The sequence below is a fragment of the Nelumbo nucifera genome, chromosome 6 (genome assembly GCF_055504915.1).
Source record: "Nelumbo nucifera cultivar China Antique chromosome 6, China Antique-T2T, whole genome shotgun sequence".
In the NCBI taxonomy this organism is placed as follows: Eukaryota; Viridiplantae; Streptophyta; class Magnoliopsida; order Proteales; family Nelumbonaceae; genus Nelumbo; species Nelumbo nucifera.
Window position 1 is genome coordinate 49,079,268 of NC_142654.1, and position 72,089 is coordinate 49,151,356.

Genomic DNA, 72,089 nt, shown 5'->3' on the forward strand with positions numbered 1-72,089 from the left:
TTATAAAAATATATAAAATATTATATTTTAAATAATATATTATAAATACATATTTATATATAATGCATATTTTATAATCTATAATATAGAAAAATATAATATAATATACATAAATATATAGAAATATATGCATATCGGTCGGTTCAGTTAACCACCGGTTTTCTATATTGGTTAACTGAAACCGAACAGGCCGATTTGGTTAACCAATTTTCTGGTTCACTTTTTTTTGCTCACCCCTACTCCACATGTCTCAAGAGCTTAAATGAAGACACTTCCATAAGAAAAAAAACTAAATAAATAAATGACAAGAACCCAATACAAGAGAGGGAATTCAAAACTCTTAAATTTTGTAATCCTCCCTCCAAAATACATGAATCACTGACCCCTATAAATAGTCCTACCTTTTTAATAATACCCATTTTTTACAACTTTTTCTACAACTACGACCCTGTCACACCTTTTTTACAACCAATAATAGTCTTAATCTGTTATAACAAATTTAGACCATAAGATAGTTTGGAAGCAGTACAAGTACAAATATGCCGAGTACAATACCTTGTATTTTATATTATTTTATATGTATTTGTATTTGTACTCTTTTCAAACTGAGTTTAAGGAGAGATTTGTTGACACACTTGCGGTAAGATTTAAATTGAATGTCAAAGACTTAAATCACCTTTGCACAATCCAAATTCAGTGACCATGCGTATTAACCTTAATACATATAGATCGACCTTTCCACTTTTCGATTTTCAATGCTATCATGTCACCTACTTAACCAATTTGAGTTGTAAATTGGTGAATCGAGGTGGCCAATTGAGCTATTTTGCGAGGTCTAAGAGGTTGGCAATCCAGAGTTAAGGGTGTGTGGGTGGATGAGCTACCCAGTGTCTTATGGGTGCATCACATGACGATTCAGATAGCGACTAGCGAGTTACTGTTCAACTTGACATATGGTACTAGGGCCATCATTCATACTGAGATTATGGTGCCCACCTTGCGTTCTAAAGTGTATGAAGAGGAAGCTAATGATGACGAGCTAAGAATGAACCTTGATTTGATGTAGGAAGTTCAATACTTGGCATATATCCAAAACGTAACATAATAGCAAAGAATAGCTCGGTACTATAAAGCCCGAGTTAAGAGATGCCAATTCTGAGCTACCAACCTAATACTCAATAAAGTTATGGTACTCGAGCCCGGTTTGAGAAAATTGGGTCTTAACTGGTGTGGCTACTCAACTTGGAGGGAGGACGGAATGGAGTATGGATTGGAGTTGCCACCTAATTTTTTTTTGAAATGAGAATTTAGGAAAACTCATGATTTTTCAAGAAAAAGCATTTTTTTTGTTTTCTTGTTGACTCATTGCCCAATGGGGATGAGATTCTTTGGGTCCGGGGATCAAGGTACGGTGTGGGAAGGTATTAGGCACCCCACCCACACCTGGTTGAATTAGCCTTTACTTCACCAATTTCCAAGGAACATTTAATAATTTTGGAACTTTGAATCTATTAAAACAACATGTATTAAGCATGAAAAATGAAACAAGAAAAGGGCTAATGAGCTGTCTTAAATTAAGAGGAACAAAAGTAAATGATCGAACATAACAAATAATTCAAATGAAGAACACTAATTAAAATAGGAAAAACTAATGAGTAAAGGAGCTAAAACAAATTATAAAAACGAAAAGAAGAGAAGAAAAGAACTATATTGAATGAAAAGTTGCATTAAAATGTACTTAATTAATAAAGTGGGTTATAATGATGGTAAGAGTGATAGCCAAAACCAACACTTTAATTAATGAAATGTCTAAGAAATGACTAAAAAAACCTATTAACCAGACATGATGCCTAGAGATGGCCTAGGATTATTTTGGAATTAAATGAACTAAGGCTATGTTTGATTTGAAGGAAAAGATAGGGAAATGAAGGGAAAGATCGGGAAACTATACAAGGTTTATAAGGGTTATCCTACATTTCCTTTCCTTTCCCTACCTTTTTCTTCAAACCAAACATAGCTTAAATGCATGGATTAATAACTAAAACCAAGTTAACTTTATACATGTACATGTAAACATTATCGATGCACCCTAATTTCTAATGCAAGTTAAGGTGGCGTTTGATGAATCTGAAAAGTTAAAAAGATATTAAATGTGTCTGAAATCTGAAAAGAGGCATAGATGCTTTTCTACTTTTTAGAGGATCTAAATTCATAAATTTGTTTGTTTTGGATCAACCCTTTACCATCTGAAATTTACTAATTTTACTATTTTACCCCTAAAACATACTATTTGGAAATATTGAATTCAATTTATTTTATCTCATAAAAAATAATTTTCAACCTCAAAATAATATTGAAAAATACAAATAAAAAGAAAAAAATAATTATTACAGATTAATAAATGAAATGATTAAAATAAAAAAATAATTAATGACTATAAAAATATTAAAATAATTAATAATTTGCACAAATAAACATTAAAATAAATTTTAAAAATTAATAAAATAATTAAAAATTACTAATTAATAAAAATAATTAATAATTAATAAATAACACAAGTAAATTTAATAAAAAATAATTAATGTTTAATAAAAACCCATGGAAATATGAACTTGCGAGGTGGCTGATCAGTTCGGTTGAAGAGAAAGGCAAGAACACCAAGTGTACCACCCACCAAAACACCTGCGACATATGCAATGTTTCTGCTTTGAGAATCCACATTATCTTGAGTATTCCACAGAAAATGCCAGAAGCATGGGGACCATCGTTGCTCCTCAACTATTGGAATTGTCAACCTTTTCGGGAGTGTTAAAGGCATCTCCAACAGAGAAAATATTTTAGACAGGAAATGAGTGAACGGTCATCAATATCAGTTACCTCATCAGTCCATCCCCACAAATGCCTTGGTCTATCTAACTCATTAATCCTCAATGTCTGATTTGAATAAATTGCCACATTTGAAGCCCACATCCACTGTGGTAAGGTAGTATGAAGGTGTGGTGGATCACTCTCAGATTCTATGTCCAGTAGTGAGTTGTAAATAGATTCATCTTCCTCACCCCTCTGACTGGAAGCAATGGCGTCACAGCATCCAGCTTTAACCTGCGGGCATGTTTCCTCAAGATCTCATTTGCAGCAACAGAAAAAGCATAAACAATATAGACCGAGACGAAGGCAACTGCTCCACCAACACTCACTTTACCAATTATCAAATTAGTAAAAGTGGCACAAGTGTGAGGAGGAAAAAACAAATATCTCTAATAAAGCATCTCCTATCAATTTGAACCTTCTTCTCTGCAACACAAAGCGAGACAGTCCCAACAACAACACAAGTAACAAAAACAGCTCCACCCAGAACACTATTGAGACCCACCTCACCTGCATCCGTGTCCACAAAAATGGCAATGCTAGCAAACACATCAGGAGCTCCATTTCCAAGAGGGAGTAGTGAAACACCAGCAACCGTTGGGGGAAGATTCGAGAGACTTGAAAGCTTCTGCAAGGAACAACAAAAGTAGTCAGCTGCAGGATTACCCAACATATAGAATAAAGCAAGAAGCCATGTGCCCAAGACGGCATACCCCAAGATCCTAAAGTTTTGACAGTCGCAGTAGAACACAATGTAATTAAAGAATCCATCTGATGCGCACTGCGGTTGAGACTGCATACACTTTGGACCATCGTTGGACTTCACAGGGGGAGAGAGCGAGAGAGAGAGAGAGAGAGCGAGAGAAGGCCGGGGAGAGAGAGCTGCTGCTGCAAGTTGCAGCGGCGGTGCTGGTGGGAAGACAGGGGAGGGAGAGAGAGAGAGAGAGTGAGAGAAGGCAGGGGAGAGAGAGCTTGCAGCAGCGGTGGTGGGAATACAGGGCAAAGAGAGAGAGAGAGAGAGAGAATACAGGGAGAGAGAGAGCCGCCACTGCATCTTGCAGCGGCGGTAGTGGGAAGACAGGGCGGAGAGAGAGAGCGAGAGAGAAAGAGAGGTCGAATGTTTTGGTTTTCTAGGTTTGAGGTTATCAGGGGTAGCCTACGTCATTTTCAAAATATTATAAGGATATTTTGGACTATGCCCTGGCTCTGAAACACATCTGAACGCGTTAAGAACCAGCCCAAGGTCTATTATTTTTAGATCTAAAAATAAGATTCAGACCAATTTTAAGAGGTAAAATCAAACAAGGGGTGAGGTATGAAAAGTAGCATTTTCAGATTTAGACCTCTGAAAAGTGCAATCAAACGACACCTAAATTGACATAAACGTTAATACAAAATAAAAGAGATGGGGCCGATTATTAAATGAATTCCTAATGGAGATTAAAACAATAAAAATACCAGTATCTTATTATCACAACTTCAACAGTTAAACAAGTACAAACATGAAAAAATGGCATGACCAATTTAATTCTAATGTGATGCAAATGCAAAGAAAAAAAAAAGAATTCATTTATTTCCAATGTGATGCAAATGCAAAAAGTGAAGGGATGAGAGATCCATCGTATGGACGTCCAAAGATTGCGGAATAAGGGGACGAATTTCAAAATTTTTTCTCTCCCTTCAACTAGGAATCACATTCCCTATTTTAGAAAATCATATTTTCAAGGATCATTCTTGAACCATAAACTGAACCAGATCTGAATCAAAAGGAGTAGGAGAGGATTATACCTGATACGGAGAAATAGTATCTCCCAATGAAGGTGTTTACGCCCAAGGAATGATCCAAAGACTGCTCCCACTGAAAATGGCGCAGTGCAGGATGGATTCTCGGAGAAATAGTATCTCCCAGCGGCGACAGTCTTGGTTTCCATCAGTGAGAGTGCATCCCCGATCATTACCTTTGTCCGACAAAGGGGCTGATCCTGTCACTATGATCACCCACTCAGATGAATTCTCGGACTGTCCCAACATACCCAGATTTTGACCCCCGCTAAGGATCTCATTGAATGGTACATCAAAGACAACCCAATCCAACACCTAGTGCAGTATCATAATCGAGTCTAGGAGTCAGGTGTAACTTTCCAGTTTTGCCCATCAATCTCTAAGGTCCAGGGCAATACTGGAAATCTGGTCCAGTTCATAGATTCAATTAATCCTACACTGTATGTGCCTAGGGTCTCACCCTGGCAGCTGAGACAAGCCACACCAACCGACTTGGTGGCACCACAGTGTTAGCCTTGTCAGGATAGGTCTCCCCAGACCGACCCACTGGCTGTGAACATTCTAAACTAACACAAGTCTCAATAAGTGTCCAGTTTAAGGGTATTACACAGAAACATACCAAGGGAACATGAATCAAATATGAACTTTTATTCATTTACAATAAACTCATAAAGTACATCATTCTGATTGAAGCTAAGGGCATACAAAATTGTCTAACAAAAAGATTAAACAAGTGCAAGAAACTAAGCAACATGCAAAGGTGACATTTTTTTTTTCTTGAAGGCAGTGACATTCTTTTTAGAAGTCCTACGCTAAGGCTACATTAATTAAGTGTACCTAACAAAAACCGCATAAATTAAAAATAAGCCATAAAACAAGAAAATGGAATAGAGTAAATCTACATCTCTTCTTTAGGTAGCTGGTAGCCCTAGACTACTTAGAGAAAGAAATGAAAAAAAATAAAAAAGAAATAGATTAGAAATCATAAAAGAAAAAGAAAAGGAATAACCAGTATGCCATTATTGAAAGAACTTGAAACAACGTGCATAATTGTGAAATGATAATTCTAAGGTCTGCAGAGAGTAACCAATCAAATAAAAAATAGAGAAGACACACCTTGGAAATGACTTGTAGCATGCGATTCAATAGTTTTCAAACATGCAACCAATTGTCACTCTTGCTGCACTTATTTGAACACTTTTTTCTACTTGAGATGTCCCCAAGCTTTAGAATGAATTTTGGTTCATTTTGGAGGGTCAAGGGCGTTGGTTATGTGGCCCAACGGGGGAGAAAACACTACTGGATGACTGTGATTTTTGTTGCATTGTTGTTGGCTTTAAGTATGCTTCAGACTGTTCTTCTTGAATGTATGCACGACTTCAAAGGGATTTCATGGCTTCAATCATGTATGGGGGACACTAGAGATGTTGAAGAGTGAGTGGGGAGGTTTTGGGATGTGACTAATGGCTGCGAGAGTGTGTTTGTATAGGTTTTCCCATAGGCTAGAAAGTGCCTAGGCTAGAATGTGTCACTAGGTTATGATGTATGTAGGCTTGAGCTAGGGGGGGGGGGGGGGGGGGGGTGGGGGGGCGTTCTTTGGACGTGATGGAGGTTTTCTCATGAGTTTGGACGTGGGTTTGGGAAGCTTGGGGTTGCTTGGGACTAAGGGTGTCAATGGACCGGTTTTGGATTGGACCCCATTCAGTCTAAAATCAATTTGGATGGATTGGACGGACCAACAAGACATATTGGATTGGACCAATCCGGTCTAAAATATTTATTAGATTGGATTGGACCTGGTCTGTCTGTAACAAATTTATATTGGATTGGGTTGGATTAAACCAATATCTGGTCCATTGATATAAGATGAGAATATATGTGTCAATGGACTGGGTTTGGGTTGAAACCAATCTAAACCAAAATGAATTTGAACAGATTGGACGGTCAAAACATTGAATTGGACCGGTCCAAATTGGTCCAAGACATTCATTGGATTGGATTGGACTTGGTAAATTTATAACGGACTCACATTGGACTGGATCGGATTGGACCAAATCTAGTCCAATTGACACCCCTTCTTGGACGTGAAAGGGGGGTATTCTCTAGGCTAATGGGGGTAGAGTTCTCTCCCTAAGCTAGGTTGTGTGTTTAGAATGTGAGAAAGGGGTGGTATTTATAGATTTTTGGGGAGGATTCTAGAAGAGAATAAATGGCTGAGATTTGAAAACAAGATAGATCAAAGGCTAAGGTTTAAAAGGGATTATGGAGGGAGATTGATTGAGAGAATGGATTGTCAAGACAACTTTGGGATAGATCCTCTCAATAAATCAAGAAAATGAGTGGAGGATTTTATCAATTTACCTAAATTGGACATTCCAAGTTTAGGTGATTGGATTGATTGATTGATTGTAGGCTTCTAGCTGGTCAAATCTTGGATTTTAAAATGGTTCTAGAGGTTGGGAGAAAGGTTTGGTCTGGGATGCCCTAGGATCGAAGTTATAGTGAAGGGGATTCCAAATGGAAGGCCTGGATTGAGTTTAGAGTTAGGTCTCAAGATGGATGGGTTAATGGTGTCGGAATTGGACAATCTTGATACCATTGGACTCAGAATTTTGGGTTCCATCCATCTAAAAGGTTGGATTTCAGATTTCATAAGGCATAGGGTTCAGGATCAAAGATGACCCCGATCGAACGATCAGAATCAGTTTTGGCTTCGGGTCTTGAGATGAAGGGGTAAATGGTGCTGGATTTGGGTGATCTTGGATTTTTCGGATTCAAATTTTTGGGATCTATGTACCTATGGTCTTGGATCCTTTAAGCCCCAAATTTTGTAAAATTCCAAAAATACCTCTAGGCTGGCTGAGAGGTTAGCTGAAGTATGCTTGAAGCTCAAAGTGCTATAGAAAGACTAAAGAGTGCAAAAATGGGCTGTCTACAACTAGAAGATCCCTATAGGGTAAGTAAGGTGATCGGATCGGGGATGTACAAGCTTGAAAACCTTGAGGGGAGGGAGGTCCCCCATACGTGGAATGCCGATAACTTGCGGAGATACTATGTCTAAGGCTCCGAATGCAATTTCGAATTGCATACACCCAAGTCTAGGAAAAACTGAGAAATTCTAAGTATGAGACAAGACCTCGGCTAACCAAGCTCCCACCTCATGAACACTCGCTTCGGTGACCTGGTTGAGTTGGCCCACGCTATTTGTATTGTTAGACAGTATATGCCCTTGCTCCAATCAGATTGATGTACGTGAACATTTATTTGTAAATGAATAAAGTACATTATTGTTTAATGTTCATATTGATATTTTTCTCTGGATTACCCCTTAAACTGGACGCTTATGAGACTTGTGTTAGTTTAGAATGTCCTCAGTAGTTGGATAGACTTTGGGAGTTTATCCTGCCAAGGCTGACACTAGTGTGCTGCCAAACAGTTGGAGTAGCTTGTCTCAGCTGCTAGGGTTAGACCCCAAGCACATGCAATGTGTGCTTGAAAGAAACATTGAACCCAGACCGATTTCTAGTTATGCCTTGGGCCTTGGAGATAGATGTGCAAAATTAGAAAGTTACACATAACCTTAAACTTGATTATGGTATAGCAGTAGGTGTTGGATTGGGTTGTCTTTGATGTGCCAATTAGTGAGGTCTATCAAGGGTCAACACCTAGGCATGTTGGGACAGTTTGGGAATTCACCTAATTGGGTGATTATAGTGATAGGGTTGCCCCTTTGTTGGACAAAGTGAATATCAGGGTTTACACTCTCTTTGATGTAACATAAAACTGCCGGCAATGGATTTCAACTATATTTGAAATCTGTTTTTGCAAAATGTATTTATATGTTATATATTACTATTTTATGAAAAATGCTTGGAAAATGTTTTAATCCCGAGATCCATTTGAGTAGAGAGTGTGGAACTGCACCTTGCGGCCAGGGGAGAGGTCCTTCCCTATTGGGCAATGTTTTGATCACTATGGGTCGAGAGGTTAAGTGTAAGAGACCATTACAGGGCTGATTACCCACTTAAGTTCATTATCCTTGGGTCTTCATAGGGTGGTTGAATCCAATGATCATTTAGGTGTAAATGTTGGGCCTAGATTGAGCCCATTGGCTTAGGGGTTTATTGCTCTGAATAGTGAATTTGACCTAGCCTCTTATAAAGGTGGGGCTGGACCCTTATGGACTTGAGAGAGACCTTTGTGGGGTCCCACGCCATAAGATATCAAGACTAAAGTGGCCATACAACACTTGGAGTCATGAGCCTTTGAAGAAAATGGGCCAAAGGCCCAATATTAATAAGATTAAATAAGCATGAAAATGGTGTAAGTGCAATGAGATAGGGAATATCATAAGATGATATCTCTAAAGGCTTTCCGTCATTAGCATGAAAACAGACTGAATTGGTGGATGGAGATGCACTGTAAAATTGGGCTATCCATTTCATTGAGATGGTCAATGGGATTTCTTCATAAAATGATAGGGGCATCATAGACTACTGGGAGGGGCCTATCCTGAAATGGAAGACTCTTCTACAGTACCTTGGGGTTCTCGATATGACGGGTCACACTTACCAAATAGAAATGTTTAACCTAAAATGAAAATGAACATTGTTTGATGGAGGCCAAAGGAAAAGCTCATTGGATGGGTGGATATGTGATCCTTCATAGAAAGTGTTGGGGTTATGCAACTGAAATAGTTGGCCCCATGCACCATGTGATTACCTACATTCCCAAGGACATGAACTGTGTCCTTATCATTGAGATAAGAGGGAAATCTAAAAAATGAACAATTGTATAACATAGATAAATGTCCATTCTATGAAAGATAACATGAAACAATATTATGGTCATAGACTAATTAATCATGCCTTTTATCAGAAATGGCACACTAACAGTTTGCTAAATTGTTAGACAACAACAAATTGAAAGGACCCAACTGTGCAGACTAGTTTCGTAACCTAAACCCAGCGCTCACATCAGAAAAATTGGACAAGGTTTCCAAAAACCCAACACCGAAATGTCCAAGTTATAGGACTTTTGAGGCAAGAAGGAGGGAATATCAGGAATGAGAAGAGAAAAATTCTCTTGCCCGATGTTATGTTATAGTCTCCTTGGATAAATCTGTCCAAAGACAATTTGACAAAATTGATATCAATAAATGTATCCTAGATAGTCCAGAAACCATGCCTTAGGAGCAGAATCGTTTTGCAAGACAAAAGATCCTCAAATTGTTGATGACCATGAGGATGATCGAAAGTAACCAGTTCATGACTATGTCATGCGTATGGTAGGTTATATAAATGAATTAGAGGCTCTTGGCTCCCAACTTGACGATGACACCAAGATTGATGTTGTCTTGAATTCTTTACCCTCATCTTTCAATTAGTTTGTCATGAACTACAACATGAACAAGGTAAAAGTTAGCTTCCAGGAGTTCAACAATATGTTGCAAAGAGCCAAAGAATTGATTAAGAAGGACATGCCAGTAGCCATGCTTGTTGAATGTGGAAAATCTGGCAGGAAGAAAAAGAAGGGTAAGAGGAAGCCTCAAAAAAATGGAGGCAAACTGAAGAAGAAGAAGAAGAGAGACAAATCATCTGATGAATGTCACTTTTGCAAGTAGACTGAGCATTGGAAGAGGAATTGTCCTCAATATCTGAAATCCCATAAGAACAAAGAAGGTAATTTTGAATTTCTTGTCATAGAGACTAATATGTTGGTCACTTCTACATCCTGGTGTATTGATTATAGGGCTTTCACTCATGCATGTAACACATTGTAAGGATTTAAGGAAAGCAAAAGGCTGAGTTATGACGAGGTTGTGCTTTACTTAGGGATGACTGAAACAGTTGCATCTGCTACTATAGGAACAATAAATTTAATTTTTAGAGAATGAATTGTTACATTAAAAGATTATCTTTATGTACCTTAACTTAAAAGAAATCTGATTTCAGTTTCTAAGTTGTGTAAGGATAGTTATTCTATTTTATTTACTAATAAGATTACAGTTAAATTGAATTACAAATTCCTTACTCACGGAGAACTTGAAAATGGTCTTTATGTTTTCCATCATTCTTTAGAAACAAATGTAACCGAAATTATATCGGAACACATCCCTAAGAAAAGAACATGTGATATAGTTAATTCCACGTGCCTGTGGCATTACCGACTTGGCCATATTAATATAGAATGTATCATAAGATTGGTGAATGATGGTCCTCTAGATTTTCTCAATGTGGAAGATCCACCAACTTGTAAACCTTGCCTCTAAGGAAAGATGGCAAAAAGGCCATTTATAGGTAAGCGTCAAAGAAGTACGAGCACACTTGGCCTTATACATACTTATGTATGTGGTCCAATGAATGTTAGGACACAGAATCAATACTGTTATTTCATAACTTTCACCGATGATTATTCTTGGTATGGTTATGTGTACGTAATGAGACATAAGTCTGAATCCTTTGAAAAGTTTAAGGAGTTTAGATAAGAAGTCAAGAAATAGTTGGGGAGACAGATGAAAACCCTTTGATCAGATCGATGTGGTGAATATCTCTCCAACGAATTCAATGACTACTTAAAGGACAATGAGATTATACCATAGTTATCTCTTGCTACACCACAACTAAACGGTGTGTTAGAGAGAACAAATCAGACTCTATTAGATATGGCCTGATCACTCTTCGTCCATTCAAAGTTACCCATATCCTTTTGGGGGCATGCATTGGAGACTGCAATTTACGTGTTGAACCGGGTTCCAATCAAGTCAGTTCCTAAGACTCCTTATGAGCTATGGACCAGCAAGAAACCAAGTGCAAGTCCCTTGAAAATATGGGGTTGTCTAACACATGTAAAAAAGACAAGTGCGAACAAATTAGAATCCAAAACCAATTGTTGCCTATTTGTAGGCTACCCCAAGGACTCCGTAGGGTATCTAATCTATGACCCACGAGAACAAAAGTGTTTGTTAGCCGAAATGCCTATTTCTTGGAGGAGGACTACATCCTGAACAATCATCACTAGAAATTGTTTTTGATGAAGAGAGAGCTCAGGAGAGTGGGAGATAACTTAAAGATTCCAGATAATAATAATATACAACTTAGAAGATCTACCCAGGTTTCTAGACCTCTAGTATGTTACAACTATGATCAAGAAAGTTACTTGATGGAAGCTACGAATAGTGAGGAAGATCCTATGACTTATACGGAAGCTATGTTGGACATAAACTCTCTGATGTGGGTAGATGCCATGAAAGTCGAGATGGAATTGATGAAAAACAATAGAGTCAGGGCTTTCATAGACTCTCCCCCTAGGGTGAAAGCAATCAGTTGCAAATGGATCTACAAGAGGAAGAAAGGCCCTGATGTTAGACAGTGTATACCCTTAGCTCCAATTAGATTGATATACATTATGACATTTATTGTAAATGAATAAAGTACATATTTAATTCATGTTATTGTGGTGTGTTTCTGTGTAATACCCTTAAGTTGGACACATAATGTGACTCGTGTTAGTTTAGAATGTTTACAGTCGTTGGATAAATCGGGGGAGATTTATCCTGCTAAGGCTAACACTGGTGTGCCGCCAAGTGTTGGGGTGGCCTGTCTTAGCTACAAGGGTGAGACCCGAGGTACATGCAGTGTAGGTTTACTTGAAACCCTGAACCAGACAAGATTTCCAGTATTGCCCCGGACCTTGGTGATTAGTGGGCAAAACTGGAATGTTACACCTGACCCCTAGACTCGATTATGATACTGCACTAGGTGTCGGATTGGGTTGTCTTTGATATGCCAATTAGTGAGATCCTTAGCGGGGGTCAAAACCTGGGTATGTTGGGACAATCCGAGAATTCATCTAAGTGGGTGATCATAGTGACAGGATCAGCCCTTTTGTCGGACAAAGGTAATGATCAAGGATGCACTCTCTCTGATGGAAACCAAGACTGCCGGCAACCGATTTCAATTGTTGAAATTTGTTTTGCAAAATATATTTTATATACGGATATAAATATATATATATATATATTATGGTTTCAAAATGTTTGCAAAATGTTTTAATTCTCGGGATCCATGTGAGCAGAGAGTGCAACACTGTTCCTTGCAGTCGAGGGAGAGGTCCTCTCTTGTCGGGCAGTGTATGATCATTATGGGCTGAGAGGTTAAGTGTAAGACCATTGAGGGTAATACCTGATGGGCTAATTTTGCATCTGCCCACAGTTCCTAGGTTTTTATAAGGTGGCTTGGCCCAGGAACCACTTAGTGTAAGTGTTAGGCCCATTAGGAGTCCATGTGATGGGCTTCAGGGGGTTCACTGTCTTTTCAGTGAATTCGGCTAGGATTTGTAACAGAGGCTGGGCTGAACCCATGTGGCTGATGTGTAGATCAATGTTTGGGTCCCACGCCATACAAAGAAGCCCAACTGGGCAGCAGTTTGGAAGCAGTTCGAACACTTAGACTTCATGGGCCTAAAAGCCCATTTCGAACTGGGCTGATATGATCAGTTAAATAAGGGGGCAGATTTGGGATTAAATCAGCGGATAGGATAGGGTCTTACCCTATCCACTCAAAGAGTCCAGATCTGAATACAAATTCAGATATGGAAACCTCCTAATGAGATTAGGAGAGAGCTGATCTAATCTGCAGATAAGATAAGGGCTTATCCTTATCTCTTAAAGAAAACTCCTAATCCAAATACAGATTTGGATTAGGAAACTCCTAATGAGATTATGAACTCTCTTTAAGGCTATAAAAGAAGGAGGGGGCAAACCATTCATCCCATCCCATAAATCTCAGAGATACAAGATCTCAGAGCACAGAGAGAAGTCGGATACAGTGTGACTGCGCCTTCTCCCTGCGTTCTCTTCATGCCACCGTCATACTGCCAGTTCGTTCTCTAGTTTTAGGAGTGATCAAGATCAGATCTTGATATCAGTCTTTGGAGAAAGACTGATTTGAAGTTGTGCTCACTGCCTCCATTGAATTCTTGTGAAGGGTTCGGTTCTTGGGAAGAACACTACTGATTCTGCTCCACCCTACACTGTGTCATCTTCTGTGAGAGCAGTCTTTGGAGATTTTCTTTGGGCGTGAACACTTTCATTGGGAGATACTATTTCTTTGTATCAGGTATATCCCTCTCATTCCTTTTGGTTCAAATCTGGTTTGGTTCTTGGTTCAAGATTGATCTTTGAAAAATGCCGTTTTTCTAAAATAGGGAATGCGATTCCCACATGGGAGAGAGATAAATTTTTGAAATTTTGCCCTACATGCAGGGTTCAGCCATCCATATGATGGATCTCTCATCCTTTCAGCTGATGGAAAGGTTGAGATCTATAAAGCTCGACTTGTAGCGAAATGATACACTCAGAAAGGAATCAATTATGAGGAACCTTCTTGCCTGTGGCCATGCTTCCAGAAGTTGGAACATTTGATTTGACTCAATAGTCAAACAGTTTGATTTTGAGCAAAATCTGAATGAACCTTGTGTTTATAGAAAGACAGTGAGAGATAAGATTACATTTATGATTCTGTATGTAGACGACATTCTGCTCATTGGGAATTATGTAGGAATGTTCACTACGGAGAAAGTATGGCTTTCACAACAATTCTCCATGAAATATCTTAGAGAAGCATCTTATATCTTGGGATTTTGACTTTATAGGGATAGATCGAAGAGGATAATTGAATTTTCCCAATCAACTTACATTGACAAGATTGTCAACAGATACAACATGTAAAACTCCAAGAAGGGATTCGTTCCTTTCAGGCATGGAGTCACTATTTCCAAAGGAATGTCACCTAAAACTCTTGAGGAGATTGAGGACATGAGAGAGGCTCCCTATGCCTCAGCCGTAGGGAGTATCATGTATGCTATGTTGTGCACTCGGCTAGACATTTCTCAAGTCATCAATGTGGTAAGTAAATACCAATCTAACCCTGGACAAGAGCATTAGAATGCTGTGAAAAACATACAAAAGTACTTATGGAGGACTAAAGACTATCGCCTTATCTTCGATGGTAGTTCACTACAGATGGTCGATTATACTGATGCCAACTTCTAACCTGACCTAGATGATAGAAAGTCTATATTTGGATACTTTGGGACCCTATGTAGCAAGAAATATAGTCCATGACCGAGGCCAAGCACATTGCCATAAGTGAGTCTGCCTAATAAGTAGTGTGGATGAAGAAATTCATCTTGGAATTTGAAATCCTACCATATTACCCATTCCACTATTGTGTGACAATACTAGATCTATGGGAGATTGTTAGTAGATGGGACATCCAGATTTAGAATGTAGCATTAGCGAAGAATGTGGTAGATCCATTAACTACTCTACTGACATAGAAAGTGTTTGAGAAACACGTGAACAATATTGGAGTAAGGCTTATACCCGATTGGACTTAAGTGCAAGTGGAAGTTGTTAGACAATGTATGCCCTTAGCTCCAATCAGATTGATGTACAGATGCATTTATTGTAAATGAATAAAAGTACATTATTGTTTCATGTTGATATTGGTATATTTATATGAAATTACCTTTTAAACTGGATAATTATGAGACTTGTGTTAGTTTAGAATGTTTTTAGCCATTAGATAGACTTGGGGAGTTTATCCTGCAAATGCTGACACTAATGTCCTATTAAAGAATTTGGGGCAGCTTGTCTCAACTGTTAGGGTTAGACGCAAAGCACATGCAGTGTGTATTTGGATGAAACACGAAATTCAGACCATTTTCCAGTTATGGCCTAGACCTTGGAGATTGATGGGCAAAACTAGAAAGTTACACGTAACCATTAACTTGATTTTGGTACTGCACTAGGTGTTGGATTGGGTTGTCTTTGAAATGCTAATCAGTAAGATCCATCAAGGGTCAAAACTTGGGTATGTTGGGGCAATTTGAGAATTCACTTGAGTGGGTGATCATAGTGGTAGGATCAGTCCATTTGTCGGACAAAGTGAATGATAGCGCATAAACTCTCTCTGATGGAAAGCTAAACTACCAGCAGTCGATTTCAACAGTGTTTGAGATTTGGTTTTGCAAAATATATTTATATATACATAAATATGTTTTATGAAAAATGTTTGTAAAATGTTTTAATTCCCGGGATCCATCCGAGCAAAGAGTGTGACACTATACCTTGTAGCCAGGGGAGAGGTCATTCCCTATCGGGCAGTGTTGTGATCATTATGGGCCGAGGGGTTAAGTGTAAGAGACAATTAAGGGCTGATTACATGATGGGCTTTATCTTACTTAAGTCCATTATCCTTGGGTCTTCATAGGATGACTGAATTCAATGATCATTTAAGTGTAAATGTTGGGCCCGTATTGAGCTCATAGTGATGTGCTTAGGGATTCACTTTGTTTAGTAGTGAGTTCGACTAAGCCTTTTCATAGAGGCCGGGCCAAACCCATGTAGACTTTTGTGAGGTCATTGTGGGGTTTTACGCTATACAAATCAGGCCTAAGTTGTCCATGAGTAGTCGTACAAGACTACAGATTTGAACAGTAAATAAAAGAAAATTAGAAGAGAAGAGAAGAGAAGAGAGATGGAGAAGAGGAACTCGTGGAAGGGTTTTAGGAGAAGAGAGTGGTTGGTTATGTTAAAATAGCCGCCCCACCCTTTGAATTTATATACATAGTTTCCTAATTGTAAAAGAACTTTAATGCTTACATGGCAAGATAAGATAATTAAAAACTAATCCTAGATAAGATAGAATAGGATTAAAACTAATCCTACTAGGAAAGCTGATCCTAATCAATGACTTAATTAAATCTAAGTACAACTCAGGCTGTCACACGAGTACACTAATGTGGGGCCCACACTTTCCTACACCATGCAACATCTTGGGTCGTGAGCCTTTGAAGGAAATGAGCCGAAGGCCCATAATTAATAAGATTAAGTAAGTTGCCACATGACAATTGTCAAATTTGGATTTGGAAATGGGTATGGAGCACCCATCCTCTTAAGAGGATAAGGCTTATCTCTTCATAGAGTCCAAATTCAAATTAGATTTGAATAATTTCCTAATTTGATTGGGAGAGTGCTCCATAAGAAGATAAAAGAAAAGAGGATGGACCGGACAAAAACACCACTATCTGTTGTTTTCTCTTGTTCTCTTTTGTCTTCCAAGAAACCCTATCACAACCTAGGCTTTCAAGGACTGATAGAGATTAGTTTTCCTCTGATTTTTGCAAGAAAGATTCAAAGGAATTTTAGGGTCACCTTCCCCAGTTCGATCCAAGCAATTGGGTTACAATTTTGTTAAAAACTGTGTTGCTGAATTTGCTTCACTTAATAAATTGCACTATCTTCAGTATAGGCTAGTTTTGAGATTGATTTGGGCATGAACTTCCACCTTGGGATTGAAGGGATGAGAGATCCATCGTATGGATGCCCCAAATCTTGCGGAATAAAGGGGCGAATTTCAAAATTTTTTCTCTCCCTTCAACTTGGAATCGCATTCCCTATTTAGAAAATCATATTTTCAATGATCAATCTTGAACCATAAACTGAACTAGATCTGAACCAAAAATAGTAGGAGAGGATTATACCTGATACGGAGAAATAATATCTCCCAACGAAGGTGTTCATGCCTAAGGAAGGATCCAAAGATTACTCCCACTGAAGATGGCGCAGTGCAGGATGGAGCAAAATCAGCAGTATTCTTCTCAAAGAATTCTGTCCTTTGCAAGAAACAGCGAGATAGCACGTGAGCACAACTTCCTATCAATTCTTTCTCAAAGAACAGATGTCAAGATTGAATCTTGACTTCTCCCACAACTGGAGATCAAACTGGATGTCTGGCGGCTGCAGGAAGGAGGCGGCAAGAAAGATCTTTGCAGGGATTGCAGAAATCTTTTGCTGTGATTTCGCTCTGAAGAGGATCTGATTATGTGTCTTCTCTAAAGGCTGCTGCCCCCTCCTTCTTTGTAACCCCAAAGGATCAACTCCTAATCCTATTAGGAGTTGCTGAGCCAAATATTATTTGGATCAAAACATCTCTTTAGGTGATAAGGATAAACCCTTATCTTGTCTGCAGATTGGATCAACCTTCTCCTAATCTAATTAGGAGCTTTCCAGATCCAAATCACATTTAGATCTGGACTCTCTGAGTGGATAGGGTTAAGGCCCGATCCTATCTACTGATCCATCTCAGGATTCGCCCATATTTAACTCATTAAATTAGTCCAGTTCGAAATGGGCTTTAGGCCCATTAAGCTTATGTGCTCACTTAGCCTTCCTAACTGCTGCCCAGTTGGACTTCCTAGTATGGCGTGGGACCTAAGCATTGATCTACACATCAGCCACATGGGTTCGGCCCAGCCTTTGTTACGAGGCCTGGCCGAATACATTGTTATGGACAGTGCACCCCCTGAAACCCATCAAATGGGCTCTATGGGCTCAACACTTACCCTAAGTGGTCCCTGGGCCAAGCCACCTTGTAACACCCAGGGACTGTGGGCAGATGCAAGATTAGCCCATCAGGTATTATCCTCAATGGTCTTACACTTAACCTCTCAGCCCATAATGATCAAACACTGCCCGACAAGAGAGGACTTCTCCCTCGGTTACAAGGAACAGTGTTGCACTCTCTACTTTTATGGATCCCGGGAATTAAAGCCTTTTGCAAACATTTCAGAAACCATAATATATATACTTTTATATCTCATATAAAATATATTTTGCAAAACAAATCTCAACGATTGAAATCGGCTGCCTGCAGTCTTGGTTTCCATCAGTGAGAGTGCATCCCCGATCATTACCTTTGTCCGACAAAGGGGCTGATCCTGTCACTATGATCACCCACTCAGATGAATTCTCAGACTGTCCCAACATACCCAGGTTTTGACCCCCGCTAAGGATCTCACTGATTGGTACATCAAAGACAGCCCAATCCGACACCTAGTACAGTATCATAATCGAGTCTACGGGTCGGGTGTAATTTTCCAGTTTTGCCCATTAATCTCCAAGGTCCAGGGCAATACTAGAAATATGGTCCAGTTCAAAGATTCAACTAATCCTACACTGTATGTGCTTCGGGTCTCACCCTGGCAGTTGAGACAGGCCACCCCAACCGACTTGGTGGCACAACAGTGTCAGCCTTATTAGGATAGGTCTCCCCAGACCGACCCACCGACTGTGAACATTCTAAACTAACACGAGTCTCATTAAGTGTCTAGTTTAAGGGTATTACATAGAAACATACCAAGGGAACATGAATCAAATATGAACTTTTATTCATTTACAATAAATTCATAAAGTACATCATTCTGATTGAAGCTAAGGGCATACAAAACTGTCCAACAGCTCCCACTTGCACTTAGGTCCAATCAGGTATAAGCCGGAGCTTGATGCTTTCCATGTGTTTCTCAAACACTTTCTGTGATAGTGGCTTAGTCAATGGGTCTACCACATTCTCTACTGATGCTACCTCTTAACATCATCCTCCCGTAGGTCCAGTGTTGTCACACAACAGTGGAATGGGTGATGTGCTGAATTCCAAATTCAGGAATGAACACACTCATTCATAAGGCAACCTCACTTACGGCAATGCGTTCGTCTTGGGTTGTGGATTGTTAATTTGCTACTCAGGACCCCTGTTTGCTAACATTCAGGAAACAACACACGATCCTATCGTGAAAACAATTCCAGATGTAGATTTTCTATCATCTGGATCCGACTGGAAATCGACATCTGTATACCCTTGGATCTGTAGTGAGCTACCATCGAATACCAGACAGAACTCTTTTGTCCTTCGAAGGTACTTAAGTATGTTTTTTACAGCAGTACAGTGCTCCTGCCTTGGGTTGGCCTGGAATCTTCTTACTACACTCACTGCCTGAGCAATGTCAGGACGAGTGCACAGCATGGTATACATGATGCTCCGTACGACAGAGGCATAGGGAACGTCTTTCATGCCCTCAATCTCCTCAGAGGTCTTAGGAGACATCTTTTTGGAGAGAGTGACTCCGTGCCTGAAAGGAACATTTCCTTTCTTGGAGTTCTCCATGCTGTATCTTTTGACTATTTTGTCAATGTAAGCAGATTGGGATAATTCTATTATCCGCTTCGATCTATCTCTATAGAGTCGAAGACCCAGTATATAGGAGGCTTCTCCAAAGTCTTTCATGGAGAATTGCTATGAAAGCCATACTTCACCGTAGTTAACATTCCTAGGTCATTCCCAATGAGTAAAATGTCATTTACATACAGAACCAAGAAGGTAACCTTATCTCCCCTGTACTTCCTGTAAACACAGGGTTCATCCGGATTCTGCTCGAAGTCAAACGATTTGACAACAGAGTCAAAACGTATGTTCCAACTTCTAGAAGGTTGCTTAAGTCCATAAATGAATCTATTAAGTTTACATACCATGTTTTCCTGACCTGCAGCAATGAAGCCTTGCGGCTGCTGCATATAGATAAATTCAGTAAGATCTCCATTCAAGAATGCAATTTTGACATCCATATGCCAAATCTCATAATCATGGTATAGTGCTATAGCTAGCAGAATCCTAATGAATTTAAGCATGACCATAGGCGAAAAGGTTTCCTCATAGTCGATGCCCTTTTTCTAAGTGTACCCTTTCGCCACCAGACGAGCTTTGAAGGTCTCAACCCTACCATTGGGGCCCTTCTTTCTCTTGTAAATCCATTTGCAACCGATTGCTTTTACCCCGGAGGGTGGATCTACCAGAGTCCAGACTCCATTGGTCTCCATTGAGTCCATCTCTACTCTCATGGCCTCCACCCACTTCTGGAAATCTATGTCCCACATAGCTTTCGCGTAAGTCACGGAATCCTCCTCACTAGTCAAGGCTTCCACCAGGTAACTATCCTGGTCATAACCATAATGGACTAGTGGCCTGGATACCCGAGTGGATCTTCTAGGTTGGTCACTACCTGGAACTTGTGGGATATCTCCCACTGCTCCTGAACTCTCCTCATCAAGGACTATTTCTTGACGATGGGTGTCCAGGATATAATCGGTTTCCAAGAACTGTGCATTTCGACTGCAGAACACCTTCTGCTCACTTGGGTCATAGAATAGGTAACCCATAGAGCCTTTTGGGTAGCCTACAAATAGGCAACGATTGGTCTTAGATTCCAACTTGTCTGCACTTGTTCTTTTAACATGTGCTGGACAACCCCAAATCTTCAAGTGTCTGACACTTGGTTTCTTTCCGGTCCAAAGTTCATATGGAGTGTTCGGAACCCGATTCAGCATGTAAATTGCAGTCTCTAATGCGTAACCCCAAAAGGATGTGGGTAACTCTGAGTGTATGAGAAGTGACCGGACCATATCCAATAAGGTCCTATTCCTCCTCTCTGAAACACCGTTAAGTTGTGGTGTAGCAGGAGGAGCTAGTTGTAATGTAGTAGGAGGGCTTTAATTTCGTCGCCCTCTTTTGTCGAGTTTACTAACCTCTCACTTTACTACTCCTAAAAACTCCAAGAAACAGTGCGAATGGAACCTTTTAGGGGCCCCTATATATAGATAGGGGACTCAGGTGACTGACAGTTGTAATGCGTTGGATCTGATGGTTCATAGGGACATGCCGCTTCAAGTTCTAAGGACGAATTCAAATTTAAACTCTGTTCGCGTAATTTAAAATTTGAATTTTCCATGCAACTCCTACGCACCACCTAGCGCGACCTATCAGACTGGTTCAGGCGAGTGAACCGAGCTGGTGCCAACGAACCAACTAAACCAAGTCACTTCGGGCCAGAGACCTATAGTGAGCTACTTATTTCGTCGAACTGACTTCGACTCAGGAGTTGGGGGCAATTGATGAGGGGTAATTTGGCCCTCTAGTGACGTCATGCCACGTAACACTTCTGAACTATTGCATAACACTTTGACTACCAGATCATGCATCATCAATTATTATTATTATTATTATTATAGTTATTTCAGAAATTAATATTTTTAGTAATTTAGTGATTAAAATATTTTTTAGTTATTTTTAATATTTTCTATTTATTTATTTTATTGCTTTCAGTAATTAATTATTAATATTATTTTTGTATTTTAATATTTTAAAATACAAATATTGAAAATTTATTAATATTTCAATAAGTTAATCATTACTTTTGAATTTTATATTTTAAATTAGGGAAAATTCCTTATTAGTACCCTTTACTTTGGCTCAAGTGACATTTTGGTTCCCAAACTTTAAAATGCAACAATCTAGTACCTAACCTTTCAAAATGTGACAACTCAGTACCCGAACTTTCAACATGTGACAATCCAGTTCCTACCGTTAAACAATCCGTTAATTAGTCATTAAGTAACATTTGAAAAGTCAAAAATGCCCTTCAAATGCCATCTAATTCACTTTATCAACCATCCAAACATTGACAAAAAACTGAACAATCCCAAATCCTAGCCTCTTCTATTCAAAAAAGTTGGTGACTATTTAGAAGAATCTAGAATTTGGGACTGTTCATTTTATTGTTAATGTTTGGATGGTTGATATGATGACATTCTTAGGGAATTTTTGACTTTTCAAATGTCACTGAACTATTGATTAACGGACTGTTTAACAACAGGTACCGGATTGTCACATTTTGAGAGTTTGGGTACTGGATTGTCACATTTTGAAAGTTTGGGTACTAAATTGTCGCATTTTAAAGTTTGGTGTCCAAATTGTCACTCAAGCCAAAGTAAAGGGTACTGATCAGGAGTTTTTCCTTTAAATTATAACTTTCAGTAATTTTAATTTTTTCAATAATTAATATTTTTCAGTTATTTCATGTTAATATTTTTAAATATTACTGAAAATATTAAAACAAATTGATTATTTGAAGTTTGAAAATATTAGTATAAATTTGTTTAATTTTGGAAAATTACTGAACTCTAAACTTTTTCTATAATTAATGATCAATTACTAATAAATTACTGAAATTGATATTTATGAAAATTAAAAACATTTTCCAGAAATAATTTATTGATATTTGAATAAATTAATCATTATTTTGATATTAGTTTTGTATTTTCAATTATAATTTTCAATAATTTTAATATTTCAGTGATTAATATTTTCAATTATTTTATATTAATATTTTTATTGTTACTGAAAATATTAAAAAATTTGATAATTGGAATTTGGAAAAATTTAGTGTAATTTCTAAAAATTACTGAATTTTGAAAAATATTTGTGTAATTAATGAATAATTACTGATATATTACTGAATTATTGTATTTTTCAATACAAATACAGTACTGAATTATTGGATTTTCCCCTACATTGCATGTGTCCCCCCCGCTAATGAATAACTTAAATATTCCAACACGCAGCAGCAGCAGCAAAGGAATCGTACTGGCCACAGTTGGATGAATGTGGTCTACATGAGATGTTCTACAACATGAATGGCTTTGTTTTCATTTTTTTATTGAAATTGCCACATCAGAAAATAAAACAAAAACTTCTTGTTGAAAAAAAAAAAAAACCTTTGGCTGTTGGGGGCCAATAACCTAGGCTGTTGGAAATATTGAGCATGACATGATACAATGGACATGGGGTAAAAGAGTAATTCACTCAATATTCCTTTAGCCGAAAAGACATTGAGAATTTAATGGGTTGACATGTCATCATGCTCAAGAATGTTCCCAACAACTAAAGTTTTTTCTTCTTATTTTTTCTTATTGAACTGCATTTTTGTTTTGAAAAGCAAAATCAAGTTCGTTTTGTTTTTAGAAACAATACATGCATTCATAACCATCAAAATAATGGTTTCTAAAAGAAAAACAAATTTTGCATTATAAAAATTATGACTTATGAAACATGATAATACATAATCAAATGAAATCATGTTCTTTAAATTAGAAGTTTAACAAGACATTTTTTGTTTCAGTTTCCAAAACAATAACACACAACTAAAGATCATGTTTTAAAAACCTACTTTTGGCTTTGTTTTGTAATTAGAATTGGGAACAAGAAAAACAATTCACATTGGATAAGCATATCCTACAATCCAAAGTTTTGGGCCTTTTGACAGTGGCTAAAGTGACTGTACCGAAAAGCTTACTGCTTGTCTTTTAGTAAGTTTTTAAGTTGTAGGCTCCTTAATCGCGGAAGCTGAAAGTTGTATAGATGCTTATAGCCTTGAATACTTTAGTATTTAACCATCATATCCACTAAGAAGTCACTCGGTCCCTAAGAAAAACACATTTCTTCTATATTTCAAATGGCAATACAATTTCTAGAATACAGGCAAAAGATACATTATGGAGAAATGGACTCACACCCACACTCACAAGCTCATACTACTCTCCTCAGGAAAAATAAAATAAAAATAAAACAAAGCCTCTTATATCTAGTGCGGCCTCATTGATAAAAAATCTAGCTACTTGGAGAGAGATCGGTAGTAATTGCTTGCCGCCATAGTCTTTGCTGGTCCAAGGATATGATAAAACCAATTTATGATGCATATTCCGCACTATGCCAATTGAGCGAACACATTTATCATATCATATAGGCCTCAGTTACAAGGACAGAGATCGGGGACCAACATCTCCTCAGAGAGCTACTTTACCAAGAGAGAAGAAATAACTCGATCAGCTAAACCATAACTGTACAACCTCTATCCATGGGCTTTTCTTCCCCCCAAGCCACATTTTAGTGAATCTCGCCATTTTCCTTAACCAGAAACACAAGTTTTCAACTGTAGAAAGTAAGTCTACAAAAACCTCCTCCTGAAAGTTCTGGTTGTGGCTTGGTATGAACGCATAAGCAGTCCCACACCAATGCCGATGCCAAGACACATCCCCAGACCAATTCCCACACCTACTCTTACACCAGCATTGAACCACGAAAGCTGGCCATCATCATCAGAATACGTATCTTCTGAATAAAAGTTGTGCCGCATTTTCCCTTCAGAATCATATCCATCGAGTTCCATGTCTTTGATCTGCAGGAACCCCAACAAGTTTTAAAAAGTAGAAGAGTCAGACATTGCGTTTATCTGCACGCAAGACTTAACATCAATTAAGCTGAAAATTCTAAGAGATTAAGGAGCTTATGCTATGAAGTGGCTAGTCCTGACTTCACAGAGGCTTTACGAAATATCACTGATGGTCGAAATGGCTACAGCCATGAAAAGGAATATTTCATGGTAGAAATATCACTAGCATGAATAATCAGTGCAGATACTCCAAGGGGGTATACTAATATTCACTATTTTGTCTCAACAATTACAAGACCACTTTTCTTAACCTTCGTATTGAACTTTTTGATCTTTGACCTAAAATAGCTTCTGGAGTAGTATAAATTCATCCTAGACAGTTTCCATTTATATGGGGCGTTTGGAAACATTTATATGATGTAAATGACACCACCGATATGCAGTATATTCAGCTTATCAAAAAAAAAAAAAGACATCATATTTAAGTGATATTTCAGTCTAAACAGACAGACATCACTTCTTCATGCAAATTCGCAGTGCTTTGGTTGCGATAGTAGGAAAATGCACATCATTTGAGAGGTTGAATGATTCTCAGATACCTGTACAAGGATGCTGTATGGTGTCAGATACTTCAATTTTAGTATAAATTCCGTATCTGATACCGTGTCCATACTTGTCCTTGACATATCTCTGCGGCATGATTTGAATCTCTTCCAACATTTATTACATCTTTATTGAATCCCTTACTTCAATGCTATTGCCTTTCAAGGTTTTGGATAGCTTTTTATATACTCTAATATTTTTGTAAACTGAAACCGGAGCAGAAAACTGGTCCCAGTTCAGCCTGGCAGTTTTATTATAGCTACCAAAACTGCTGTAAAACAACAAATTGGAAGCTATCCAACTCCTGCTTTCGCAGGTTCGACTGTTTGGTCCAGTACAGTTATCGAAAATTTCCTAATGATTATTTTTTTTCATAATATTTCTAATAAGTTTGGTTGTAAGAGATCCAAAAAATTGTTGTTTCTATACATTACAAGAATATCAAGTTGCAAACCTAACAGCCATCCACAATGCATCGGTATGTAAAGAGAGCATCATCTATTAACAAAATGACCATGCTGGGGACTGGCCATGTTTGAAAAATAACTACTACACATTCAAAGACTGCAGTAGCAAAGGAAAAGATAATTGTGATAGATGGGAGGATTGCCAAAAGAATAGATGAGATGCCAAAAGAGATGGAGTGCTTAGAAGGCTTTGTGGAGATGACAAGGTGGAGGAAATCTCTGAAGATGGAGGCTAAAGACTTCTTGTTCAAGGAATTGAGGATTAAGGGATGACCAAGTCTGAAGATAAGGGAAATGAAGATGGCAACAGTACTGGTGGAAGGCTTAGAGATTCTGGAATGGGTGAGAGATTTTGTATCTGAGGTAGCAACTAAAGGGAAGCAAGTTGTAAGATGGGGTGGTAGTTCAGGTGACTGGGCTCCCTTTCCACCTGTGGAACCATGAGGTCGCAGATTCTATTGCAGTTTATGTGGTGCTTGTCTTGATGGGGAGTTTTGGGGGAGATCTCAGATCAGCAGCTTTCCTTTTGGGTGGAGTTAACCTGAGGAAATTCCCAAAAGATGACTATCAGTGTCAGAGGCTTGTTTGTGCAGGTGTGGTTGGCCTCCTCCATTGAAGTTGTTCTATGGAGGGAGTCTCGGCAGAAAGGAGATGAAAGGGTGGAATAACAGTTCTTGCATGGCACCATGGGGTTGGAGGATTTAGAGTAGTTAAAATTTTCACAAAAATAGGCAAGCAAACTCTGAACTCCTCAAAGGTTTTGGACAAGCCAGTTGGTCTAGTGAGAGAGGGGGGTGTTGAACAACCGAATAGGGGTGGACTTTTAATAGATTACGTGACTAGCGACCAGTTTGGGCCTAAACTGTCGAATGGGCCTTTGGGCTTGGGGGATAAAAGTCCAATTCCTAATGAGACCTCGAATGGGCTGATTTCAGCTGGCCCATTGAAACAGCCTAATAAGGCAGATGATAAGAAACATTTGGTATCGTCTTTGTCAAGCTCTTCAATTCGTTTGAAGAACTTTTCTCAGAGATGTAGCTTCCTTCCTTTTCACGGCAGTTTCCTTCCTTTCCATTATCAGAAATTCCATTTGCTTCCTCCTCTAAGAATAATAGTTCCATGTTAAGCTTTTCCTTCAGGTTTGTAAGGTATGATGTTTGCTATAGGAATTCTGTTCTTTTTTTGGGAAAACATTTGGGTGGGTAATCTACCTCTTAAAGACCTCTTTCCTTCTCTTTATTCTATTTCTCTTAATAAAGAAGAGTGTGTTTCTAATTTTCTCTCTTCTATGATTCTTCCGTTGTCTCCAAATTGGGACCAATGTTTTAAAATGCGGAGGCGTAATGCGAGGCATTCCACTACCTAGATGCGTGAGGTGTAGTTCAGAACGTAAGAGGTGTAAGCCTCCCGAACGCAAGGAGGCATAAGCCTCCTTAAGAGGAGGGGGATGAGGAGGAAGAATGAGGAAGAAGAGGCAGAAGAATCTCATTTTTCTTTATTTTTAATAAAAATCTTTTATATTAAGAAGAATGAAGATGCATAGCACTAGTTAAAAAGGGCACGAGGCATACGCCTTTCCTTTCCTTTTTTCCTTTTTTTTTTGTCATTTTACATGAGGTGTGCATGAGGCACATGAGGCATATACCACTAGCACGCCTCATGAAAAAAGTGTATGAGGCATATGCCTCTTTCACTTGAGGCATATGCCTCAGAGGTGTCAACGCCTCTAGGCGTTTTGGGGGCACCTCCAGAAATATGCCTCCCACACCTTTTAAAACACTAATTAGGACTTTGGCTTCCATAGAGGGATGAGGGATGATGAATAATCCACTTGTGTTTCTAAACAACTGCTTTTATTTGAGTCTGTTTGCTAGGATCCCCTTAAAATTGATAGAAGGATTTGGGTTCTTGTCCTGAAAGGTTACTTGTGCTTCTTTCTTCAAATCACTATGTTCTAATTTTGGCCCTTGAGTGTTCCCAATCAAAGAAGTTTGGACTAGGCTTATTCCCCCCAAAATTGCGGCTTTCTACTCAGGAAGAAAACGGGGAGGTGGAGAGGTTAATATTCTCATGAAAAGAAAATTTGGAGCATTTTTGCCTTTGTTATTGGAGAAGTAGCATGAATTGTAATGGAGGTAAAAATTTTATCTTGAAATGTAAGGGGGTTGGGTTCGGGTAGAAGAAGACTTGTAGTGTGTGAGTCCTTGAAGAAGTCGAGGTCGAAGATCATTCTGTTGCAAGAAACCAAGCTAGACAGTGTGGAGGCTGCAGTAGTTAGAAGCATCTGGGGGGAGGGAGAGGTCAGATGGAAGTCTAAATTGGCAGTAGGGAGTGTATGGGGGCTGTTGAGTATGTGGGATCCTTCTGTTTGTAGCTTGATCTCCTCACATTGGAAACTTTTCGGTTTCCCTAGTTCTTAAATTTGCAGATGGAAATATTTGTCAAGTCACAAATGTTTATGGTCCTAATGGTCGAAATCTTCGGGAGGAGTTCTGGGAGGAATTGGCTGAAGTGAGGAAAAACCTGTCTTATCCTTGGGTTATTGGTGGTGATTTTAATGTCATTTTGTCAGCTGAAGAGAAAAATTCCAGAGGGAGAAGATCTAGGGCAATGGCTCAGTTTGCTGATTGCATCAACAGGTTTGAATTGATTGATCTACCTCTCCATGGTAGTCAGTTTACTTGGACCAATAATCAAGATACCCCCACCCTTGTGAGACTGGATAGGTTCTTTGTTACCCCTAATTGGGAAGAGCTCTTCTCTAACTTTAAGCTGATTGCCCTTCCTAGGCCAGTTTCAGATCATATTCCAATTCAGTTAGTATGTGGCTCCAGAAATAAAGTCAGAGCCTCATTTAAATTTGACAATGCCTGGTTTGAAGATGTTAACTTTATCCCTTTGCTGAAGACAGTGTGGAAAGATTTGCAGGTAATGGGAACCAGCTCATTCATTCTGGCAAAAAAACTTGGTGCCATTAAAGCAAGATTAAAAATCTGGAAATTGGAGAAAAGCGTGAATTTAGAAACGGAAAAGAAAGCTCTTTTGAGTACCATAAAGGAGATTGATTCAGCAGAAGAATTGGGTCCTTTATTAGAGGAGTGCAGATTGAAAAGATCTCAGGCGAAGTTGAAGTATGATAAATTGGCCATGACTGATGAAATCAAATGGAGACAAAGAGCTAAAGTGGCTTGGCTAAAAGAGGGGGACAAAGACACACATTTCTTCCATAAAATGGCAATGCAAGAGCCAGAGCTTCTGTAATCAGTAGGTTGGAAGGAGATGAAAGGGTGGGGGAAATCTGAGATAGAAATGAAGACAGTGGCAACTAGATTTTATAAAAAGCTTTATAAAGAATTCTGGATTTTCAGACCATTTCCTAGGTCCCTTCCCTTCAAACAGCTGAGTGAAGTTCAGTCCACCTTCATTGAAAGACCCTTCACGGAGGAAGAAATAAAAGCAACAATTAAGATGTTGGCTGACGACAAATCTCTGGGGTCAGATGGTCTTACCAATCTTTTCTACATTAAATGCTGGGACTTTGTGAAACAAGATATTCTGAATGTCTTCCAAGGCTTTTATGAGAGAGATTCATTGTAAAGGAGTTGAACACTACTTTTATTACCCTTATTTCAAAGACTGAAGGTGTAGTGAACATTAAAGATTTCAGGCCGATCAATCTTCTGCAATAGTTTCTATAAAATCTTAGCCAAAGTCCTTGCCGAGAGAATGAAAGGGGTTTTAGGTAGTGTTATCTCAAACAATCAAAGTGCCTTTGTTCCGGGAAGACAGATGCTTGATTCAATTCTTATTGCTAATGAGCTGATTCACTCAAGAAGAAGAGAGGGTACCCCTGGGTTGATTTGTAAGCTTGATATTGAAAAGGCTTATGATCATGTCAACTAGAGATGTGTTGATCTTGTGTTGCAGCATATGAATTTTGGGCAGAAATGGAGGAACTGGATTAAAGAATGTATCACCTCTCCCAAATTTTCTGTTTTGATTAATGGGCAGTCTGCAGGCATCTTTGATAGTTCCAAGGGTCTTAGACAGGGTGATCCCCTGTCTCCATTACTCTTTATTTGTGTAATGGAGATTCTCACTCTATTTTGTAAGAAGGTTGTTGAATCTGGTGAGTGGGAAGGTTTTGCAATTGCTCTGGAGGGGGAGAAGGTGAACATTCTCCAATTTGCAGATGATACATTATGTTTTGTGGATGCTTCTCCCTCTCAGGTGGACCTAGTTCTTGGGATCTTAACATGGTTTGAGGTGGTCTCTAGTCTTAAAGTCAATTGGAATAAAAGTCAAATCATTCCAGTGGGTCAGGTTTCCAACTTAGTTGATTGTGCGGAGATTTTGGCTTGTTAGATTGATTCCCTTCCAGTTAAATATTTGGGTCCTCCTCTGGGGGCGAGTTGTGGGCTGTCTTCAATTTGGGATCCGGTTATTGAAAGAATGGAGAGAAAATTGGCATCTTGGAAGGCAAAATATCTTTCTTTTGGGGGTAGGGTGACTTTGATTAAGAGTACACTATTTCCTCCCCCTTTTCCCTATCCCAAATAAAGTTGCAAGAAGGCTTGAAAAACTTCAAAGGAATTTTCTCTAGAGGGGTTGGGAAGAGGAGAAAAAAATTCATCTTGTTAGTTGGGATCAAGTCTGTCTCCCTAAGGATGAAGGTGGTTTAGGCATAAGGAAGTTGAAAAATTTTAATTCTGCCCTTCTTTGTAAGTGGATTTGGAGGAGGCTGAAAACGATGCTTGGTGGAGATCCCTCATTGCTGGTAAGTATGGGGTGGAGTGGGGGAATTGGAGAACTAGGGATCCTCCTCCCAGTTGGGGAAACTCTCTGTGGAAAGGGATAATGAAGAACTTCTCTATTCTTGTTTATGGGATCTCAATTAAGGTCGGCAATGGTAGTAGAACCAAGTTTTGGAAGGATCCTTGGTGCTTGGATGGTTCTCTTGCTGAGTCTTTTTCTCTCCTTTTTCAGTGTGCATCTAACCAAGAAGCTTTTGTTGCTGAGTGTTGCAGCTTGTTTGGAGATTTAGTTATTTGGTCCCCTACCTTTAGAAGGAATCTTTTTGACTGGGAGCTTAAAGAGATAATGACTATGTTGACTATTTTTCAGAATCAAAAGGTTGATTTCTGCTCAGAAGATAAGTGGTATTGGAAGTGGAATCCAGATGATGTTTTCTCTGTCAATTCATTGGCTTCCAAACTTTGTAGAAAGGGTGTTACTGATTTCCCTTGTTCTCAGGTGTGGAATCCTATTAGCCCATCTAAATCCAACTTTCTGATCTGGACTATGGTTCTGAATAAATGTCTGTCTAGAGCTAATCTTGTGAGAAGGGGCATCCAAATTTTGGACCTTTCGTGCAGCCTATGTGGGGACAATTCTGAATCGACTGACCATCTGTGCATTCACTGCCCGTTCGCTTCTCAGTTGTGGAACCACTTTTTCAGCTCCATGAACTTAAGATGGACTATGCCTAGATCGGTAAAAGAGCTTCTGTGTTGCTGGAACATCAAAGGTCTTAACAAGAAAAGGAAGATAGCGTGGAAGACTATTCCTAGTGCTGTCTTATGGTCCATTTGGTTGGAGAGGAACAGTAGACTTTTCTGTAATAAGGCCTTAAGTCCAGAAGATTTAATTCAGAAAGCTGTGGGCAAGTTAACCTCTTGGGTGTCAGTTTCTAAGATCCATTTGGTTGGAGAGGAACAGTAGACTTTTCTGTAATAAGGCCTTAAGTCCAGAAGATTTAATTCAGAAAGCTGTGGGCAAGTTAACCTCTTGGGTGTCAGTTTCTAAGGAGTTTAGAAATTGTAATTTGTCTTTCGTTCTAGTTCTTGGTGGAGTATGTAATTGCTGTGTTGATCAATCTGCCTTTCTGGGACTGATCATAGCTTGTATGTGCTGTTTTTGAATAAATGTTACATTACTTTTTTCCAAAAAAAATATTGCTGCTTTCTACTGGGAAGTTTACTATGGTAAGATTAATAATACATTGGACAACTTGCAAAAGAAGAGACCTTTCATGTGCTTATCCCCAAATAGGTGTAATCTTTGCAAAGCTTAAAATGAGGATTGTTACCACTTACTAATATCTTGCTTTTGCTAGAGCTATTTAGAATTGGATTTTTGGTTTATTTGGGTGTAGATGGAACTTGTGATTTGAAGTGAATTTGTTATTTAAGCCATCTACTTTTGGGTGGCCTAGTGTTTTAAAAGCGCAGGATGCAAAAAAACACAAGGAGCATTTTGCACCCGAGGTGCAAGGCAAAGCACAAAAATGCAAAAAATGCTAAAAAACAAAAAAAAACCAAAAAAACTAAAAAAGTTAAACATAATATTAATTAAAAATATAAACTTAAATTTTAAAATATGCTTTAAAAAAACTATTATCTCAAATTAAAATATGTAAACATAACATGTAAAACATATTTAAAATGAAAATTTAAAAATAAAATCAAGCTGCTATATAAAACATATTCAAGCACGTAAAACTCTTAATCTCTTTATTTTTTTCCCAATTGCATTACTTTAAATAGCTAATGTGGTGTTAAAACATTATGCATTCCTAATTCTACAACTGCCTTTGTACCAAGCCCATTGACGCAAGCCCAAACAAGTCCACATCAGAGTCTTAAATTCTTAATCTCTATAAAAAGATGTTATAACCTTAGTTGTCTTTTAAAAATATCTTTTATTTAGGATGAATGAATTCATTCATCCTATTTGTTAATGTTGCTCATTTATTCATCCTAAATAAAAGAAAGATATTTTTAAAAGATAATTAAAATTATAAAATCATTTTTTGAAGGGATTAGAATTTAAGACTTTGACATTGACTTTTTTGGGCTTGCCTTGAGGGGCTTGGTTAGGAGTCCAGGGGCGAAGCTTAGCTTAGTTGCTTGACATAAAAAATAGAAAAAAAAATGTGCACATTTTCAAAAGGCACGCACCTGAGCTGAAGTGCAAGGCACACCAGGCGTGTGCCTTTTGAAAGTGTTGCCTAGGTGCACCTTTTAGATCATTGGTGGTCCACGAAAAGAGGGAGATTTATGTGGAGATGTATCAAGGCAGTTGTTATATGGTCTACTTGGGAGGAAAGGAATGCCATGATTTTTCAAGAAAAGGAAAGAAGCTTCTCTGAAATCAAGGAATATATTCTAACAAGGGCAATTCATTTGTTGAAAACTTCAAAGCTCTTTGATAACTTTTCATTTGATGATCTTTGGAGAAATTGGTTAGTAGTGGTTAATACTTCTAAGAATTAAACCAGGGTGGAAACATCCTTTGGAGGGCTTTGTTAAGCTGGATTTTGATGGGAGTAGTCAGGGTAACACAGGACTTTCCATGATAGGAGGGGTTTTGAGAGAAGGTGGAAGCTTAGGTGTGCCTGGAGCGGAGAAGAGGAAAGATTATGGAAACTGAATGGGGGTCTATTTCTCTTCATGTTTCATAGTAAGGAATGGGCGGAGAAGGCATTAGAAGCAAAGTCGTTAAAGGAGCGAGAGTTTGACCTTAGACTTGGGAGGTGATTTCCGGCAATATGTGCATCGAATGTAGGTAGAAGAAGGGGGTAGTATGGATTGTTATGTTTGGGATCCCATTACATGCTTGAAGTATCGTTACGTTTGAGAAGATAGGGACATGTTGTAGGAGGTTTTTTAAGTTTGATGATAGGATCAAGACTTGGGATAGGCTAGATAAGGCCAAACTGTTGGAGGTGGAGGACGCCTCTAAGGTTCTGAGCAAAATAAATTTGTAGTTTGTAGGGGAATGGTATGATTTGAGGCTAGTAGTAAAAGGGGAGGATGGTACCTTTCAATCTAGGGGAATAGCTGGGAGAAGGATTAGGAGTTAGGGAGGAAGGAGCTATGAGAAAAATCCTGAGAAATAGTGCAGGTGGTGAGAAGTTGAAGAGTTGGTCGGAGAAAGAAGGAGATTGAGGTGGGGAGTGAGAAGGACAAAAAGGGAATTTTAGAGGTTTTAGGGGATGAGGGAGGTGATAGTAGAGGACACATGGAGGGGGAGAGGATGGGTATAGAGGAAAATTATGGGATGCATGAAGATTTAGAGGTTTTAGAGGTTTTATGGGATGCGTGAAGATTTAATGAGAGGCGAGAAGTCACAAATGGAAGGAGATGGAGGCAAGTATACTTTGAGCATGTCCCACAAAAGAAGATGAAAGTAAAAAAAAAAAAAAAGCTAGATTTAACCTTTGGTTGAATGGGCTGAATGTAACAAAATACATGGGAACAATCAGGAAAAGGCCAATTAGGGGGTCGCTCAAAAAAGGAGGACAGATAAAAACCAAAAGGGAAATTGGGTCTAGGTGATTGCAAGGTTCGAGAACAGCAAAACGACTTTGGAAGTTCTGCGGAAAAGGAGAAGCAAAGAAGAAAATAAAGGTGTGAGATCTCTTTGAAGAGGAACAAAGCTCCAAGAAAAGGAGGAAGGGGTGCAAAAATCAGATGTTCAGTTGCACAAGGAAAGGGGGGGGGGGGGCAGGAGGATGTTCACTAAGGCAAATGTTGGAGGGCCCATGGTTCATAGGAGGGGAAGGAGGACAAGTGTGGGGATGAGGAGGTTGGGAAGTATATCAGCAAGTGTGAACTTATTGTTCCACCATTAAATGGTGGGAGGTTTACTTGGTCAAACGGACAAGTTCTGGCAATCTTACAAGGTTGGATAGGTTGAGATTGGGCAGAGTATGTGGGAGAAGTGGTGTAAGATGTCTTGAGTCACTTGACTTTAAGGATGTCAGATCATAAACCCATTTCATCAAAGAACTTCATGGCAGTGAATGGAGCTAGGCCTTTCAGATTTGAAAATGTTTGGATGCATGAACCAAACTATTTGCAGTGGGGGCAGAGGAGAAGTGGGGAAACATGCATGTGGAAGGTTCAACAAGGTTCAGGCTGGTTAGAAAGTTATAGTTATTGGGAGAGGAGATTAAAAGTAGGAGGTTGGAGGTTTTTGGAAGAATAGTGAATAGGAAAAAAAAAAGGTGATGGATAAGATGGCATGGTTTAACAGATTGGAAGAAGAAAGGGTGTTAACGAGAAAGGCCTAATTAGAGATGGAAGGTTTCAGACCAGTAACTCTGATTAGCAGCCCTTACAAATTGTTGGCTAAGGTGCTGTCCAGGAGATTGAGAGGAGTAATTCATTACTTGGTGCTTGAAACCCAAATGGTGTTTGTGGAAGGAAGGCAAATATTGGATGGGGTGTTGGTGGCTAGTAAGTGTTTAGATTCGAGACTTAGAAGTGGAAGGCTTGGTTTGGATGAAAGATTGATCTTGAGAAAGCTTATGATCGTGTGGAGTGTGGTTTACTCGGAGTTGAAAAGACTGATGAGTTTTGAAGAAAAGTGGAGAAGTGAGATGTATGCCCGTCTCTTTTGTTTCCTTCTTTATATTGCTTAACAAAGTATCCTTGAATTTCTTCCAAGCATCCAGAGGGTTGCAACAAGGGGATCCAATTTCCCCTTTACTATTTGTTTTAGTCATGGAGGTATTGAATTTGTTAATAGTTAAGGATGCTCAGCTGGGGTGGACTGAAGGTTTCAAAGTGGGGTCATAAAGGCCTTGCACTCTCATCTTCAGTATGCTGATGATACATTGATTTTCTTGGATGCCCCAGTGGACCAGGTGTTGAGTTCGAGGACCATACTAGCCAACTTTGAATTGCTAACTGGTTTGAAAGTTAACTTAGCAAAAAGAGTATGTTAATTGGAGTGGGGTAAGTAAGGAGAGAGGTTTTAAAGCAATATGCCGCTGTCATAGAATGCCAAAATGGAGAGCTCCCTTTTCTTTATTTGGGCCTCCTGGTGGAATCTAAGGCATCTACAGTAGGGGTCTGAAGGCCAGTGGTAGAAAGAGTAGAGAGGAGGATAGAGAGGTGGAAAGCTAAGTATCTCTCTTTCGGGGGTGGGGGGCAGGATTACACTTATCAGGAGTGTCCTCTCAAGTTTACTGACCTATTACCTCTCATTGCTGAAGGTTCCAGCTGTGGTAGCCAACAAGATAGAGAAGTTACAGAGGGATTTTTTGTGGGAAGGGGTGGGGGTCCTAAGAAATTCCATTTAGTAAGTGGGGTAAGGTGTGTGTAGACCTAAGGAAGGAGGTGGACTGGGGTTTAGAAGGGTAAGAATCTTTAACAAGGCCCTCTTGGGAAAATGGTTATGGAGGTTTGGGTTGGAGAAGGAGAGGGAGTCCCTTAGGAGGAGGGTTGTAGTTGGGAAATATGGGGTTGTGAGGTTTGGGTTGGAAACGAAGGAGGTCTCAAATTCATATGGGGTTAATGTTTGGAAGGGGATAATGCATTTCAACCAAGAATTTAGAGCACTGGTTAGCTTCAAGGTGGGAAGATGGTGTTGTAGTGCCCTAAATTTAGAAGGCCCTTGTTGGATCAGGAACTAGAAGAATGTTTAGAGTTGCTGGAAAGACTTCAGTAAACAAAGGTTTCAGCTTCCTCAAGGGATGGGCTATGGTGGAAAGAAAGCAGAGAAAGAAAGTTTACTGTTAAATCTTTTTATTTGGCTTTGGCAAGGGATCAGCTGGTCTCTGACCATATGGAAGGTGTATGGGGGAATCCTGTTCCTCCTAGAGTAGAAGCTTTTGCATGGCTAGTAGCTATGGGTAGTATCCTGACTTCAGACCACATGAAGAGCACAGGTTTCAATATGGCAAGTTACTGCTATCTGTGCTGTTCAGACGAAGAGACTGTCTGTCATTTGTTCTACTCATGTAAGATTGCAAGATTTATTTGGAAATTGTTCCTTCTTTTTGGGGTCGGAATATTTCACCCAAGGTCTTCAGCAGAATTATTCTCTTCTTGGAAAAGATTCAGAGGATGCATGAAAGCAAGGATAGTTTGGAGTTGCATCCCTTTTGCTATATGTTGGATCATGTGGAATGAAAGAAATAGAATGTTGTTCAAGAATTGGTCCAAGAATATTCAAGTTTTAGTGGCTTTGGTTGGGAAACTAGTGTTGAACTGAGTATTGGTACTTTCATTTTTTTTTTGAAAAATAAGAAAATTCCATTAAAATAAAAAGAAAGTACAGGAGGAAGGTGATAAGAAATCACCCGATAGAAGATGAGCCTAACTTGGACACTTCTTGCACTAAAAACAGCCAACAAAAGACTTTAATAAAAGAAAGAATACTAACTCCTTCGGAACCGGATCCTAGGCCAATTTCATACAAGTCAGCTGCAAACTAAACACAACGAGTCTAGCAGAGGAATGGGCCTAATCCTCTCCCTACAGACACCTCTTCTTGGTTGTCGCCATCTTCATCTTTCTCTTTCCTTCTTCTTCCTCTCAAACTCTTTCTTAGCGAATTCTCACCTCGCTAGAAGAACAAACCCAAGCTTTTACCAATTTCTATGTCCTTTTTAGCAACTGCCTCAATAGATACATTACCGGTTTTCTCCACCTTCCTTTCAAGACTTTTATCAGCGTCTCTTACATTAGAAATGGAATCCTTCTCAGTTGCAACTTCATGTTGACCAGTCTCCAATTGCTTACCCAGACTAGATGCATCCTGAGAATTCTCGTTATCTGTTGGTTAAATAGTCTTATTGTTTCTTCTCTTATACACCCCTTTATAGTTCTTTGTAGGTCCAGACCCAACCAATCCAAGCTTCAACCGAGAAAAGACTTTGGTTACGTGAACAGTGTGAGAATATCTCACTCCAGAGTCTCCTCGAGATTTTTTGGATATCACAGAATCAGCCACATTTAAATCTTTCTTAGTCTCCCCCTCCTACCCAAATTCAAACCTAACTTTCCAATCACCACCTCCTCGAAAAAACGTGGACACCAGTATCATCTTCTGTGGGTAAAGACTTTGGAGAGTGGGCCCTGGTGGCATCTCCTTTCCCTTCACTTTGCACCCCTTGTACACATGGCGTTGGAGGCTTTCTATCTCCTCCTACATACTCCAGCCCCCTTTCCTCTTGATTCATCAAGTTATTCACACTCTAACTTTCCCATAATATCAGTGCCCATTAAAACCACTGGACCATCCCCAACCTTTTCTTTAGTTGACACCGAGTGGGCCCCTATCCCCTCTCCCTTTTTCAAGCAATTCCCCAAGTCGTCCCTCTTTACCCAGCATATCAACCCCACTAATATGAATAACTTTTTTTGTTCCCAAACTGCCCTCATCTTCAACCTCTAAGCCTACCTCTGTTAAGAGTCTGTTCGACTTCCACCTTTTCAAACCAATCGAAAACTGAGAGTTCTCCCCCCCCTCTTTCCACGATAAAAAGTTGTCAATCCAACCACCTAGGGTAGGTTCCTTCTACCACCACTCTTAAATCGAAGACAGTGTTTTAAAAGCACAAGAGGCAATTTGCACCCGAGGTGCAAGGCGAGGCACATGCCTTTTTGAAGCAAGGTGCAAAATACAAAAAAAAAAAAGCTAAAAAATAAAAAAAATGTCAAAATTTTCAAAAAATGCAAAAAAAAATACATTAAACATAATATCAATAAAAAATATAAACTTAAATTTTAAAATAAATGTTTTAAAAAACTTATTATTTAAAATTACATAAACGTAACACGTAAAGCATATTCAAATGAAAATTTAAAAATAAAATCAAGCATTTTCAAGCATGTAAAACCCACAATCTCTTTCTTTCCTTAATTGCATTACTTCAAGTAGCTAAAGTGATGTAAAACATATTGCATTCCTGATTCTACGAGCTGCCTTTTTATCACGCCCCTCGAGACAAGCCCAAACAAGTCCATGTTAGGGTCTTAAATTCTTAATTCTCACATAAAAATAATGATTTTATAACTTTAAATGCCTTTTAATAAGATATTTTATTAAAATTAATGAATGAACAACATTATTTTTTATGTGAGAATTAAGAATTTAAGACCCTAACATGGACTTGTTTGGGCTTGCCTCAAGAGGTGTGGTTGGGGGTCCAAGGGCAGAGCCCCCAACCTAGCTGCTAGGTTCAAAAAGAGCAAAAAAGCGTAAAATTTTAAAAAGACACATACCTGGGCTGAGGTGCAAGGTGCACCAGGCGCATGCCCCTTTTGAAAGGACTGTGTCTAGGACCTAGGCGAGGCACATACCCTAAAATGTGCCTCGCATGTGCGCTTAGGCGTTTTTGAGGCATGCCTTTTAAATCACTGACCGAAGAGTTCTCCGCCAAAGTGGGAACGAGGTGAATTTCCTCCACCTCAATTAAATTCTTCCTTTCCAGGGTTCTTGAATCAATGAAGCTAAATTTCCCACATGCATCCCTAACGTCCTGAAAGTTTGGAAACTCCAGGCATGTAGAGGGTTACCGAAAATGTTGATCCAGACGAAGCTTGAAGGTCCCATGTTTCTCAGCGCATTGATGAGAGGATTCTACCTCCCCAATCTTGAGTCCAGGTCCCGAAATTGACCTTGTTCTCGCTCAAGAATATCCATAGCTTCTTCCTCACTACTGAAAGAGAAAAGGAAGAACCCCACATTTAGTTTCCTCACCTAAAAAAGCCTGCTTGGCTTCCATTCAACCACCACCTAACTCCATATTTCTTCCACGTCTGGTTCAGAATTAACGAAGTGACCAACCAAGCATTTGTTTAATAGCTTTAGTCGACCAAAAGTTCCTTCAGTTGAGCTCGTTACCAAAAGGGATCAGTTAAATCCACACATTAACAAAACTCACCCATGATGAACTCCTTCCTACCTCTACTCCATTTCCACTTGTTACCAAATGGGATCAGTTACAACACTTTACAACAGCTGCCAAACCTTGATCTACAACACTTTCCCAAATCTGAGTCAAAATAGAGCCTTATAGAGAAACATTTGATCAGGTTAATTGGTCAGATTTGGGGAAGAATTTCCAGAATGTTCTTGAATAACAAGCTGGTAATGTTTAGCAGTTCTCTGTATTCTAGCATGTTACTGATTGAATTGTTGAGGTGTCACCTTGACACCTCTCAGATTGTATATTCTTTTTCATTTAATGAAATCTTCCAATTTACCCTTAAAAAACACATCTTATCCTTACTTTCTGGACCAGTGGGAAATTGGAGACTCTACAAGGCCTGAGTTGCTAGCTGCTGTGCAAGGGATCCAGCTTGCAAACCAGATTGGGTGGAGAATTTACTAATTTATGGTGATTCTAAGGTAGTTGTGGGATGGCTGTTGGACCCTGATTCTGTCATTTGATGCTACAGGGATCTTCTCAAAAAGGTCAAATGGCTAGAAGTATGGCAGAATTCAATGGGTGGGCAGAACAGCAAATACTTTGGCTATTTATTTGCTAAACAAGGGGCTTCTCAGGATTCTTTATATTGGGCTACTTTGTAATCTTTACTTTGATTAGCTTTGAGGTTCTCTAATCTTTTTAAAGGAGAGGTCACATCTCCCACCTCTCCTTGGGATGCTTGTATTTTCTCTATCTATTGATTAATACAATTAAATTTCAATTATTAAAAAAAACAAAAAAAGCAAACACTTCATTTTCATTGATCAAAAAAGGAACACTTAATTTTCAAGTTTAGAAATCAAAACAAACTGATTTAAAATTCATTTTGAGAGGGAAATGACACAAAAAAATTCTTCTTAGTAGGTCTAAGGTTATGGGAGATAAACACAAACTCCTAAAGTTATGTGAGATAAAGACCTTCAGTGGCTTTCAAAGAAAAAGGATTATGATCAAGATACAGATTATATGGTGAAGTTTCAAATCAGTGTTCTCAAACACAAACTAGAGCAGATGGTTGGACCAGTTAACCTGCAAGCCAGTTAGAATTCCAGTTTCTAAATATACTGGATCTTATGTTTTTGAAATTCAGAAGGAAGACAGTTTGTGAAAACTGGGTGACTTTTAATTAGGAGTGGACCCAGGCGAGGGCTTTGGGCCTATGAAATTAAATAAAAAAAATTAAAAGCGTTAGTTCGCAGCTGGAATTGGAATCAGAATGGTCTATTCCCATAGTCTATTTGGTTCAGATAGGAATGGGAATGAAAATTGGAATCAGCAGGAATGGGATTTCATTCCCAAGGGAGGGGGAGGGAATGGCCATTCCACCAGAAATGGGAATGGGATTCTGATTCTGCCCAACCAAACACTTGGAATAGGAATAGCCCATTCTGATTCCAAGTCCAGACCCCTATTCCTATGAACCAAACAGGGCCTTAGATATTTATAACATAAAACATATATACTGCAGGCTGGGCATAGACACAGAGCCGAGGCCCATGCCCGGAAATTTCTAGGCTGGGCTGGAATGATTACCCCTACTTTTATTGAACATTCTGGTTTTCAATGAATTGTTCAGATCAATCATATTTACCATTGTGTCACACAAATAACACCAAGGAGATTAAAACCTAATCATTATCATCATCATCCAAGCCTTATCCCAACTATATGGGGTTGGCTACATGAATCCTGTTTCGCCATTCTGTTCGGTGTAGTGCCATATCAATTGTAAGATTATCGGGCATTTAAATCATTTCTTACTACTTCTACCTATGTCCTTTTTGGTCTACCCCTAGCCCATCTAACCCCTTCAACTTGCAACAAATCTCTTCTTATGGGTGCTGTTGATAGTTTTATATGCATGTGAGTTACCATACCATCTTAGTCTACTTTCTCTCATTTTATCACCTATTAGAGCTATTCCTAGGTCCTTCGAATAACTTCATTTCTGATCCTATCATTTCTAGTTTTTCCACTCATCCAAGGGCATTAAAACCTATTCCTTGTAATTAAAAAGTTGATATACAAGACATTGAGTCACATGCCACCTTGTAAATGCTTGTGCTCTTCTAACCTTGCTGCAGGCGGGATCCAATCCCAAGTCTCCGCTACAACCAGTTGGAGACCTTACCAACTAGCCAGTTGGCACCTTACATGTTAAAATTAAAATTAGGTGACTTGAAACTGAGTCACAAGTACAAACATAAAAGGCAACAGCTATCAGGCTATTATTTAATATATGTCCTTATTATATAATACATAATATATATTTAATTTAAGTATGATGTCACAGGTCACTGGCTCAAACCACTAGTTCGCCCATTCAACCCATGACCCAGTCACCAAAACAGTTTATTTTTGGTCTGGGTCTGACAACATTGGTGTTAACTATAAATAGCTAATACTTAAAAAAGTTGCAATGAGGAAAAAGAAATGTGATTAATGATGGTTTACAAAACCATATCCCTATTCTTTGATATTTACCATTGTAACCATAGAAAAGAGTTCACGGTGACTACATAGTAGTTACTAGTCTACTTACATAAAATGCATTGGCCCTATAATCAATCAAAACTTCTAAATATGTGGATCCACTTAGCTGGAAACTTCTCTTAAGGCAATCAAATCTATTTCTAGACCAGGTCAGACAACTAGAATACCACTTCTTTTTTTCTTTTCTCCCCCACCCTCCTCTCTCCTTGAGAGGGTTGTTAAATCTGCCTTTGTTACCTTTGGTGACTGGCAACATCCAATCTACTGACAAGTCATAATTATTTCCTACTCTTCTGATGTACCATATATTATCTGCTTAACTGATATCTAGTTAGCTGAGAATCCCCAAGGTCAGAAAATTGTGCTTGAAAGTAGAACTTTCCCTTGAAACCTCTATCCTCCTACCAACAGTAATTATCCAATGGCTCTTTTACATCCTACTATATTATTATTCTCACATTGGATTCACAATTATTCCAAAACAAAGCGGGATATTGGATACTTTTGACATCAAATTCATATAGATACCAAAAGGGAGAAATAAAAACTCAAAGAACCTCATTCTTGTTTTATTACCATTGCATTTTTCAACCAACTAGGTGATATTACTAGACTAACACAATGGACCATTGTTCAAACTTCACAGATTGTACACGTGTATAAATTACTTAGATGATGATATATAGCAACAATGTTCTAAATGTTGAGGCAAGAATAAAGTGGCATGGTTCTAATATGCCCCAAGAATTTCAATCTCTCTAGCAGTACTTCCAGTTACCCTTTTGAGAAGTGAAGTACTCAAACATCCCAGCAACTAGGTATGTGTTTGGCACTGATGCATTTTACAAGCATTCAGTTCCACCAACTTGCCACAATGATGAAAAAAACAAAAACAACATTTAATTGCATCTAGCAAACCATTTTTTTTGGGGGAAAAACGTTGCTGAAATGATTGTGCCTTGAGTTTGGGCATAGTTGTCAAGGCGATGGCTAGGCGTCTAGGAGCTTTTTGGGGCTCACCTCACCTAAATGTTATGGCATTTATATTGATGTAGGCATATTCGGTCAATGCACCAGATATTCACACATGGCACTGCCCAAGGGTACCCCCATCATTCTGCACTCATCCAAGGGCAACAGGGCAACTCCCACGAAACACTACTGTGGGAGCATTTATTGCGGGCACCATGTTCTTGGAGCATTTACTCCTGACACACTTATGAAGGGATAGTGATCATCAGATGATGCCTCTCTGGCTGCCCTCTTTGTGACCGCAATTCACAGAACGGTTACTCACTGCTCATCACTCCTCTCCCAGGCAATTCCAACTATAAAAGGAGAACCACAGCCTATAGGTGCACTTACGCACACTTGAGCTAATTATTACACTCTTGTGACCTCGGCTTTCCTTAAAGCCCTCGGCTGACCTAACCATCAGAGTCCTCACCCCTGGGAACACTCTCAGGGCCTCTGACGTCTTTTCACTCTTAGCAGGTGGGACCCTCGGCCTTTGGACCTCGGAAGTTACCAAGCTACCCTTGGCTCCAGATTTGGCAGCAACATGTATATAGAGTCTTCAAGTTTTATAATTTTTCTTATATTTTTTATAGTTTGAGCTTATTATATTATGATAAGTATGATACATTGAATCATTCTTTTATTTCTTTCATAAAATAATATGTTTTTTTATTAGTTTCTTATGTCAATAGGGTTTTGATAGCTATTCAAAGATTGAAGAAACAGGAATAGTTATTTGAACTTTTGAAGTCTTTGAAGGAACAAGGGAAATCAACAGGGGTTCCTCTTCTCTTCTGGAGCAAAAACAGGGGTTCCTCTTTTTCTTTTTATTTTTTTTCTTTGTATTTTGGAACAAAAACAGGGGTTCCGCCCCTTCTTTTATTTTGGAGCAAAACAGAGGCTCAGCTCCACCCCTAGAACAAAAAAGCAGGGCCTTCGCCCCTTCTTTTTCTTCTTCTGGAACAAAAACATACCATTTTTGAGGTTTTTGTTCATGCTTTCTTTTTTTCTATAACAAAAACAGGGGTTCCGCCCCTTCTTTTACTCATATTTCTACAACAAAAACAGGGGCTCAGCCCTTTGTTGTTCCATCCTTTTTTGAACATTAAGCAATGCCTAGGTGGGCGCCTAGGCAACTAGGCAACTAAGCGCTCCCTTGTTGCCTAGGTTTGCCTTGACACCTTGAGAACTATGGGTTTAGGGGTCTTCAATCATCAAAATAGTGTTTCTTGAACCACTATGACGGATATTGAATTACCAGCATGATATAGCACACTGAAAATTGAAAAAGCTGACAGCTTTTCTGAAATGTCATATCCTCGTCATAATGAAAATATATTAAAAATAAGCCAAAGCACTTCAAATGCTCAATCAGCATGCATCTCCACCAAATGCTTTTTTTAAGGAAAAATAACGATGCATAATAAAGGGGTTGCATTCCTAATTCTTGATGAAACAAAATACTTGTGAAACATAATGGTCCCAAAAATCCCCTAGGTTGGCCTTTTGTCTCTTTCTGCAACAATTGCTAGCTAGCCTTTCTAAAAGAAAATAAAATACGAAAGACTGAATTGCTAAAAGCATCCCCCACAGAGGCTCAGCTCCACCCCTAGAACAAAAAAGCAGGGCCTTCGCCCCTTCTTTTTCTTCTTCTGGAACAAAAACATACCATTTTTTAGGTTTTTGTTCATGCTTTCTTTTTTTCTATAACAAAAACAGGGGTTCCGCCCCTTCTTTTACTCATATTTCTACAACAAAAACAGGGGCTCAGCCCTTTGTTGTTCCATTCTATTTTGAACATTAAGCAATGCCTAGGTGGGCGCCTAGGCAACTAGGCAACTAGACAACTAAGCGCTCCCTTGTTGCCTAGGTTTGCCTTGACACCTTGAGAACTATGGGTTTAGGGGTCTTCAATCGTCAAAATAGTGTTTCTTGAACCACTATGGCGGATATTGAATTACCAGCATGATATAGCACACTGAAAATTGAAAAAGCTGACAGCTTTTCTGAAATGTCATATCCTCGTCATAATGAAAATATATTAAAAATAAGCCAAAGCACTTCAAATGCTCAATCAGCATGCATCTCCACCAAATGCTTTTTTTAAGGAAAAATAACGATGCATAATAAAGGGGTTGCATTCCTAATTCTTGATGAAATAAAATACTTGTGAAACATAATGGTCCCAAAAATCCCCTAGGTTGGCCTTTTGTCTCTTTCTGCAACAATTGCTAGCTAGCCTTTCTAAAAGAAAATAAAATACGAAAGACTGTGAATTGCTAAAAGCATCCCCCACCCCAAGTCAAGGTTAAAAGTATCGATACACCCCAATATGCTGGATGGGGTGTATTGGGTGTTTCAATCATACCCTTTAGTTCTTTTTTCCCTGAAAGTTAGTCAGGGATCAATCTAAGGCCTGCCTACCCCCGTGAAATGGGTCAAAACCCCAAAAAGCCCATATTTAGCATATTGGTGACCAACCAACATTATGTATCAGGCTGATACATTGCGAAATTTTGATCCTTGTCCCAAGTTTCAAATTTTATTTGATTATTAAACCAAGGAATAAAAGGGTATGAGCCTAATACAAAGGAAAGAAAATGAGCCTTGACATATAATTTCGACCTTCCTTCTCGTCATCATCTAATCCTTTTCCCAACTATATGGGGTCAGCTCCATGAATTCTGTTCTATTGAGTGTCATATCCATTGTTATACTATGGGCCCTTAAATCATTTCTCACTACAACCCATGTCCTTTTTGGCGATGGCATTCCCCCTTCCTACTACTCATAAATGATAGAGCCCCATACTCTAGTATTTATCATTGCAATAGCACATTGAAATTTCTTTTTCATTTTCTTGAATGATAGAGCCCTATACTCTAGTATTTATCATTACATAGGAAATTAAAAGATTTCTTCTTCATTTTCTTTTGTCCCCTCTTGAATCTGTCTCTTGACATCCAGATGCAGTGCAGTAATAATACAAATATGCCATTCTCCTAAACTCAGAAAAGGAATTAGCTGGAACCTAGGTACAAAAAACCATATTCCTCACCTACAACCTAGAACCCTATCAAGATCATTCAATTGGAAGCATAGTTGTCAAGGTGATGCCTAGGCGCCCTTGGAGGCTCGCCTCGCCTAATCACCAAGCAGTTTTGTACATTGTGTAATAAAATACTTTATATTCTTAATTTATTTGAGATTATAATTATAAAATAGACATTATTAAACTAAAATACTCATTTTGTGTGTTTATATACTAATTTCTTTTTATTATTTCTTATTTGTTAGGGTTTAATCAACACAAACATTGCTAAATGCTGTATTGAACCCTCAAAGGCTTCAAAACCTGAAGTACTAAGGAGGAACTTAAAGTTTTGTCTAATCAACACATTTTCTTCTTCTTCTTCCACCTTTTCTTTTCTTCATTTTCTTCTCATGAATATGTTGATTTATACTTTAACATGAAGTTTATACTTTTCTAATGAAAACTATGGATAATTATTAAGGAAATATGCTTATGGAGCCTAGGGAACTACCTAGGATATATGTTTTTTACTTAAAAAATCCATCGCCCAGGTGACGCTTAGGCGCCCACCTAGGCAACTAGGCAACAAGGCACACCCTGTCACCTAGCCTCACCTTGGCGCCTTGAAAACCATGATTGGAAGAGTGCATAGATAAACATCATAATATCACAAGGGCAAGAAAATACATTAGCCACAAAAACAGCTGAAAGAGGAGAAACATCTAAAAGGAAAGGGAAGAAAATTTGGTAATAGCAATTATAGTTTACCTGCAATTTCCTATGCCGAACCAAACTGTTCATGCCATTCTGCTCCTTCCCAGTTTCTTCGTCCTCCGGAATAGCATCAAGTGCCCCGTGCCTCGGAGACTTACGCCTCGGGCTGAGGTGAATTGTTTTCGTTAAAATCAAAGGAACACCAGAACAACACCCGGCAACATAAACCTCAATAGAAGGCGACGAAATTCCAAGCTTTGGCTGAAAAAATGCAGAGGAACCCGTGGCAATAGATGCCGCGGTGTAGCAATCCATACTCCACCCTGTCTTGGGATCATTTTCCAACCCCTGGTGGTGGTCGAGCCCGACGCTGCCGTTGTTCCAAGCAGTTTCCATTCGTTCCAAAGAACCACACAAAATCAAATCCTCTCTATCGTAGACTTCGAATTCAACTGCGCCCATGACTCGAACGTTGTCGGTGCTAACATACGTCACCTCCGACGACTCCTTATCAAGACGATCACGACGAAGCGTGAGAGAAGCCGTTTCGGAAGCAGGGATGCGGGAGCCATTAATCTCGAGGGAAACCCCAATCTCGCGTCGTAGGTGGCGGAGGGTGAGATGAGCCGGAACGCTGTCGACGACGCAAGGAGCAATTCGGACATAGAAGAGCCGAATCTCGAACCAGGACGACGGAGGTGAAGCAGTGTCATTCATGAGGCTATAGAAAGGTGCATATTTGGGGCTATGATTAGGGTTCGAGTTTTTCTTGGGCAGGCAGATCGCCAATGACGAATCCTCCCCCGCATCCTGTTGAAAATCCATGACTCGCCAATCTATCACAGGCAAAGAAAACTCAAAAACCGGAGAGTCGAAACTACCCTGCTATAATCAGAACGGAATGTTGAAGCAGAAAACTAGAATAGGGTTGGAGTATCGGAGTTCATTCTTCTTTGCCTTGTCCCTCTTCTGGGGAAAGAGGCAATGGAATTGAAGGAAATTTAGTTGCGATTCATGCGTTAGAGGAATTTAGAAATTCCTTCTGTTTGTTTTGTTACTGTTAATTTTCCATCTTCAGAAACGAAAGAGGAAAAAGACAAGAAATTTAATTGTCGTCGTTAAAACGATCGTTACTAAAAATACGAAAATTGTGAAGACGGAGGGAGAGGGCGCAGTCGTAGTCAAGAGGGAAGAAAGGCGAGAACCGAGGGAAAAAGGAGGGAGAAGGGATCCCGTTGGCCGTTCCCATCTGTAACACCGTCACCGTTACCGTATTTTGTAGGGGGCCATGTGAGTTATATAGCGCCGGATAACGGGTCGAAACGGAACAGGAAGGAAAGGACTTGACGCCGTTAATAATAATAGATAGATACTTCTGTTTGTTTCCAGTAAGGCAGTAACATACTAACATGCATCTTTAGCATTTGGGTGTCTAGTGTGGATTGTGGATTCGGGCTGGCCCACGTCCATACTTCGTTACTCGTTTGTGATGGCTTACAGTTATGGTAGATTCGAAGCATATCGACACGTGGCATATATCTAGCGGAAGTCCGGCAAGACTTGTCCAATTCCTGTCGACATACACGACACCGGCCACCGGGTGAATAGGGCTGTCACTGTCCGACCGAATTTTATGTGACTTTGTCCCCATCTTATCATCCGTATCGTGGATTTTATCAAAAAAGGGTGGGTTTTAATTCGTGAGTACCCTTCCGATATCATGTGTTTTTGGCATCATAATCTAATTAGATTTTTCCTTTCTTAAAATATATACTAGCGAAGGGGCCTTGCATTGTAGGGGTTCGCTCATAAACTATCAGGTTTGAGTTCGACTTGAATTAGAGACTTGAATACGAGTTCGAGTTCAAGTTCGGCTCAAGTCAAAAGCTCAGAAGTTCGAGTCTGGCTATCTTTGATTGTAGGTCTTTCAAGCAGTCGAGGTGCCGAATCGAGGTCTCTCTCAATTGCCGAGGTGCTAAACTGAGGTCTCTCTTACCTGTTGAAGTGTTGAGCTGAGATTTCTTTAGCAAGCGAGGTGTCGAGCTAAGGTCTCCCTTAGTTGACAAGGTGCCGAGTTGAGATCTCTCTCAGTTGTCGAGGTGCTGAGTCGAGATCTCCCTCAGTGATCGAGGTGTCGAGCCGAGGTCTCTCTCAGTGATCGAGGTGTCGTTTAGCTCGAGCTCGATTCGAATTAGAGACTTGAGCTTGAGCTCAAAAGTTCGAGCTCGGCTTGGCTTGAACTCGACTACCTTTAATTACAGGTCCCCTAGCAGTCAAAGATAACAAGCAGAGGTCTCCCTCTATTGGAGAGAGAATGGCATTCTTATAATTTATAAGGAGAGAGAGAGAGATGGCATTCTTGTAATTTATAAGAAAGAGAGTGAGAGAGTTGGTAGGAGAGAGAGTGGCATTCTTGTAATTTGAAAGAAAAAAAAACCAAGAGAGTGAGAGAGTTAGTAGAGAGTGGCATTCTTGTAATTTCAAAGAAAAAGACAAAAAATATTGTTTGATTCCATTTCCCTATTCCTCATGCCTTTTTACGTACACATTTCAGCTTAATATATTTATATAGATATATAAAGGCTCTTTTTTTTCTAATTTTTTGTAATTTGATTATACTTTATGTCTAAAAATATAGAGTTGATAAGTAATATTGATGAGACCCGAACTGAGGTGGATGAGCAGCAAATGATGCCCTCCTGAGTTGGACAAGAAGAGGTGAATCCAATAACCCGTAAAAATAGAACTTGAAGACCCTAAGGTGGTTTTCCAAGAAGCACTTCGATGTTTAAGCTAGTAAGAGGAAGAAGAGGTCAGCTAAGGTGAGTTAGTGAGGATAAGCTGGTTATACTCAAGCAAGATGACTCTTTGGCTTTAGTCCAAGCATGCTATATACGCTCGATACCTATCCGATGGTTCTGTTGTTATATTTATATTTATAATAATTATAAAAATATATCAACATTTACTATTGTTACAATTTATGACTTGTATTCTATAGCTCGGTTTCCCAAGACGATTGTTTGGCTTCACCCTAAATTCCTAATCAAATCCTTCTGATCTCTCCAAAACACAAAAAAAAACAAAAAAAAAAAAACAAATTTTACCTCAAAAGCCCCCAAATCCACCATTAAATCTATTGGATACCTATCTGATGGCCCTGATCAACACCTATTTACACCTCAACCATTAGATCAGACACAACCATCAGACCTAAGACCTCCCAAAACACTTACCTATAAAATTTCAACTCAAGATTCCCCCGTTTACCCCCTTATCAAACGAAGATTCCATTTCAACCTCTCTCGTTAGCCTAAACACTCAAAACCAAGATTATCTTGATCTTGACACATCCGAACCGATCAGACCACACCATTAGACTGCGAACATACCATAACACCTGCTCATAAAATTTCACCCCTAGATTCTCTCACTTGCCCTTCTATTAAACCAAGATTTCATTCTAAAACATTTCGTTCACCCTAAATTCCTACAATCTTGACCCTTTAAGACTGATAACCTCATCATCAGATCTAGGACACCCCCAAATACCCAGATTTGAAATCCCAACCCAAAATACCTCTGTTTACCCTTCAATCACACCAAGATTCCATTTAAAGGTCCTAGATTAACCAGATTACGAATCTACTCGATCTGGGCCCATTTGGCTCAATCTATACTTACCAATCGCCCCAGACTACCCAAAAATCCTACCTTGTGAAATTTCACCCCAAACGTACTAAACCCCACCTTACCAAATTTTAGTTAAAAATACCTCAATTTGCTTACTTTTTCAAAAAGATTCCATTTTGGCTAATCTCACTGGCCCACACTTGCAAACCCCCTCTTTGTGATCAGATTCATCTCGACCCTCCATTCTTTGACCCAGAAATCTCCACCATTAGATTAAAAACCCGGCTTGAACCCCCTGAACCGGTTTTGACCCAAACCTGTAAATTTCAATTTTACTCCCATTTTTTGTAAAATCATAAAATGCCTCATGGCATTCTTTAAAGGAGCCGAATGCCTCATTTTCCCCCTAAGTAGAGAGAGGGGGGATTTTTCTTTTAACGTTCATCGTCTTCACCTAATCGAACCATCAAAGGCATGTGACGACGACTTTGTCTTCTCTCTAATGTCAGAACTTCGTTTCTATTTCTCTCTTCTACTTCTCTATCTCTTCTTCTTCTTCCCTAAACTTGAATTTTCCAACCACTATTCATCTTAATCTCTGTTGAATAGCGACAAAATATTTTTTCCATTTTACAACAGTCAATCTTAGCTTTCACAAGATTTGTGAGGACATTGTCTCCAACTCCATTACCTCTCTCTTGTTTATTCTTTATCATTTTTTCTCTTGATTTTCTGTGGTGGACTGAGCTTTCCTCTATTCTGCGAGATTCATACCGAATCTAGTTGGCTTTAGAAATTGCCATCAGTACGCTCACATTAGGAGGGATTTGTTCAACCTCTTTGATCACCTCCTACAGAACATAATAAATTCATCTGAATTCTTCCCATTTATAGTATCAAGATGTTAGGTAGTGTATGCCCTTTAGCTTCAATCAGATTGATGTATAGATACATTTATTTTAAATGAATAAAATTACATTATTTTTTCATGTTAATATTGGTATGTTTTTGTGAAATTACCTTTTAAATTGGACACTTACAAGACTCGTGTTAGTTTAGAATGTTCTCAGTTGTTGGATAGACTTGGGGAGTTTATCCTACCAAGGTTGACACTGATGTGCAGCCAAAGAAGTTGGGGCAGCTTGTCTCAGTTTCTAGGGTTAGACCCAAAGCACATAAACTACAATATGAACAAGTTAAAAGTTAGTTTGCAAGAGCTCAACAATATGTTGCAAAGAGCTGAAGAACTGATCAAGAAGGACAAGCTGGTAGCCATGCTTATTGAAAGTGGCAAATCTGGTAAGAAGAAAAGGAAGGGTAAGAAAAGGCCTCAGAAAAAGGGAGGCAAAATGAAGAAGCAAAAGAGAGACAAGTCATCAGATGAATGTTACTTCTACAAGCAGACTAAGCACTGGAAGAGGAATTGTCCTCAGTATCTGAAATCCTGCAAGAACAAAGAATGTAATTTCGAATCTCTTGTCATAAAGACCAACATGTCAGTCACTTCTACATCTTGGTGTATTGACTATGGGGCTTCTACTCATGCACGTAATACATTGCAAGGGTTCAAGGAAAGCAAAAGGTTGAATTATGACAAGGTTGTGCTTTACTTGGGGACAACTGCAATTGTTGTGGTTACTGTTATAGGAACAACAGATTTGATTTTTAGAGGAGTTGTTTGTTACATTGAAAGATTGTCTTTATTTACCATTACTTAGAAGAAATTTTATTTTAGTTTCTAAACTATGTAAGGATGATTATTCTATTTTATTTAGTAATAAGATTACAATTAAATTGAATAACAAATTTCTTACTCATGGAGAAATTGAGAATGGTCTTTATGTCTTCCATCATTCTCTAAAAACAAATATAACCAAAACTGTGTCGGAACACATCCCTAAGAAAAGAACACATGATACAGCTAATCCCATGTGCATGTGGCATTACCGACTTGGCCATATAAATATAAAATGTATCACAAGATTGGTAAATGATGGTCCTCTAGATTTTCTCACTATGGAAGATCTACCAACTTGTGAGCCTTGCCTCCAAGGCAAGATGACAAAAGGGTCATTTACAAGTAAGTCTGAAAGATCTACAAGCACACTTGACCTTATACATACAGATGTATGTGGTTTCATGAATGTTAGGACACGGAACCAATGTTGCTATTTCATAACTTCCACCAATGATTATTCTCGATATGGTTGCATGTACCTAATGAGACATAAGTCTGAATCCTTTGAAAAGTTCAAGGAGTTTAGACAAGAAGTCGAGAAACAGTTGTGGAGACATCAAAACCCTTCGATCAAATCGAGGAGGTGAATATTTATTTGATGAATTCAGGGACTACTTAATGGACAATTAGATTATATCATAGTTGTCTCCTCCAGTTATAGTTCAATTAAATAGTGTGTCAAAGAGAAGAAATTGGACTCCATTAGATATGGTTTGATCACTCATCATCCATTTAAAGTTACCCATATCCTTTTCGGGGCATGCATTGGAGACTGCAATTTACGTGCTGAACCAGGTTCCAACAAAGTTGGTTCTTAAGACTCCTTATGAGCTATGGACCGGCAAGAAACCAAGTGTAAGACAATTGAAAATATAGAGTTATCTAGCACACGTCAAAAGGACAAATGCGGACAAATTGGAATCCAAAACAGTTGTTTCCTATTTGTAGGCTACCCCAAGGAATCCGTAGGGTATCTTTTCTATCACCCATAAGAACAACAATTTTTTGGTAGTCAAAATGCCTACTTCTTGGAGGAGGACTGTATCTTGAACAATCATCATAATGAAGTTGTTCTTGATGAAGAGAGCTAAGGAGTAGTGGAAGATGACCCACGGATTCTAGATAATAATACCCAACTTAGAAGATCTACCTGGGTTTTTAGACCTCCAGTTTGTTACGATTATGATCAAGAAAGTTACTTGATGGAAGCTACGAGCAGTGAGGAGAATCTCGTGACTTATACGGAAGCTATGTTGGATATAGACTCCTTGAAGTGGGTAAATGCCATGAAAGTCGAGATGGATTCAATGAAAACTAATGGAGTCTGGACTATTGTAGACCCACCCCCTGGGGTGAAAGCAATTGTTTGCAAATGGATTTACAAGAAAGAGGGCCCTGATGGAAAAATTGAGACCTATAAAGCTCGGCTTGTAGCGAAAGGGTACACTCAGAAAGGAGTCGACTATGAGGAGACCTTTTCACTAGTGGCCATGAGCAAATCCATAAGGATTTTATTAGCTATAATTGCACACTATGATTATGAAATATGGCATATGGATGTCAAAACCATGTTATTGAATGAAGATCTTACTAAATATATCTATATGCACCAGCTGCAAGGCTTTGTTGCCACGGGTCATGAACACATGGTGTGTAAACTAAACAGATCCATTTATGGGTTGAAGCAAGTTTCCAAAAGTTGGAACATCCGATTTGATTTAACAGTCAAGTAGTTTGATTTTGAGCAAAATCTGGATGAATCCTGTGTTTATAGAAAGATAGTGGGAGATAAGGTTACATTCATGATTCTATATGTAGACGACATTCTACTCATTGGGAATGATGTAGGAATATTGACTATGGTGAAGGTATGACTTTCGCAACAATTCTCCATGAAAGATCTTGGAGAAGCCTCCTATATCTTGGGACTTTGACTCTATAGAGATAGATTGAAAACAAAATAGGATTATCCCAATCTACTTACATTGACAAGATTGTCAATAGGTACAACATGCAAAACTCCAAGAAGGATTTGTTCCTTTTAGACGTGGAGTCACTCTCTCCAAAGGCATGTCACCTAAGACCCTTGAGGAGATATTGGACATGAGAGAGGTTTCCTACGCCTCAGCCGTTAGAAGCATCATGTATTCCATGTTGTGCACTCGGCCAGACATTACTTAGGCCGTCAGTGTGGTAAGTAGATACCAATTTAACCCAGGACAAGAGCATTGGACTGCTATGAAAAACATACAAAAATACCTACGAAGGAATAAAGACTATTATCTTGTCTTCGAAGGTAGTTCACTACAGATGATCAAGTATACTAATGCCAACTTCTAGTCTAATCCAGATGATAGAAAGTCTACATCTGGATACGTCTGCATGATGGGGTCCTATGTAGTTAGCTGGAAAAGCAGCAAACAAGGGTCCAAAACACCTACCCGTAAAATTTTAACTCAAGATTCCCCCGTTTACCCCCTCATCAAATGAAGATTCTATTTGTATCTCTCTCGTTAGGCTAAACACTTAGAACCCAGATTAACTTGATCTTGACACATCCAAACCGATCAGACCACACCTTTAGACTCTAGACATACCACAACACCTGCTCATAAAATTTCACCCCTAGAGTCTCTCATTTTCCTTTCTATCAAACCAAGATTCCGTTCTAAAAGATCCCTTTGACCCCAAATTCCTATGATCTTGAACCTCTAAGACTGATCAGACCTCATCATCAAATCCTGGACACCCCCAAATACCCACTTGTGAAATCTCAGCCGAAAATACCTTTGTTTACCTTTTAATCACACCAAGATTCCATTTCAAGATCTTAAATTGACCAGATTACAAATTTGCCTAATCCCAGCCTAGTTGGCTCAATCTAACCTTTCCAATCACCTCAAACTACTAAAAAATCCTACCCTGTGAAATTTCACCCAAAACAGCCTAAACCCCACCTTACCAAATTTTAGTTGAAAATACCCTAATTTGCTTAGTTTTTCAAAAAGGTTCCGTTTTGGCCAATGTCATTGGCTTATGCTTGCAAGCCCCCTCTTTGTGATCAAATTTCAGTTTTGACCTATTAGATTAAAAACCCACCTTGAACCCCTTGGACCGGTTTTGACCCAAACCTACAAATTTTAGTTTTACCCATATTTTTTTGTAAAATCATAAAAAGCCTCATGGCATTCTTTAAAAGGAATCGAATGCCTCAGTTTCGCCTTAAGCAAAGAGAGGGGGGATTTTTCTTCTATTGTTCATCATCTTCACCTATTCGAACCACCAAAGGCAGCAACGTCTTTGTCTTCTCCCATATATCAGAACTTAGTCTCAATTCTTTCTCTCTTTTTCTATTCTTCTTCTTCTTCCTTGAACCTAAAGCTTCCCCCCACTGTTCATCATCATCTCTATTGAATATTGGCGGGATTTTTTTTCCCTTTTTTACAACAACCAATCTTAGCTTTCACGAGATTCGTAAAGACCTCATCTCCAACTCCATTACTTCTCTCTTGTTTACTCTTTATTGTTTTTTCTCTTAGTTTTTGTGGCTGACTAAGCTTTCCTCTATTCTATGAGCTTCATACCAAATCCAACCAACTTCAGAAATCATTATCAGTATGCTCACATTGGGAGGGATTTGTTCAACCTCTTTGATCACTTCCTGTAGTATGTACTAGATTTTTCTGGACACTTCTTATTCGTAGTATCAAGCTGTTAGACAATGTATGCCCCTAGCTCCAATCAAATTAATGTACATATACATTTATTGTAAATGAATAAAAGTACATTATTGTTTCATGTTGATATTGGTATGTTTTTGTGAAATTACCCCTTAAACTGGACACTTATGAGACTCATGCTAGTTTAGAACGTTATTAGCTATTGAATAGATTTGGGGAGTTTATCCTACCAAGGTTGACATTGATGTGCTACTAAAGAAGTTGGGGTATCTTGTCTCAGCTACTAGGATTAGACACAAAGCACATGTAGTGTGTGTTTGGTTGAAACATTGAACCTAGACCATTTTCCATTTATACCTTTGACCTTAGAGATTGATGGTCAAAATTGGAAGTTACATATAACCCCTAGACTTGATTATGGTATTGTACTAGGTGTTAGATTGGGTTATTTTTGATATGCCAATCAGTGAGATCCATTGAGGGTCAAAACCTAGGTATGTTAGGGCAGTTTGAGAATTCACTTAAGTGGATGATCATAGTTAAAGGATCGGCCCCTTTGTCGGACAGAGTGAATGATAGGGTTTACACTCTCTCTGATGGAACCCTAAACTACCGACAATGGAATTCAACTGTGTTTGAGATTTGGTTTTGCAAAATATTATTTATATGATATATATATATTATGTTTTATGAAAAATGTTTGCAAAAGGTTTTAATTCCCGAGATCCATCTGAGCAGAGAGTGTGACACTACACTTTGCAACTAGGGAAGAGGTCCTTCCCTGTCGAGTAGTGTTTAATCGTTATGGGACGAGAGGTTAAGTGTAAGAAACCATTACAGGGATGATTACCTGATGGGCTTTATCTTACTTAAGTCCATTATCCTTAGGTCTTCATAGGATGACTAAATTCAAGGATCATTTAAGTGTAAATGTTGGGCCCATTTTGATCCCATAGTGATGTGCTCAGAGGTTCAATACGTTTAGTAGTAAATTTGGCCAGGCCTTTTTACAAAGGCTAGGCCAAACCCATGTGAGGTCATTGTGGGGTCTTATGCCATAGAAATCGGGCCTAAGTTGGCCATGCAACACTCTTGGGTCATGAGCCTTAAAGCTGATGGGCCTAAGGCCCATAATTAATATGATTAATGAACCTATCACATGACAACTTGTCATGTGACATGGGGCAAATCTGGGTTTGGAAATGGGTATGGAGTACCCATCCTCTTAAGAGGATAAGGCTTATCTCTTAATATAGTCTAGATCCAAATTAGATTTGGATAATCTCCTAATTTGATTAGGAGAAGTGCTCTATAAAGATATAAAAGAGGAAGAGGGCGAACTAAACAAGGACACCTTTCTATTCTGCTCTCTCTTCTTCTTTTGTCTCCTAAGAAACCCTAGTTCGACCACATCTATTTTGGGACTGATAGAGATCAGTGTTCTTCTGATTTTTGCAAAGAAAAATCCAGAGAAATTTCGTTCTCACCTCCCTAGTTCGATCCAAGCAGTTGGATTACAGTTTTGCTGAAAACTACGTTGCTGAACCGGCTTCAAGAATTTACTGTGCCATCTTCAGTGGAGATTGGTTTTAGGACTGATTTGGGTGTGAACTTCCACCTTGGGATATGCATTTGTGGCATCTGTATCAGGTATACATCTCTCCCTTTGTTAGGTTTCAAATCTGGTCCAGCCATCTAGCATGGTTCAGCCATCCATATGACAGATCCTAACCCTTGCATCACAAGCATTCGGCCAGGACACCATTCAGGTAACCTGAACCTTCTCTATTTTCTTTTCCTTTATAGGGAGGATTTGAGGTTGGGGAGGAGGTCGATGCAGTAGGTTCCATTGAACTTGCCCTTGTAGACCTTCTTCCTCAACCCAATCCGATATGAATCTGATGGCTGCTTTCATGCTCAGTTGTTTTTCTTTTTGTTTGGTTGTTCTTTCTTTGAGTTTAATACCATTTGGAATGTCTTTTCTAGCTTATTCTATTTTTCTTTTTATCAGCTTGTTCTAGAATTCTGTTTGCATGATCTGTAATCTTGACTATGTAGGGTTTCCCCCTTGTAGAGGTTTGGATGAGAAATCCAAGTTAAGTCGTTTGTTTTATTTTACTATTCTCCTTTTTTTCTTATTTTATTTTATTTATTTATTTTTCTTTTGTCTCTTCCGATTTGATCGCTTAGTTCAATTGGTGTTTCTTGAAGCTATTTCTTGTGGGTTTGACCATCTTCCGTAGAGAATCGATGTAAGGGGGATAAGTCCTTCATTACTTTCTCTTGAATTTGTTTCTTACTTAGTATCATTTGATTGTTCATTTAGAATACTTGGCTTGGAGTTATTCTTTTCTTTTTTTAGTTTCATCTGATTCATTTCTGTAAAGCTATGGATGCATTAGGTTGTCGTAGTTTATCTTTCCGTCTCATATCAAAGCTGATAAGATAACAAATTAGTTTTCCTACTTGTTTAGTGCACTTCATTGTTCGAATGTCTTTTTTTTAGCATGCTTATCTTAGATTAAGAAAAGGTCCAAAAGAGGAAATTCATGCATGTTTGTTAGGTAAGTTGTCCTTTACTTAGGTCAGATTACTTGTTATTTATGTTTCGCATTAAGTGCCAATGAGCCCCATGTGGTTTCCACCTATTGAACCTGGGAAAGGGGTGCTTAACACCTTCTCTCTTCTATCTAAGTCTTACTCGGACTAGTTTAGCCGGTGCCTCGGGTTGTGGGAGTCACTATTGAGCCAAAACTGTTTTAAAAATCATTCTCAGAGGTCCCATCACCTCCATTTTCCAATATGATGGGTGGCAACTCCAAATCCAACCCCAGGTGAGTTGTTTCCTGACGCTCATAGACTGGCGGCTCCACTAAGGAGTTCTTGGACCATAGGTGGGGCCCATATGGGGTCTGTTTGGGCTTGATTGCTATTTTTTGTACATATGCATGCTTATGTTTTATTTCCTTTTGTTTTAGTAATAACTGCTCATTTTCTGATAATTAGATAGTTGTTTACTTCTTTATATATGTTATTGCTTATCTGCTCACTTACACTCTACCCACACCATTTTGCATTAGTTTTAGCATCCCATGTCCTATTAGGAAGGGTCCTAGGTGGCAGGTCATTGGGGCCTTGGTTTCAATAGTCACACTGAATGCCCAAGCCGGTCACCAACCAAAGAAGCCCATTTGTCCAATGGGTGGAGGTTTGAAAATCGACAACCTTGTTGGAGCCTTGAGTCTAATGTCAAACCCTCCCCTCATGCATCACATTCCACATTGTACACATGTGTTAGCCTAGTAGTTAGGATGTTAGCCACCTAGCTTGTTTTGCTTATTATATACCCCTTGTGGGTCCACACCAAATAAAAAAAAATATAGAAATAAAACAAAAAAATAGATAAAATGTCAAGGGTCCAATAAAACTAAAATAGAAATAGAACAATAGGATAATATATAGATAAGAAACTAAAAAAATGATAAAATTAAAAATAAACAAACATAAAAGAAGAAAAAGAAAAATAAAATTAAAAAAAAAGGATAGGAAGTTTAGGCATAAATACACTTAGAAGAATATCAAAGAAAAGAAAAAAATTAAAAAATTAAAAAATAATCCAAAAAAATTAATTAATTAAAAATAAAAAAAGGGAATAAAAAGGGGGATATTAAGGTTTAGTTAAGCACAAATACACATAAAGAAAATTAAAAGAAAATTGAATCCATTTTTTCTGAAAAAATAATACAACAAAAGAAAAAAAGGAGAAAAATAAAAGTTCCATAAAAAATTAAAGTCAAACATAGGGTAAAAATAGTAATGAAGAAAATCAAAAATCAAAGAAAAATATAAAAATATAAGAAATATAAAAAAATAAAAATTAAATTATCTAAAAAAAGGAATATGTTGATAATAAAAAATAAAAATAAAAAAAGGGGGAGGGAGGGGAGCAAAAGTTTTTTTTAAATGATGTTAAAAAAGTTTTGATGATAATATATCAATAAACATGCAATAATAAAAATCTTGAAAAATAAGAAGACATGAAAATCCCTTGTCATAATCCAAGATTCCTGAAGTTTACTTTAATAAACCAAATTTTGGAAAAATGAAAAGGGAAGAGAAGAAAAATAAATAATAAATTAGAGAAGAAGAGAGGAAATGACTTAAGTCTAAGGCTTCCAAATGGAGGGTAGTCCAGTTTTACTTGATAGTCCATTGATGCATACACCCACTCTCATGTCTTAGAGAGAACTCTGAAACTTCCAGCTTGATTCTACTCAAATCCTTGAGCTTCTCTTCAATCAGTGGAGCCAGTCATAGTGTTAACAACAACTTCAAGTTGGACAAGTTTCCATATTGTACCTCCCTTTCTCTAGTCGCCCTAATATGAGGAGTTCCCTTGCAGCCTTCAACTCTTCATTCAATTTCAGAAATTTTCTCTCAACTGGTCTAGTTCACCAATCTGGCCTTGCAACCAGATTGGCATAAAATGTTCGGGTCTTATTGTTGTCCAGTTTAGGCTTATCGCAGGTTGTTACTTTCATAGTCTCTACTGCCTTTGAGTATGGGAGAGTTTTGTCCTTTGAAGGTCCTCAGCCTCAACAAGGGTATTCTCATTGGTTTCATTTCGGGGTTTGGGCAAGTTACAGTCTTCCAGATTCAAGGGTTGTCAATTTGCTTAGGGGTGGTTCTATATGCATTTTTCAGCCTGGAATTGTTGGCAGACAATATAGTTTCCTTAGAAGTCTACCTTTAGCTACTAGGTTGCTAAGTTTTCTGGCTTAATCAACTGTCATGACATCCCTTTCTCCTGACCTCCCCCTTCAAAACCTTTCTCTCTTCTCTCTCTCTCTCTCTTTCTCTCTCTCTCTCTCTCTCTATTTTGCCCCCCAATAGCTGAGAAAAACACTATGCAGTCCTAGGAGAGAAGAGCAAATGGAGCTCCCCCCCAACAATGAAGAATTTGATTGCTCTTAAACATGGCCTTCAATTTAGTCTTTCGTGCTTTGCTGGAGGTATTTCCACAGATTGATCTTCGCATACTGAGGTCAGATGCTAGTGAACATTCCAAGGATGCAGATGTGGCTGTTGAATTTGTTCTTCTTGAAGTCATTCCTTTTGCACCTAGTCCATTAGAGGCACCTCCGGCTCCAAATGATGGCTAGGAAGTTAAACCTTTGTTAGCCGTAGGAGAGGGCCATGGTTCTTTGCAAAAGCATGAAGGTGATGCTAAAGAATCGAATGCAGACCCTTCAATATGTGGGAAATGAAGGTGATAAGGACATTGATGATCATACCATTGATTTGCTATTTGCGGTCCAACATGTGCAAGTGAAGGGATTGCTACTTTTGTTATTTCAGATAGTTGTGATGGAAATAATCTTCAGTAGTCAAGTGTAAATACTGAAAATGAAGTTTTGATCTCTTTGGCAAAGCAACAAGATGTTTATGTTGTGTTAGATCAGGTTTCACATATGCCATGTAGCCTTGATGGATGAAGATACTAATGTCTCTGATCATTGTATTGTTGCTCGTCTTGCTGAACTTCTAGATCTGAATATTCCATTAACTTATGGTCTGCATTCAGTTACTTCCGAGAGATTCGTCAAGATTAATTATGTCAGATGCTAATTCACTAGATGCACAGAAGCGTCAAGTTCATCATCTTTTTCACAAAGAAGCATCAAATTCTACAGCTTTCGTAATTTGCTGGAAAATGATGCCATGACTGAATGTGAGAAACAAGGGGCAAGTGGTTTGTTGGAAAGTGCTTTTGAACAAGTGACCTTTGTCGCTAAAACAAGTTACGCTGAAGACACATCCTTTGCTGCAGCTATGGTTACTAGATTTGGCTATTAGCGATAAGACATCTGATTCAAATAAAACTCTATCTACCTGATGCGACGAAATATGGATGCTCCTAGATGGAGATGATTTGGCTTCCAGTGGACGGCGGAATTGGCGGATTTGCACAGAGAGAATCAGAGAACCCGGGGGTGCTTACCCGGCAAGGTCGCTCTGATGCTTAAGTCAGTAATGTGCGAGATGAAGGTAGTTTAGAGAGCAAGACAGCTAGTAAGCAGATATTACGCGTTCCTTTGCCCCCAAAGGGTTGGGTGAAGGGATGAGAGATCCATCGTATGGATGCCCAAATCTTGCAGAATAAGGTGGGCGAATTTCAAAAAAATTCTCTCCCTTTCAACTGAGAATCGAATTCCCTATTTAGGAAATCATATTTTCAAGGATTAATCTTAAACCATAAACTGAACCAGAACTGAACCAAAAGGAGTAGGAGGGAGGTATACTTGATACAGTGAAATATTATCTCTCAATGAAGGTGTTCACGCCCAAGGAAGGATCCAAAAACTGCTCCCACTGAAAATGGCGTAGTGTAGGATGGAGCAGAAGCAACAGTGTTCTTCTCCAAGAACTTTGTCCTTCGCAAGAAACAACAAGATGGCACATGAGCACAGCTTCCTATCAATTCTTTCTCAAAGAACTGATGACAAGATTGAATCTTGCTTTCTCCTACAGAGTTGGAGATCGAACTGGATGTCTGGCGGCTGCAGGAAGGAGGCGGCAAAAAAGATTTTCACAGGGATTGCAGAAATCTCTCTTCTGGGATTTCAGCTCTGAAGAGAATGTGAGTTACTCTCTAAAGGCTGCCACCCCCTCCTTCTTTTGTGATCCTAAATGATCAGCTCCTAATCCAATTAGGAGCTACTGATCCAAATCATATTTGGATCAGGCATCCTTTTAGATGATAAGGATAAACCCTTATCTTATCTACAGATTAGATCAGCCTTCTCCTAATCTCATTAGGAGGTTTGTAGATCTGAATCATATTCAGATCTGGATTTTCTGAGTGGATAGGGTTAAGACCCTATCCTATTTGCTGATCCATCTCAGAATTCGCCCATATTTAACTTATTAAATAAGTCCAGTTCGAAATGGGCTTTAGGCCCATTAAGCTTATGTGCTCACTTAACCTTCCTAACTGCTGCCCAGTTGGGCTTCCTTGTATGGCGTGGGACCCAAGCATTGATCTACACATTAGCCACATGGGTTTGGCCCAGCCTTTGTTACAAGGCCTGGCCGAATATACTGTTATGGACAATGCACCCCCTAAAACCCATCAAATAGGCTAAATGGGCCCAACACTTACCCTAAGTGGTCCCTGGGCCAAGCCACCTTGTAAGACCCAGGGACTGTGGGCTGGGTGGTACTTCATCTCGATGTGGTACTTCATCTCGATGTGCCCTTTACCAACAATCTCCTGCAGTACGTGGTACTTCATCTCGATGTGCTTCGACTTCAAGTGGGCTCGTGGCTCCTTAGCCTGAGCAATGGCTCCATTGTTGCCACACAACAACGGGATGGGTGATGTGCTAGACGGGACTACTCCCAACTCGTGAACGAACTTCTTCATCCATACAGCTTCTTTGGCAGCCTCACTTGCGGAAATGTACTCGGACTCGGTTGTGGAGTCTGCAGTGGACCCCTGTTTGCTGCTTTTCCAGCAAACAACACACGATCCTATCGTGAAAACATATCCAGATGTAGACTTTCTATCATCTGGATCCGACTAGAAATCAACATCTGTATACCCTTGGACCTGTAGTGAGCTACCGTCGAATACTAGACAAAACTCTTTTGTCCTTCGAAGGTACTTAAGTATGTTTTTGACAGCAGTCCAGTGCTCCTGCCCTGGGTTGGCCTGAAATCTGCTTACTACACTCACTGCCTGAGCAATGTCAGGACGAGTGCACAGCATGGCATACATGATGCTCCCAACGGCAGAGGCATAGGGAACGTCTTTCATGCCATCAATCTCCTCAAAAGTCTTGGGAGACATCTTCTTGGAGAGAGTGACTCCGTGCCTGAAAGGAACATTTCCTTTCTTGGAGTTTTCCATGCTGTATCTTTTGACTATTTTGTCAATGTAAGCAGATTGGGATAATCCTATTATCCACTTCGATCTATCTCTATAGAGTCGAAGACCTTGTGTATAGGAGGCTTCTCCAATGTCTTTCATGGAGAATTGCTGTGAAAGCCATATTTTCACCGTAGTTAACATTCCTACATCATTCCCAATGAGTAGAATGTCATCTACATACAGAACCAAGAAGGTAACCTTATCTCCACTATACTTCCTGTAAACACAGGGTTCATCCGGATTCTGCTCGAAGTCAAACGATTTGACAGCAGAGTCAAAACGGATGTTCCAACTTCTAGAAGGTTGCTTGAGTCCATAAATGGATCTATTAAGTTTACATACCATGTTTTCCTGACCTGCAGCAATGAAGCCTTGCGGCTGCTGCATATAAATATATTCAGTAAGATCTCCATTCAGGAATGCAATTTTGATATCCATCTGCCAAATCTCATAATCATGGTATGCTGCTACAGCTAGCAGGATCCTAATGGATTTAAGCATGGCCATAGGCGAAAAGGTTTCCTCATAGTCGATGCCCTCTTTCTGAGTGTACCCTTTCGCCACCAGACGAGCTTTGAAGGTCTCAACCCTACCATCGGGGCCCTTCTTCCTCTTGTAAATCCATTTGCAACCGATTGCTTTTACCCCGGAGGGAGGATCTACTAGAGTCCAGACTCCATTGGTCTCCATTGAGTCCATCTCTGCTCTCATGGCCTCCACCCACTTCTGGGAATCTATGTCCAACATAGCTTCCGCGTAAGTCACGGGATCCTCCTCACTAGTCAAGGTTTCCACCAGGTAACTATCCTGGTCATAACCATAACGGACTGGTGGCCTAGATACCCGAGTGGATTTTCTAGGTTGGTCACTACTTGGAACTTGTGAGACATCTCCCACTGCTCCTGAACTCTCCTCATCAAGGACTATTTCCTAACGATGGGTGTCCAGGATATAATCGGTTTCTAAGAACTATGCATTTCGGCTGCAGATCACCTTCTGCTCACTTGGGTCATAGAATAGGTAACCCATAGAGCCTTTTGGGTAGCCTACAAATAGGCAACGACTGGTCTTGGATTCCATTTTGTCTGCATTCGTTCTTTTAACGTGTGCTGGACAACCCCAAATCTTCAAGTGTCTGACAATTGGTTTTTTTCCGGTCCAAAGTTCATATGGAGTGTTTTGAACCGATTTGGTTGGAACCTGATTCAGCACGTAAATCGCAGTCTCTAATGCATAACCCCAAAAGGATGTGGGTAACTCTGAGTGTATGAGAAGTGACTTACCATATCCAATAAGGTCCTATTCCTCCTCTCTGAAACATTGTTAAGTTGTGGTGTAGCAGGAGGAGCTAACTGTTATACTATCCCATTGTCTTTTAAGTAGTCCCTTAATTCGTCAGAGAGATACTCGCCACTTCGATCTGATCGAAGGGCTTTAATTTCTCTCCCTAACTGTTTCTCGACCTCTTGTCTGAACTCTTTAAACTTTTCAAAGGATTCAAACTTGTGTCTCATTAGGTACACGTAACCATATCGTGAAAAATCATCGGTGAAGGTGATGAAATACACGTGTTAATTCCTTGTCATAATACTCAGGGGACCACACACATCACTATGTATTAGGTCAAGTGTGCCTGTACTGTTAGACAGTTTTGTATGCCCTTAGCTTCAATCTGATTTGATGTAGTTTTGACATTTAGTGTAAATAAATAAAGTGCATGTTTGATTCATGTTGTTTGGTATAATTCTGTGTAAGACCCTAAAACTAGACACTTATAGAGACTTGTGTTAGTTTTAAATGTTCACAGCCATTAGATAAGTCTGGGGAGATTTATCCTGCCAATGCTGATACTGGTGTGCCACCAAGTGTTGGGATGGCCTGTCTCGGCCACCAGGGTAAGACCCAAGGCACATGCAGTATGGGATTACTTGAATCCTTGAATCGGACCCGATTTCCAGTATTGCCCTGGACCTTGGAGACAAATGGGCAAAACTGGAAAGTTACACCTGACCCCTAGACTCGATTATGACACTTCACTAGGTGTCATTAGATGGATCCTTTATGGCGTAGGAAAATTTTTGGGAGAAGGTAGGAAAACTTTTGAAATTCGCCCACCCATTCCGCAACCTTTATGGCGTCCATTAGATGGATCCTACCATTCTTTCAGTGGTATCAGAGCCACAGGTTCGAATCTTGAACCAAAAGAAAATCAGATCTGTACTTGCGCAGATGGACAAAAGATGTTCTGCCATGATTTGCGCAGATTGTTTTCTTTATTTCAAGAAACTATTTCTTGTTAAGGGCGATTGATCTGAAATTAATTTTTGTTAAATCCAAAATTTATTTAGAATTGTTCTTTATTTATTTTGATTTAATGGACTGTTTGAACCTGGAGATCGCAGTGCAGATTGGGCGCAGATGGTTTGCGCACCCTTTTTCCCTTTTATTCATTTATTTTATTCAATTCGGTCTGTAAATATTTTTTTTTATTTTTCTAGTCTGAATGTATAGGATTTGATCAAGAATGTAATAAATTAATAGAAATAGGATTTCTGTTTTTATTTTTTTTCTTGATTGAAGAAGAAGGAAGAAGAAGGCGGCGCTGGAGATTTGCAGATGGAGAAATCGTTTTCTACGATTTACAGTTTGTGAAACTGCAACCCTAGTGATTAACCTCTGTTTTGCAGGTGGTGCGAATAGTCCATAGTTGATTTGTGATTGTTTAAAATCAAAATTATTAATTTCAGATCTTTCATGAATTAATTCTTGAATTGAAAATCAGTTTCGGACCATTTCGGACCAGATTGGACCAAAACTGTTTGGACAAAATCTAGGGTTCAAAGGGGACTGTTTTTCAGTCCATTCTTCTCACACTTGCTGTTCCAAATCTGATGTTCAATTACAGGGGTTAATTCGGCCCACCTGTAAAGCCCAGTTTTAAAAGGTTAAAACTGCAAAAACCCACTCTTGTGAGAAAAGTTGTATGGGCCGAACTGCTAACTGCGATTCAGCCCATACACCTAATAGACATTAATTGTTAATGCTATGGATTTCAAATGGGCTGTTTAATGGGCTTTACAGTAGTTAATTGATTGGATCAATTCCTCCTTTACATGTGATGATTGGATGTTTGATGTGCTGCGACCATGGGCCATAAGCACTTGGCCCATGATGACTCGTTAGTGGCTCTTGCGCACACCATGGCTGAATGCACATCATTGCCATGGTGTCCCTTAAGGTCATTGGGTGACCCCTCCTTTCATGGTGGGCCCCACAACCCTGAAAAGGGATGCGTACGGAACTCCTAGCCGATTAAGGCCCACCAGAAATCTGACTTTATGAAAGTCAGTGGGAGCCACTTTGGTTTGACCTAAAATTAGAACTAGGGCGTAATTTTGTTCCCTCCAACAAATATGAATGCATGTGATAGGGAGATCCATATGATGGACTCTTTAAAGGCCTTCTGTCATTAGCACAATGATGGGTCCTTCAGTAATGAGGAAACGCACCATAAAATTGGGCTATCCATTTGCTGTTGGATCTGTTAGAGTGTTTCATAAGATGATAGGGACGTCATAGACCGATGTGGGAGAGGCTTCACCAGAAAATGGGAACTCTCTCACGGTACCTTGGCGTAACCTGAATATGATGGGTGTGCACTCACTGGACAGAAAGGTTTACCTGAAACCGGCTCTGAACCTTGTCTGATAGAGGCCAAAGGGAAACTCATTCGATGAGTGGATATGATCCGTCACAGAAAGGTGGTGGGGTTATGCAGCTGGAACAGTTGGCTTTACGCACCCCATGTGATTTCCCACATTTTTAGAGACATTTTGTCATCTCCATCACTGAGAAAGGAGGGAAATCTCAAAGATGAACAAATGGGAATGGAACATAGATTAAAAAACCATATCTATGTAGGTAACATGAATCAAACTAAGGTTGTGGACTAATGATTTTGCTGTTTTATCAGAAAATGGCAAACGGTCAATTCGCAAAGCTTCTAGATGATAACAAGCTTAAGGGCCCAAACTATGCCGACTGGTACAAAAATCTTATGCTGGTTCTAACTTTCGAAAAGTTAGATAAGGTAGTGAAAAATCCTGCCCCAGAGCGTCCGGGTGATAGGGCTTCTGAGGCTCGTAGGAGGGATTACCAAGATTGGGAGGATAAGAACTCCCTAGCCCGCTGCTTTGTCATTGCCTCATTGGACAACTCAATACAGAGGCAGTTCGATCAGATCGAACTAGCCAAGGACATATTGGACAGTCTAAAGACAATGTATGAAGAGTAAAACCGTTCTACTCGACAGAAGGTCCTGAAACTATTCATGACCACGCAGATGTCCAAAGGGCAGAAAGTTCATGACCATTGTCTTCAGATGATGGGCTACATTAACGAACTCGAAGCCCTTGGATCCGGGCTAGATCTTGACACGCAAGTGGATGCCATCCTAAATTCTTTGCCCTCTTCCTTCAATGCGTTCGCAATGAACTACAACATGAATAAGCTGAATGTCAGTGTCCAGGAACTCAGCAATATGTTGCAGAGGGCCGAGGATCTACTCAAGAAGGATGAGCCTGTGGTTATGCTTGCTGAAGCTAACAAACCGGGCAAGAAAAAGAGAAAGGCAAAGAAGCCCCAGAAGAAAGCTGCCAAACCTAAGAAGCAGAAGAAGAACAAGGCATCTGATGTCTGTCACTTCTGCAAGCAAACCGGCCACTGGAAGAGGAACTGTCCTGCCTACCTGGAATCTAAGAAAGGTAACGTCGAAACTTGTGTCATAGAAACTAATATGTTAGTTACTTCTATGTCCTGGTGTGTTGACTCTGGGGCTTCAACTCATTAGTGTAACTCACTGCAGGGGTTCAAAGTCAGCAGAAGATTGAGTGAAGGCAAAGTGACACTATTCTTGGGAACGACTGCAAGTGTTGCAGCTGCGGCAATTGGAACCGTAGTATTAGTATTTAGAGGAGTGCTTGTACTTAAAGATTGTCTTTATGTACAGAACTTGAGAAGAAATTTAATTTCTGTTTCTAAACTGTGTGCTGATGGATATACTGTTTATTTTAGTAATATGATTACTGTTAAACGAAATAACAAATTCATCGCATGCGGGGAACTGGAGAACGGTCTCTATGTTCTACATCCTTCTCTAGAAACTAACTTAACCGAAACTACGTCTGTCGAAAATCCCAAGAAAAGGAATCGTGATACAATAAATCCCACGTGCCTTTGGCATTACCGACTTGGCCATATCGGTGTTGACCGAATCACAAGGCTGGTAAAGGATGGTCCTTTGGATTTTCTAACCGTAGAAAATCTTCCCACTTGTGAGCCTTGCCTTCAAGGTAAGATGACTAAGCGACCATTTGACGGTAAGCCTGAAAGATCTGCAGGCACACTTGACCTAATACATACTGATGTATGTGGTCCCTTGAGTGTTAGGACACGAAATCAACACGTGTATTTCATCACCTTTACAGATGATTTTTCATGATATGGTTACGTGTACCTAATAAGACACAAGTCTGAATCCTTTGAAAAGTTCAAAGAGTTCAGATAGGAAGTCGAGAAACAGTTAGGGAGAGAAATTAAGGCCCTTTGATCAGATTGAGGTGGCGAGTATCTCTCTGACGAATTCAGGGACTACTTAAAGGTCAGAGGTATAGTGTCACAATTAGCTCCTCCTGCCACACCTCAACTCAACGGTGTTTCAGAGAGGAGGAATAGGACCTTGTTGGACATGGTCCGGTCACTTCTCGTATGCTCAGAATTATCCACATCCTTTTGGGGATATGCATTGGAGACTGCCATTTACGTACTGAATCGGGTTCCAACCAAATCGGTTCCGAAGACTCCATATAAACTATGGACTGGAAGGATGCCAAGTGTAAGACACTTGAAGATTTGGGGTTGTCCTACACACGTTAAAAGAACAAGTGTGGAAAAGTTGGAATCCAAAACCAGTCGTTGCCTATTTATAGGCTACCCAAAAGTTTCGATGGGTTATCTATTCTATGACCCAAGTGAGCAGAAAGTGTTCTGCAGTCGAAATGCCCAATTCTTAGAAACCGAATACATCCTGGACACCCATCGTCAGGAAATAGTTCTTGATGAGGAAAGCTCAGGAGCAGTGGGAGATGCCCCACAGGTTCCAGGTAGTGACCAACCTAGAAGATCCACTCGGGTATCTAGGCCACCAGTCCGATATGGTTATGACCAGGATAGTTACCTGGTGGAAGTCTTGACTAGTGAGGAGGATCTTGTAACTTAGATGGAGGATATGTTAGACATAGATTCCCAGAAGTGGGTGGAGGCCATGAAAGCTGAGATGGACTCGATGGAGACCAATGGGGTCTGGACTCTAGTGGATCCGCCCTCCGGGGTAAAAGCAATTGATTGCAAATGGATCTACAAGAGGAAGAAGGGCCCCGATGGTAAAAGCAATTGATTGCAAATGGATCTACATGCAGTATGGGATTACTTGAATCCTTGAACCGGACCAGATTTCCAGTATTGCCTTGGACCTTGGAGACAGATGGGCAAAACTGGAAAGTTACACCTGACCCCTAGACTCGATTATGACACTTCACTAGGTGTTGGATCGGGCTGTCTTTGATATGCCAATCAGTGAGATCCTTAGCGGGGGTCAAAACCTGGGCATGTTGGGGCAGTCTGAGAATTCATCTGAGTGAGTGATCATAGTGACAGGATCAATCCCTTTGTCGGACAATGGTAATGATCGGGAATGCACTCTCTCTGATGGAAACCAAACTGTCGGCAGTTGATTTCAATCGTTGGAATTTTGTTTTGCAAAATTAATATATATATATATATATATATATATATATATATATATATATATATGTATATGTGCTATTTCAAAATGTTTGCAAATGGTTTTAATTCCCAGGATCCATGTGAGTAGAGAGTGCGGTACTGTTCCTTGCAGCCGAGGGAGAGGTCCTCTCTTGTCGGGCAGTGCTTGATCATTAAGGGCTGAGAGGTTAAGTGTAAGACCATTTAGGATAATACCTGATGGGCTAATCTTGCACCTGCCCATAGTCCCTGGGTTTTTATAAGATGGCTTGGCCCAGGGACCACTTAATGTAACTGTTGGGCCCATAGGGTCCATGTGATGGGCTCAGGGGTTCACTGAGTTTTTTAGTGAATTCGGCTAGGCCTTGTAATAAAGGTTGGGCCGAACCCATGTGGCTGGTGTGTAGATCAATGCTTGGGTCCCATGCCATACAAAGAAGCCCAACTGGGCAGCAGATTGGAAACTAGTTAAACACTGAACACTTAATGGGCCAAAAGCCCATTTCGAGCTGGGTTGATATGATCACCCATCTATGGGGCGAATCTGAGATTAATGTTAGTGAAATGATTGAGCCTTTAACCTTATCCACTCTGGGAGACCAAATTCAAATCAGATTTGAATCTGGTAACCTCATGATAAGATCAGGAGTAAGCTAACTTAATTTGCAGATAGGATTAAGATAATCCCCTATCCAAATACTGATTTGGATTGGGATAACTCTTAATTAGGAGGTTTCTTAATCAAGAAGAAAAGAGGAGAAACCCTAAGAGAAATATATCAGATTTCGAACCAAGTTTTTTAGTGTGCAAGAAATTATCTTGCGAATTGAGATTAAATCTCATACAGACTCCAGAGAGAAGAGAAGCAGTTCAGCCATCTTCATCCCAGGAGTTCTCCTCCAGCCGCCGCCATTCCCTCTTGCAAGATTTGATCTTTGCAGCAATAGGAAGTCAAGAAATCAGTTCTTGACACCAGTCTTGCAAGAAAGACTGAAAAAGATTCGGTGTTCAGAGTTTCCAGAGGGTTCTTGCGAAGGATTCAGTGTGTAAGACACACTCTGCTGGTTCCGTTCCACCTACAGCTGTGTCATCTTCAGCAGGAGCGGATCTTGGTGTCTTCTTTGGGCGTGAACACCAACTTTGGGAGATACTGTTTCTCCGGATCAGGTATAATCCTCCCTTTTTTTTGGTTCAGATCTGGTTCGATTATGGTTCAAGTAGAATCCTTGAATATTGCATTCTAAATTTAGGGAATGCGATTCCCAGTTGGGAGAAGGTAGGAAAATTTTTGAAATTCGCCCACCCATTCCGCAACGTTTATGGCGTCCATTAGATGGATCCTACCATTCTTTCATGTACATCTTTCAGGCTTACCGTTAAATGGCCGTTTCGTCATCTGGCCTTGCAGGCAAGGCTCACAAGTGGGAAGATCTTTTACAGTTAGAAAATCCAAAGGACCATCCTTTACCAACCTTGTGATTCGGTCAACACCGATGTGGCCAAGTCGGTAATGCCACAAGCACGTGGGATTAACTGTATCACGGGCTCTCTTCTTGGGGATTTCAGCCGACGTAGTTTCAGTTATGTTAGTTTCTAGAGAAGGATGTAGAACATAGAGACTGTTCTCCAGTTCCCCATATGCGATGAATCTATTATTTCTTTTAATAGTAA

The 72,089-nt window shown here is 39.4% G+C and overlaps 1 protein-coding gene across 4 annotated transcripts; it reads right to left on the minus strand.

Moving 5' to 3' along the window:
* Positions 1–2,542: 2,542 nt before the first annotated feature.
* Positions 2,543–47,746, minus strand: LOC104613048 (uncharacterized protein At1g01500-like). Of its 4 annotated transcripts, none has more exons than XM_088889277.1 (3): positions 46,667–47,746; positions 3,374–3,496; positions 2,543–3,102 (listed from the first exon to the last, which is right to left on the minus strand). In XM_088889277.1, exons 1-3 carry the CDS (start codon positions 47,435–47,437, stop codon positions 2,809–2,811), a joined length of 1,188 nt encoding a protein of 395 aa, XP_088745403.1. In that variant the 5' UTR covers positions 47,438–47,746; the 3' UTR covers positions 2,543–2,808. The 4 variants fall into 4 exon arrangements, with proteins under 4 accessions (XP_088745403.1, XP_088745404.1, XP_010279038.1 ...); XM_088889278.1 differs by having other exon boundaries at positions 2,993–3,102; positions 3,379–3,496; positions 46,667–47,721; XM_010280736.3 differs by lacking the exons at positions 2,543–3,102; positions 3,374–3,496 and adding an exon at positions 23,809–24,561 and having other exon boundaries at positions 46,667–47,680.
* Positions 47,747–72,089: the final 24,343 nt, after the last annotated feature.

Excerpts from the sequence above, each read along its gene's own strand:
- LOC104613048 (XM_088889277.1), bottom strand. The coding sequence starts at position 47,437 with ATGGATTTTCAACAGGATGCGGGGGAGGATTCGTCATTGGCGATCTGC. Across the intron at positions 3,497-46,666 it reads TTCGGCATAGGAAATTGCAG|AAGCTTTCAAGTCTCTCGAA; the intron begins GTAAACTATAAT and ends TGTTCCTTGCAG. Across the intron at positions 3,103-3,373 it reads TGGACACGGATGCAGGTGAG|GTTAAAGCTGGATGCTGTGA; the intron begins GTGGGTCTCAAT and ends ACATGCCCGCAG.